This window comes from Cyphomyrmex costatus, unplaced genomic scaffold, assembly GCF_001594065.2.
Source record: "Cyphomyrmex costatus isolate MS0001 unplaced genomic scaffold, Ccosl1.0 scaffold211, whole genome shotgun sequence".
Lineage (NCBI taxonomy): Eukaryota > Metazoa > Arthropoda > Insecta > Hymenoptera > Formicidae > Cyphomyrmex > Cyphomyrmex costatus.
The window spans coordinates 290,471-362,559 of NW_017276159.1; the positions used below are offsets into that span (position 1 = coordinate 290,471).

Below are 72,089 nucleotides of genomic sequence, written 5' to 3' on the forward strand. Positions count from 1 at the left end.
ATTTCCTCAGAATTTTGCCCTACCTTTGGCCGTGAATCGCAGGAGAAATGAAAGATTGCATAAATAGTATTGCGACCATCACGGTCAAAATGAAGTTACATGTTCCAGATTATCATATAATTGAGAATCCGATTCCAAGATAACATACCGTTATAGTAGTTAGAACTTTATGTTACCATAATATGCTGAGATGAGTATAATATTTGTTAGAATAATCTTTCCTCGAAGTATGATTTCTTACACAATTATTGTGATTTGCACAAATATAATTTAATATGTGTTTTAAATAATAATTATATGTAACTTTAAATGATAAATTCCAAACGGAAATTTTAATCAATATATATATTATAGATACATATATATATATCATTACTAAATTTTAGACTTTATATGTATTATAATTTTAATTTATATTATTTAATGTGATTTATTTAGTGACGTAGAATTATTATTTTATTTTTGTGGCTAGATAATTTGGCAAATATTAAAATAAGCTTGTACGAGATTCGTAAACGATTTTTAACAACCAGCGATTTTTATGGATTACATTCCACGGCCTTGACGACTGTTCCTAATGGAAAATTGATTGCAACATCGTTATGTACTGACCTTAATCGAGGCAGATAACAACTCTCTTGCGCAAGTTTTTTTTGCATCCTCGCCTATTTCGCACATATAGATCCCATGCATTGTAAATCCAAAATAGATCGCCTCGGATGTTCATCTTCGTTATCTATAGACTCATGTAAACAGGATGCATGCGACAGTGTTTCGTGTTATCTGTAGTGATTGCTAGGCGAGGGTTGTCGCTCACCGGCCGTAATAGATTCATTAGGGTAGACACCACCGCCTATCCCCGATGTATCGTCACCCCTAACTCTGCATATACATACCCTCTTTCATTTTCTGTCACTCGATCACTCATTCGTATGTAGTATCCGTTACTGACTCATCTACATGTTCCGGTGTTATATACAATAATTAGCCTTTTATTCATCTGAATCCATCAACGGATTTTTCACTAATAACTCCATTGTACATAGAACTTACTTTTGTGTATTGCACGTATTTAATTTTATATAGTATAAAACGTGTATTTTATAATATATAACATATAATTCTCAATAAAACCTGAATCATTTAAAAAAAAAAACACCAGACTCATAATTTTATATTTGTATTTCTATATATGTTATAAATAATATAAAACATATAGGTATGCCAATTGCAGATCTGTATTTGAGTTCAATCACTATTCCGAATGTTTTATTCATTAATTAAACAAAATTCGTTTACGTCACTCAAGAGCGGACGTTTCATTTTTTTCAGCCAATATATGTAATCCAGTCCAATTTAATCGAACTGCTCGATCACTTCGTGAGAATAGCGAACCTTCTAGCTCGCTATTCTCTCTTCCGACCCTCGACAGATATTTTACAAATCAGATTATCGATTGTTAATCAATATCACTCTGTAATTTGGCGGTACGCCAGCATGCTTTTGTATATATGTTTGCGTGCGCATTCAATGGAAGGTTATGCTGTCCATTACAATATTTCTCGCTTACAAATGAGTAATAACGACGATAGTGGGCGATGCAATTATTCGTATCTAGTACAGGCTTGAAATGCAATTTTCGTATACCCTCTATACATCACAAAAAGTAAAAAAATATCGCGAGTTGACACATTTTATATTTCAATTTTTTAAGATAAAGAGATTTTAGATTTATATTTTATTCAACCGTAGATTGCTTCAAATATTGAAACAAACAATATTTTCTTGCTTATTGCAGTATTTTAATATGTTTACTTTCACGAGATTTAATCCTACGCCTTGCTTGAGTTTGCACGAACGAAACAGATGCAAATACATATTCATGTCTTCTTCGATCTCACTGCCACGGGAGTTTTCTTTACCTTGTTTTTTGTTTCCCGAGGATATTTGTTTTTTTTAAGTTCCCCTGTCTCTCAGCATGTTTCTCTGATATAATTTTATCGTGGTATTACATCACCAACTGCGCAAAACAATATTGCGTTTCCTCATTAGCATTCCGTTCTGATGTTGCAACACTCAGTATTGTATTTTTACCATTAATCCTGCGGATCGGTGTTCTGTTTAATTCTGCGCATCTTTTTGAATGTTTAAAAGTTTGACGGCGAAAAGTTTCGCCGAGTAAAGTCGGTAGGAAAGTAGCTTCAGGTGAAAAGAAAAGGTAATGGATCCTCGCTCCCGTTTTTCATCCTCGCGAAGGGGATGGGTCATCAGTCGCCTTCCTGCCCCTTTGTGAAAGTTTGAATACGTAGACAACGTCTGGTTTCGTAGGGACCATTTCTTCCGCAGCTTCTCGTATCCGAGGCTTCTTCGCCGTTTGTCACCCGCTGCCAAGAATGTGCCGCGAGTTCGAAAGAGAAGATGAAATGGAATCGCACGCGGTTCGTCCCCATTTTATGACGACAGGCGGATAGTGAGATAATTTGTCGGAATCATTGTCCAGGAATTAATTCTCCATTTCGCGCTTTACGAATCCCCCAGTCGCCACTCCTTTGTATTTGACCATGGAAAATGAAGTTTAAGCCCTCTCGTGATAGTGAAATACGCAGGAAATTGGGGATATCCTGCCGCGTTATGGATCCCACAGTGATTTTACCTGACCAATACCATGGCATGATAATATGAATAAATCTGTATTTTACTAAATTGGTCGGTATTTCTAAATTTATAAAAAAAAAATTTAATATGATATTTATTATTTATTTAACTATAAATCTGTATAATTTTTTGCATTGAATTTAATAAACTTGAAATTATTAAAGTAATAATATAAGATTGATAAAGGACTCTTATTATAAACATAAACGAAAAAAGTTAAAAGGACGTTGTAAGAGTCAAAAGAAATAATTTAAAACAACAATTAAAAAAAGAAAAACGCATATATGTAATAAATTAATTTCAAAAGAAAAAATTCCTTCGAAGATGTACATTAAAAATTAACAATATAAAAAGACTTGTTTAAAATTCGAAGATGTACATTAAAAAATAACAATATTCAAAAAAAAAACCTGCTTAACGTTTCGACTCGTAGATTGAGTCTTTTTCAAAAGCGCAAACATATTCTTAAAGTTAAAATTCATTGAATTAATTCTGGGAATCCATCTTCATCACAACCAACTATTGTTCCTCTAGCGATTAGTAGATCGTAAGAAAAAAGTCAGCTATAAAAATTATGTAGATATGACAAGCTTTAGAATAAAAAAAAATATTAAATCCATCAAGAAAATTGTACGTTAACAAAAATTGTAACAATATCAAACCTTTGGAGATGGGCAACATTATTCAAAGCTCTCTAAATCAGTCAGTACACTCCGCAATCTATTCGTCAATGTGTAATTTTTTAACGTCAAAATTATAAAATTGATATACATTATTCCGCAATTAATAAGTATGTGACGCCACTATGAATGTTCGAAGGAAACTGATACAGAATACAACATGACAATGTCAGACTTTGTTTATAATCGAAGAATATGCTTCGTGGAGATCTATCGTGTCAGATTGTAAGTTAAGACTGTTATATTGTTAATTTTTATATTGTTAATTTTTAATGTACATCTTCGAAGGAATTTTTTCTTTTGAAATTAATTTATTACATATATGCGTTTTTCTGTTTTTAATTGTTGTTTTAAGTTATTTCTTTTGACTCTTACAACGTCCTTTTAACTTTTTTCGTTTATGATTATTAAAGTATATTTATAATAGTTGTGTGTGTACATATTTAACAATTACAAAATATCTATTGTATTATAGTCACATAATAAGATTTTTAATCTCTCAATTATAACAATGTCCAAATCGATCTAATTTACACACCAACATGGTTTATAATATTTTAAACTCCGAGCTTTTTCTTTTCGCTGTATTTCTGTAAAAACAGATTTTAATAATTTTTTTAATCTAAACATGCTAAACTGTATAGAATATAAATCTATAAATAAAAAAAGATCTTGATAATAGTATCAAAAGTTATAACAGAAAACGTAAGCAAGAGTCTTTAAAAAAAGTGTTTCATTCAAAAGATTATATCTTTATGAAAACACAACTAAAAAATAAAAATAAATATCGTTATAGAAATAGGATATTAATTTTAAAAAAATTATGTTATATTAGTTGGTTACAAAAATTATAATTATTTCAATGGAATCTCTGTTACACTATAAAACTTGAGTATTTTAAAACATGCTTGAAAAAAAATGTTATAAATATTACATTATGATACTAATAATATTTATTAGCATATTATTGAAACTATGATTAATTATGATTAATATAAAAGGAAATACAAGATTTTATTGATGATCAAGGCAAACATTGCAAACTCTTGTTTCTATTTTTTTGGTATAAAAATTAATACAGAAAATTATTAAATCATCTGAGAAAATTGAGTTAGCGGAGTTTTTAAATAAATGTAAAAAAAGCCGTACCGTAATCCATGTCGTTAAATAACTACACGAGCATTGTGTAATATGCGTATGACGCGCGTGCGATATGATTACTCACATTGTGTGCGACGATCGATCAAAAATAAATTACCTGGCGACAAAGAGACGTACAAAGACCGCCTATTGCACTCTAAGCGGTCGATATCCGCATCCTGATACTGCGAGCCTTTGTGTCTGGTGCAGTAGTGCTGGCTGGACGATGTGATGGACCAGAACGGCTTCCGATAATAATTTTTTTTTTTTTTCGTTCGGCAAGTTCGTCTGTATATCCACGACGATCCCTGTCAAAAGCAGTAACCAACATGGTTTATGGCGCATCTCGTTCTTGCCGCCTTCACAAGAAGGGAGGGAACGAGGAAGGATTTCGATGGAGCCCTCTCTCCGGTCGAGCATAATGTGCCCATTATCTTCAGTCCTTTCGTCTATTCCGCATGTGTACCTTGCTTATATAATGTACCGGGTGTCCGCGTAATTTTGCGCCTCCTCCATCTGCTCGGTTTTGCTTTCCCTTTCTCTCGTTGCTACCGCGAATGGTCGTGACACGATCGTAAGGTCTAAAGAAGCATTAGATGATACTCGAACGGGTCGACGAATACAAAGAGGCTGAAAGGGGTGGTTGAACAAGATGTGGGGTGGAGGATAGGACGTCAGGCAAGGAAACCAGGGACCATTACGGTAATATCCTATGGACGGAGGAAGTGATTTTTAAGGAGATAAGGCTGCCATTTCAAGGCAATTTTGCTTTCCCCGTGAGCTTCGTTCTCTTTCTTTGGCGGCCCAACTTTCCCGTGCTTCCTTTACAGGACGATTATGAAAATTTCGCGCCGTTTTCGGGGTTCTCGAAGGTAAGCTTTATACACGTAGCTAGGACATCGTTTTACGCGTAAATCTTCTGAACTTTTGCGTTTATGATCAATGAACTCTTTGTCATTTCTGTCTCGATATTTAAACGTTTTGGACGAACCAAAATTATCTTTTCATATAAATAATATATGTATATAATATTATTAAATTATACAAGATTTATACAAATTATACTTACAACTTGTTATTACTAGCGCTTCCATTAATCCTAATCGGTATTTGCGGATCTAGTATACTTTAAATTAAGGTTGCTTGATGTTAATGTAATTGAACAATTTTGTTTTATTTTGAACTATAAAATATGAGGGATAAGATTATGTAATTTAAAATTATATAAGATTGTGAAAAATACGCATTTGAAGCTTTCACGGGTATTATCTTCAATTATACTAAAAGATTTGCGGGTTATCGCCGTATCTTTCTTCATTCTTAAGGCATTAAGAATGAAGAATTGTGAAAAGTATGTGTTATAAACAGTTTTTTAAAATGTAGTTGATGAAAATGTCCGAGTGCTAGACGGATTAACGAATACCGATTAGAGTTAATAAGAGTTATAATAACATTTTAATATAATTATCGTTCTATTTAAATCACTCTACAGATCCTTCAGCGTCTGGTTCATCCTGCGAGGACGATGAAGACGGGCGAGCAGTGATTGTTAGAAAACGAAAGAATAGTATCTACGCTTCCTCGGCTCGTGCCCCATCAGCGGATAGGGACACTTTAACCTCAAACGATGGTCTGCTCGTAGACTGCGTCGCTTTAGTACATCTCACTGATCAATCCCCGACCGAGTCCGCTCAACCTGTGCGTCATCCATCGCCATATTATTACGGCGATCTTTTTAAGGTACCAGAGCAATTGTCCAAATCACAGCCGAACAAGTATCGTAAAAGCGTCAGTCTCGATGTACCAGACGAGCGTTCGCGCACACCCGGTTTACCCAAGAGAAACTCGGTAGCGGGTGATGGAGGATCGTATTCAACCCAGCCACGATATTATCAACAATCACAACAGCAGTATCCACCGCCGCCGCATTATCGCAGTCAGGATCTAGTGAGCCCCACGTCGGGGAACGAGCATGCTGTTCCAGGCAGAAACGAGATCCTCTCGTCGTGCATCATCACCGAGTGGGATCATACCCTCATGCCTCCTCATAGGCTGCTGAGCCATGATCTGCCTACCACCGTTTGTACCTGCGTCGCATCGCCTGAAGAGGAGGAGGATGAGCTAGACCGACGGCAGCCGCAAGGGGCGCGGCATCAAGTACGCAAGCTACGACGTACGCGAAGGATAGACCCGCAGCCGATACTCGTCGAGGACGAGGACGACGTGGAGGGCGAGGACGAGGGAGAAGAGGGGGACGAGGAAGACGCGGAGCCTGAGGAAGAGGACGAAGAAGGGATGGCTAGGCAACGTCACCTCTACGAGACGGCCTTCGACTGCAAGGTCAATCGTTCCGACGATGATCTTGACGATCTCGATCGAGTCACCAATCACGCGGTACTGCATTCCCAGGTATGTATCTACATTAGTTTTAAGTTATTAGCAACTTTGATATTGAGTTAAATGCGATGAAGATTTTTTATTTGCAAGTTGTCGTTACTTTGTTACTTTTATTTTTTCTATTTTTTTTTTATTCTTAACTAATACATTTTGTTGGACTTTGCTTTATGTTTAGCATTCAAATAAACTATTATATAATAGAAACAGCATTTTTCTATTTGTACATGAAAAGAACGGTTTTATTATGAAGCATCCAAAAATCGTTCCTAGAAATACAAAATAACAATGCTGCAAAATATTTTAATATTCTAGCAACCAGAGTTTCAGCATTTTATATATAATTATTTTGATAATTCAATAAAATTATTTTTAGATCTGTAATCTAGCTAAATTTGTGGATACTTTAGCAAAACCGTTCTTTCTATGTAAAAAGTAAGTTTTAAATAAAATAAAATAAAACGTAGATACGAGGTGGTGGTACTGCGCCAGTGAGTAGAACGAGTTCGTCAACGGACACGTCAAAGCAGCAACATCAGCAATCGCTTCCTTATGCTGGTCAATCGCAATCGAGCAAGGATAGACGTAAGGTCGTACTTCTCCGCCCAAAACCAATTCCGAGCCGCTTGCAGCAGCAGCAGCAGCAGCAACAGCAGCAGCAGCAGCAGCAGCAGCAACAACAGCAGCAACAACAATCGCAACAACAATCAGACAATATATCTACTTTGTCCCAGGATGTCGAGTCCCTCCAGATCAATTCAAGCGATGAGAAAACTGGATCGCCGAGATTACCAGCACGTGATTACACACCGTCACCACCATCGACCGCACCCTTACCTGCGAAATTTCACGGAAACCGAGACCATTTGCTGTTGAACATTCGCAGTGCGCCAAATTTACCTTCGCAACAAGATCATCCCCGCTTAAAGGATATGAGATTACCAGTGAAATCATTGTTGCGCGCTAAAGATTCACCGCAGAGCAGCGAGGGCAGTATTCTTGAAATCAAAAGTCGGCCGAAGACCTTTGTCCAGGAGAACATTGATTCTTCACAGGGTCGGCGATTTGATAAGGAGCTCATACTAGAGTTCAAGGACAGGCCCCGGGAGGAGAGACAACGACCACGCAGTCTGATCCGCGAGAACAGGCCAATAATGGAGTTCAAAGGCAGGCCTCATGAAGCGGAGGGCGATCATGCGCGACCGCGAAGAGATGCCGGCCTCTTGGAGTTCAAGTTACGTACCGCGAGACGTCGCATTGGTTACTCTAGCACGGAGAGTATGGCTACTAGTAGCAGTGGCGGTAGTATGGAATCCATTAGAAGTAGCACTAGTGAGGGCAACAGATCGACCAGCAGCTCTGACAGTCGACACAGCACCAGATCACTGAGCTCCCACAGTTCCGACAGTGGCGGCACCAACTGCTACCATCATCATCAACAGCCGTCGCTGCCTGGCTTTCTAAATCATCACGCCACCAAATTGCATATCCTTTCGCCAATCTCCGACAAGTCGTCTCAAGAGCCGGCCTCGGAAACTTCCGACAACAATCGCAACAATAACTCACAGAAGGCCTCGCCCGAGGAGAACATTATCGTTGAGAATAACGTTACTGCGGGCAACAATACCAACACGAACACAGTCACTTCGCCTATGGACACGTCTTTTAAGAAACGACGGACGCCGCAGAATAAGAATCTTATTAATCTCGCTCTGCAGTCATCGTCGTCGGGCGATGCAGAGATCCAGGGATCAGACAGCGGTATATCCATTGAGTCTCGCGCTGGTATCAAGTGCAAACCTTTCGGGTTCCATCTGTTAAAGCCGCAACTTGACAATATTAATTTCGTCGACAATGAGCCGGAACTCTCGGATCTACCCTTCGATATGCCGAAACTGCGTAGAAGACGGTTGCTGATGCAACAAGATGCTACTACATCCGGAAGTGCGACCAGTGTAGACCTAAGGGATCTACCCTTCGACATGCCGAAACTTAGGAAGCGTCTTAGATGTACTCAGAGTACCGAATCCAGTGCTTCTCAGGCATCATCCAGTCTCTCGGTACGCGACGTGGAGCCGCCTCTTTTATTTGGTAAGTTCTTTTTAGTTTACATATTTTTACATTTTGTGTCGTAACTCTAAAAATAAAAGTTTCATCAAATCAGTAATAAATTAATGAATATATATAACATAAATATATAATCACCATTAATACGATTATAGTCTTCAAATACTTCTTTCCATATTTTATTTTTCATGTATTTTAAATTATGCATATATAAATACAAAAAGTATGGCTTTTACCAAAAAATCAAATATTTTTCCAAAGATAATTAACGTAAAGGGAAAGCTTTACGTTAAGATATTTGAGTTTATCTTTCTTTTTAATCGAGCGTCTAGCCATTAAATCAATAAAAACCGCACTTTCGGCACCTCGAGGTAAACTAAGTACTCATCAGGGCAGAGGGGCTACCGTAATTTGATGCTGATCGTTATGAACCTTCCAGACAACAGCTAACATCGTTAAGCTTCACTTAGTTGCTCCCAACGGTTGAATATTCACTACAAATACACACGCCTCTTTGTCAACCATGCATGTATTAATGCCGCATACGACTATCCTTTAATGCACATTATATACACTATAATATATTATTTCTTTTAGTTTACTATTATTTTTTAAAGTAAAGAGCTTTATTTAAAGGAAAAGAACTACTAGAAACGCGAAATAATTATTAGAAACTTTGCAGTAGAACTATTTAAAATTATGGCGAAACTCTACAATTTTCTAATAATTCTGCCACAGATAATACACTAATAGTGATTTTACTTCTCCAACATTTATATTAAATTAATATTGTATGTACATAGCATTAACAGTTGAATTCATAATAATAATAATGTAATTTGGCCAAATATATGCCAAAATATTAAGTAATTTCTCCATATAAGTTATTTAAATATTAAACCCTCATTTATTATTATACAATGAAATCATATTATAGGTAAACATGTATATTATAGATAGAGGTCGGCATTTATATGTATAATGACTCATAGCTATAATTCGGGAATGAACAATAATTACGGACCGATGTTCGACAACTGCAATTTATCAAGTGGTATTGAAGTAACCGCCAGCGTGTAATTTAGATCGCATTAATAGTACGAATCATAGGACATCAATAATTTATCGCTGGCGAGTGAATTTGGTCCAATGCAAGTGCACCGCGAAATGTTTGGAATTAGTCGGGTGATTAAGCCACCACCGTCGCGTCGCTGCCGTCACACCGGGCACCCTCTCCTCTGTTATTCCCCGAAGCTGTATCGTCCAACCTGATGGGACTTTGAACGCACGTCGTCTACCCTCCGAGTTCCCAAATTGCGAAAGCTCTAATGCGAGAGCTACGAGAGAACAGCTCTCTCGCGCACGCTGCATACCGCCTACGGCCGAGGGAGCCGCAACCTGCGGTGACGTCGATCTACGGGGGACGAACGGTAAATGCTGGTACACGAGGGGTAGGCTTGGGTTTACGCGCGCTGATGTATGAACCTACCGGGCTGAGGTGGGCGACGAGGAAAGAGCGGGCGACTATTTTTATCGTCGGTCGAATGCCAATAAAGGCACGGAATGCCCGGTAAATCCGTTTTGCCTGGAAGTTTTACGGGTCCTTGGGAACTGTTTTTTTTTCTCGCCTGGAAGAACATGTGGACGACGACGACCGTACGACGAGTGATTCCTCACGCCGTGAAATACGCCGACGCGGATTTATTTAATCAATTACGGCCCTCGGGGCTTTCTAAAGCACGGTATTCGCTTTTGCGTCGTTGCCCGGGTGATTTAAAGCGCAGTCGATTATTACTTGCAAGTTTCGTCGAGCAAGGGACAAATTATGCGATAGTGGAACGAATTAATATTTCTTTTACATTTCATTATGCAATATGTTGTAAAAAGTGTAATAATTTAACAAAGTTTTTAACAATCTTTTTAAAGGAACGTAGATTTTTTTTAATCTTTCAAACAAGTCTGAAAGAAATAAACCATATAAATTTTATTTATTATTATTAAACACAATAATTTACGCATGAATAACCGCGTTGGTTCATATAGACTTTTTTTATTGAATTTTTAATTTTTAATTTTTAAACAAGCATAACTAAGTAAATTAATTAGATCTTTTATAGAATTAAGAACTCTATTCTGTAACTTTTAACGACTGTATCGTTATTACTTTTTTTTACAAATTACCTGTGTAATGACAATGTAATGATATCGCTACAATCGTTAAGAGTTGCAGAATAGAAGCCTAAATTCCTTTATTGCACATTTAGCAAGTATGTGCATCAATTCGGCAGAATTTGTTCGTCAATAAAGTGCGATAACAAGTGAAAATGAAATGTACGGCGCACTCGATTTCGCTGATAAAAGCCCAGTCATGTCACTCAGTTGCAATCGCTCTTTGAGCAACTACCTTGTTGAAAATATGAATAAATAGCCGTCGTCTGCATGAAGTTTAATCAACGTGCGGGTAAATACGTGAATACGACGCACCAGTTTGTTTGTCGGGCCGGTCCTTTCCGTTTGCCAGATAACGAAAGTGCAGTTGTCACATTGCGTTCTCGCGAAACTACACACGAATTATTTCGACTACGGCTGGTCGAACATTTCATCGTGATGGGCTTTTCGTCGCTAAATGTATGGAGAGACATAAAAAAGCTCCGGCTACTCCGAACAGTTATGCGCGAGCGCATTTTAATGGTAACGAAAATTGTGTACTCGCTTGTGCAGCGTGTGATTATATAATATTGCGCTCATACATGTCCCCAGAGGCTTTTCAAATTTTATGAATACGAAGTCACGTAAATAAATTCAAATTAAAATGTTATTTAGTTACTACCAATGTAGTACCAAATTCTATTAAAAAACATTAAAAATACGTGTGATTTTGTAACCGATGCACTCTCCCCGCATACAATATTTCGCATCCCGATTTGGCAGTTGGAGCTGGCGAATCGAAACCCGTAATATTTTTCCCGGTTGATGGATGTTGGATTCGTAAATTAGCTTTTGAAGAGGGACCAGGAAAAACGGGAGATATAAAGGAACGAGACGTCGAATGCGTTAGCACGTAATCACGACCAGATTTTTCCAAAGATATACGCTTTTTATGCGTTTCGTTGTCGACAATTACTTTTTCGGAAGTGGGAGGCTCAGCAGGGTGGGTGATCGATCGGTTTCCTTGCCCTCGACTATCGCACGTGGCTAGCGTATCATTTTATTGGTTTGTCAGTGCGAATAGGTCGTCGATCACGATAAGCCATCTTGACCGATGAGACGATTTAGTTATTACCCCATCTACATTTTTTAACATTTCTACTATTAGTAACGTTACTATTATTAGCACAGTCATATTTTTATGGACCGTTTAATTAATAATAATAATTTAATACTTATTTTTTATTACATTAAATTGAATTGGATTAAAAAATTATTTCTCTCCGGTAATATCGAATATTTGACCATCATTTCAAATCTCTAGGCATCTTATGTTTGTTTTCATCAATTTACTTTTTTTCAAAACTTATAAAATTCTTAGAATTAAAAAAAGATAAAGATTAAGTTGAACCGAGATAAAAGTTAATCTCATTGATGGGAACGAGAATTTATCTACTTTTCCAAAGATGATGGGTGACAGTGACAAGTCAGCGGCAACGAGAACAGGTGATTTTTCCTTCGGTGTATCACTTTTACATTTCAGCATTGACGTACAGCCAACCTGGAAGGAAAACAGTGCATTGTGCTTTAGATAAAAGCCATCAGCTTGTGCCGGTCCACAATGCGCTAGAGAGTGGAGGCTAAAGTATACAGCCTAAAGCCACTGCTTCGTTCTGCTTTTTGCATACTCTTCCCACGTACCAACGGGTTTATGTGTACGCTTGTATATTGGGTATCGATGTGTGGAGCACGTGTCACCAGGAAGATAGGCGCGCATTGAAAATATCGGAAATATTACGCCCTACTTGCGACAAGTTTGCGGTGTCCCCTTTTCGATCATCTCTCTTTTAAACGTCATTGTTGAAATGACTCCTTTGATATCGGCATTATCGCACTCGGTAAAATAAATATAATAAAATAAATCAATGATATATCTCGCAAAAGCGAGAAGTAGTTGTATTTTGCTCGTATATTACGCATTTTGTCTGTAAATACATTCGACTTTTTTTTGCATCATCGCTTTAGGTCGTTTACAACAAAGCGAAAAAATTGATACTCACAATCTCGACGAGCACATCTGTCTCGTGCGTAGGCCGTTTAATGGCCGACCACGTGAACTCATAGCTAGTGGCGATCGTTAACGGTCCAAAGAAGAGGGAAGAAGGAGGCAAAAAACTGCATTGACGCGGTGATATCTGGCTCGGCTCGCTTCGTTGGGTACACCGGGGAAGGTTTGGCAAACGGTAGAAGAAGTGTGCGTACACAAGACTCCTTCCGGTTGTTTACGACTGAAGTTGTTAAGTGTAACTTACATCAGAGTCTTTGTTTTTCCGCCGTGACGATCCGTATTCTCATCTACCAAATGCGATCCAAGAGTTTCAAGCAAAAACACGTTGTTTTTGTCGCTTAAGAATAAATGCCCAAGAGAATAAAAAAAAAAAGGAGACAAAAGCAGAAAAGGTAGTATCTAAAATCAAAATCGTGTATTCCTGATTTACTTCAGTCGTAAGAAACATTTGAGAATATGTTTTCTTCATATTATTTCTCTGGTTATTATAATGCGTTGAATTCAATCGAGAAGAGGTCATGAGAAATACTTATCTAAGTGAATTGTGGGACAGATATTGCCATAATTTTATCGTTGTTTTCGATAACTCGATATAGCCTCGAACGTTTGTCGCAAACTATTCTGTTTACTCCGTCCCTGACGTAAAGAATCCGAAATTTCGTTATATCGTAACTATTCATGAACGCAAACCACGTACGGTTAAGTCAACATCGCACATACAGTCTGCCATTTGGCAGTTGATAGTGGCCAATCTAACTTGTGAATGTAATCAAGAATTTCATTTTAAAGATGTCGCGTTTAGGAAATTTATTTTAAATGTGTCGCATCATCAACTTCTGTAGATAAAGAGAATCAATGTCTCGTGGATGAACACAATATAACGTGATTATTTATATTCGTTTGTTAAGCAATAAGGTTACTACGAATTATATTTGTACATAATTAAATTTAATAATTAGATACTATTTTTTTCTATCACAACGTATGGTGCTTGTTAACGAAGTGAAATTAAAACGTTGTGGCAGTCTAACCAGCTTCAATTTTCATGGTTTTCTATGAATGCAGATTTTTAACGACCATCCGTATTTCTGACGAATTTTTACGGCTCGTGAATTTCAGAAGAGCCAGCAAATTGCGTATATTACGTTCACTCTGTTTTTAAATTCTTCGCTCGGAGGGATTTTGCAACGCAGACAACGATTGTTGTATGCACATATAATACTATATATACTTTATGTGATGATGTCCTAGCTGGTAAACGCAATTTTACTGGTTCAAGAATCTAACCACGTACTATTTGCCTGATGTCACAAGTCACGACTGTCTGCCGTTATCCATTTGGTACCGATCCAAAATGCCACCGCGACATGAACTGCTATTCGGCTGACTATACCCGGGGATTTTCTACTGGCGAGTTTTATCGGTATTATTATTTAGTGTTAACGTGTTTTGATGATCATACTTGGCAAAACACGTAGAATTTTTATAATTAAGTAAAGATAATTAAGTAAACTACTTGTGTGCGCGCGTAAATTTTATTGATACTATTTACAATCTTATGTTTATGCTATTTAAAAAATTATCTCTCTCGTTAATTTTAGAAACATATTAATTTTTTGTGTGTTTACAATTAATTTATTATTTAAGTTATCTTAACTCTCCATTGACAATATGAAATTTTTACCGTTTATCTGGATCTTCGAACTTCAGTGTAAATTTTTAAATTATTTTAGGCTATATATATACATATATATATATATAAAAATCTGACAAATTCTTACATATTTATAAAAGGTTTAATAATAAGTTTTTATTAGAAAACTATGGTATTTCACTTATTCTTTTTATAGATTTAAGTCTACCAGATTTACAATAAAAAATCGTTAAAGTCTGTTAAAATCATTAAAGTCAATTAAAGTCTAATTGCCGATAAAGAACTAATTAAAAAATGTATAAAAAAGAAAATAAAGTGTATAGATTTTTGTATCATTTTCTCCCTTCTTTTCGCATAATTATTTTCATAATTATTCAGTTTCTTTTTAAGATGATAATACTAACACCCGGAAAATCATCTTTAAGATCGTAACATGCCGTTGTCAGCAGACAAGGGGAAAGATGCGATCAGATATCAAAGGATTATCCAATAACTAACTATATAATGTCCTGTGATAAATTATCCGCCAGACTTGAGGATCTTAACAATTTCCGATTTTACTACTTCAAAGAATTGATATTTCATTGTTATATGCATAAGATGTTCTTAATAGAAACTCTGTTCACATTTAAAGTATAATAATATATTACATTGTTAACAAAATATAATACTGTTTTCTTGATGCAAATCGAACCAAATTATTATCTAGTTATACATTTTTTATCAAAAAAATCTAATTTTTTAAAATATTAATATTAAATATTTTGTGAACAATTTTATCAGAAAAATATGAAGCACACTGTTATCAATATTAACAACTTGAATTTTTGGTAGTAATAAAAAAATAAAAGTCCCAGAGTGAATTATTTCATAAATAATAAATGTACTGACAATCAGTAGCGTAGATCATATCGGTGATCCTTGAACAAATTGTACAAGTATCATTCGAATCGTACGATGGAAACGTCTGACATGTGCCTATCGTACTTCATATTTCATGAGGATCGCGAACGTATCAACTATTCCGAGCAGGTTCGAAGTGTTTGCCATCGCGTCGATAAGGGCCCGTCGACGGAGGGATAGAAGAGCTCAAGGGCGTGTAACTGCAACATCTGTTGGCGAAGAGATCTCCGAGGCCTATCCAGGGCAACGTGCGTCTCGCATCTGTTGTTCGGACATTTCGACGCTATTGCGAAATATCTCCGAGGGAGAGTATAGAGTTTCGTAACGATGCAATAGCAGCTAAAGACGCGTTTGTGGCGAGATTGCGAACTCATCGTGACTGGTAGCTTTCGAGAGAGATCTTCTCCATTTACTGTTATTTTATGCGCGAGAATTTTTCAAACTAAACTTTCAACCTGACTAGTTTTACGTCTGTCGACGGTTGTAACGTAAATGTGATTGATTCCGCACTTCCATTATTCATTCCGATATTCATGGAAGCATTTTGCTCCAAGAGGTTTTTTTAGGCGTTTTTCACAATTCAAAGTTTTCCTCCTAAAATGACAAGTTTTTATATACGGTTGTGCGTAATGTGACTGCGCCGTCATAAGGTGTCATCTCTTTTTTAATAGCGCCTTGCCACTCAATGGAATCGCCATTGACTCCTTTCTCGAGCGCGTTTGACACGCCGGCTCCCCGAAGCAGTAAATTCGCCAGTGTCGTAAATCTCTGCGGCGGGTTCCACCCTCGATCTTCTTCGCTCGGCAATAAATACGGATCGCTGGCGCGCGAGGCTGCTCGACTTCTCCGCCGGCGTTATTCCGACGAGCCGTCTCAGTCTCCGGCGATACGCAATACGTCCTGATTTTCGCGAGGAATTAAAATTTCCGTTCGCCGTTCGTAGCTTCCTGACGGCGAACGCCTGCGAGATTTCCTGTGTACACCCCCATCTCCGAGTTTCATTCGTGACCAGGAATTTCCCTGGAGACGTCTGCGGCGACGTGTCTCGCGTGTCTCTCGTCGAACGAATATTTTCCACCCTTCCTAGCTACTCCTCTTCTCTGACTTTCTAACGCCGCGCGCAATCACCGTTCCCTTTTTCCTATACGAGACGTCTCAAAACATCACTCGACGAAACTTTGCGCGGTCTTAAAGCAAACAACAAGCACGCTACGAATTCCTATATATGATCATCATCGATGGAGTTTATTCGTGTCCTTGACGTTCCTGTGTACGATCCGGTACCGAGCATCTCTCGACGGCTTCTCCCCATTTCCCGTGGGAGCATGCGGTCGGAAAGCCCGCGAAGAAATTGATTGAGACGTATCTCCGTCAGAGACGGATATTAAAACAGTCTGGAGGAAGCAAGGACTAAGGATACGAGTGTCAGGACGAGAGATTACTCATTCAGGGTGGATGCTGTACAAAAGACGAGTTTTGGTCTCGGGAGCAAAATTCCTAGCAAAGACAGAGACGAGGAAAAAACCGTTTACACCGTCGCCGAGGAAAAGGAAGAGGAAAACCAAGCAGATAAATCTGCTGGGCCGATCGCCAGATTGAATTTAATAATACAGACGCACGCAATCTCGTCGAGTAGCGTTAGCCGTTCGGCGCGGTTAATGTTTAACCATTCTCGAAACGTGTGTTTCGCAAAAAGGAATTGAATAGAAATGGCGCGTGAGAGATATACCCACCGTCTTTCGGGTTGTTCTTTTATCGTAATTTGATGTGCATGCAGAGAATATTTTAGAAACTAATTGTCGTTTCCACAAACTGTATGGCAAATTTAAAATCGCGACTTCCTCCCTGCGAAAGTTTTCCAGATATAATTATTTGTCGTACATTAAGGAAACTTTATAATATAGATTATTATTGCATTAAGATTTAAATTATATAATTACGAAAATAAAATAATTATAATATAAGTTATGAGATAGATAAAAAGTAATTATTAGATACTATTATATTTAAATTAAATTCTTACAAAAGTAAAAATCTTGGATAGAAAAAAATGAATATACCTATAATATATTTTTTAATTCAGATATATTAAGGAATATAACAATGATAAACAAATGTATATATTTTTAGTAATAAAAAGTTTTAGCACATGAAAAGAAACAATCAAAAAAAGAAAAAAAAACAGTAAAAGAAAAACATGTTAAAAGAACAGTCGGGGATGTTATATCCACAGTGAGACTAAAGGATTAAAATTAAATAATATTTTGTTTTCTCACAATTTGTTAAAACTTTTATCTATGTGATATATAATTCTGTAACTGCAGGCACTTCGCTTATAATCTATCTGTTTTTTCCTTGAGACATCGTAAATATCTGCAAATGTATGCGTGCCCAGACGTAAGTACCTCGGCGTGCCCTTCGGACACATTAAGCCGCAAAAGAGGCTAACTCGACGTTACACCTGTCAGAGCAATTTTGTTTTACCTGCGTCATGTACCGCGTCCGAGAAGTCAACCGCTAAGAGATTGCGCCAACAAATGAAATTAGCGTCCTACTATATTCAGGGGCGTTTCTTTGATGCGGAGTGTCCTTCGTCGATCATTATCGTTCACAGAAAACCCTCGACCCTGATATTATCAAGGCAAAAAGTCACGTAACCATTAAAAGTTAGATATGAATAAACGGTTCGTAATAGAGTAATCTGTCACCTTTGAACAATTTTTTTTAGGAAGCAGTCTTATGTCTTTTAGTCAAATGCAAGTTCATACTACTATTTCATTTATTTTTAATACTATATTTAATTTTATATTATATTAATATTATTATTTAATAACGATTTTTCACAGTATTATTTTAATAATATCAAAGATTTTTTCGTTTTCATCATTATTCATAATATAATTATTTATTACAATATTAAATATCAACATTCTAATCTGATTTTAATCATCTCAGTCTTAAACGAGGATTTACAAAAGCTGAGCTCATGTACAAAAAATTTGAGAAGAGTGACAATATCGTAACAATTTTCCGTGGATGATGCAACTTAATTCGCTCGTTATTTAGATAGATTCCGACGTATCCAAGTTTTGATTTGTGGCAATTATTAAGGAATCGTAAAGAGCTTACGACGATAGATCGCCTACAATTCCGTATAGTCGGTATATCATCGGTGTTTACTGGCGGGAGCTCCACGATGCGTCTAACTGTCGGGTGACTCATTTCAGGCGGCGGTCTGGCGCGTCCGAAGATGACTCTGAACCTGGATTCTGGTAATACTGCAGCGGGAACGAGTGGGAATTTGGGCAGTCAATTGGTGCCGAAAAAACCTGGTGGCCTAAGCCTCGGCTTACCACTGGAAATCAGCACCGCTCGAATATCAGCTGATCTGGTTGATGTAGAGCTTCCGTTGGAGAGACAAGGGTGAGTGTTTTATCGCCTTTTGTCGCGCTATTTCGAGATATTTTATTTTTGTATAGGTTTAGTGGTATTGCAGCTTTTTTGACAACTTGAATATCGCTAATGAGTTTGTTAACAGTTTTAAAGTTACGAGAGTACTCGTGCTCTTATTTGTATGCGTTCGTACTTTTCCATATCTTTGAATTTTACATAAATACTTTCCGCGAAATATTTTCAGTTTATGGAAAAAATGATTTTGCTGAAGCATTTAAAAATTTTACTAGATGCAGATCTGAAAATAATCTCGTTGGTCCATCAAAATAATTATATAAGAATCTCAAACATGATATGAGTAATACTGCAAAAAATTTTGTATTTGAAAAATTTTAATACTTTAGTAATCAATGTGACCGTCCTATTTTTTATTTTTATGGAAAAAATCTATTTTTAAATCTCTCTCTTTCCCGCTCTTATAAATAATGTATCTAATATTTAAATTTTTAGATTACTTTTGCAAAACCGTTCTGCAATACTAAAACTTTGCGGCTTAATAACGGCACGTTATTTGAAGAGATTTTTTTTATTTAGATGGTATCACGGCTCTATCACACGCATCGAGGCAGAGGGTCTTCTTCGAGTACACCAAGAAGGAAGCTATCTGGTGAGAAACAGCGAGTCGACCAAACAAGATTATTCTTTATCCCTGAAGTAAGTAATATTTAGATAAATATTTTTTCATATATTTGTCAATGTGGACACATATTCATTAAACATTTTTAATTCTTTCGAACGTTATAACTCGCGCGTAATTACGTCGTTGTAATTGTTTTAGGAGCGCCCGTGGTTTCATGCATATGCGCATCCAGAAGAACGAAGAGCTGAACGCATACATTCTGGGACAGTTCAGCAAACCGTTCGAAAACATACCGGAAATGGTTCGTCATTTCAGCGTGAATCGTCTTCCGATACGCGGTGCCGAGCACATGTGTCTCCTGCATCCGGTCATCGTTCAGCTTTTGTAGCGCATCTATCGTAGCGCCATTTAAGGCGCTGTATATCTTTTTTGATAAATCTGTTTTCTTTTTTCCCGACGAGTGCCGAAGCGCGCGATTGCAATGAACGGTAAGCTTGACATAGCGCATGAGATGTAGGAAATATTATTCTCGAACAAGGGAGTCTTCCGAGCATCCGCGAGATGTAGCTGACCCATGGGATCCTCCGTATCAATTCGCATTCTGGTTGAATAAACCGTTCCGCACGAAGAGCGTCAGAGATAATGGACAATAATAGCATCGACGAGGAATATCGCTTCGTCGCGAAATGTTAGGGGAAGTACAGTACAAAAGTAAAAACGATGACAGTGAGCGGAGCTGCTCAACGATACACATGCAGTGGGATCGATCAGACGAGAACGTCCAGGTCCGTGCAATTCGTTGCGAGGCCAGTATTAAACTATGTATGAGGAATCTCAGGTCGCTCCAAGTGAGGATACTTGCTCACAAACGTCATCTTTTTGACAACACTTTACTTTCGCATGTTTATAGCTGAGTCCAAGTTTATAGTCCAAGTTTTTATTGCACAATAAAATTAGAGTCGATAAGGGCGATAAATGTTTATCTCTCCTCCTTTTTCTCACGGACTCGAAAGCGTAAAGATCGGTGTCCTACATGCTTCGTCTTCCTCAAAAACATCGCGCAAACCTACCTCATAGGCAAACGCATGCATCGCGGCACGATGGAGAAACTAACGTATCAGAAATTGCGGTACTAGAAATTGTGGGCTTTTGGGAAACGAAATTACTTGAAACAGATACGAATTATTGTTGGATGAAGTAATGACCGTTGATAACTCTCATGAAAGCTATAATGAATTCGGGATCGACGATTCTAATAGAAGTATACGCGAGAACGTTTTTAAAGACGCTTTTCTCGACGATTGTTCCTTGAATCCGCGACTATTCTGTTACGCATTCTATGAAAGAGACTTTTCAAATGGGATCAGAAATGCTGCTTTACGAAACGATATAATTTAAGTAAGAGGAAAAAGTGTGATGCGCGTATTTAGATTCACATAGAGTGCCGCGTAGAAGCAGCTCGACGTTGAAGCCAAAGTAAAACTAATCCTAATATCCAGTCGAGGAACATAGCGCGGAGCTGTAGGCTGGATACGCGCAGCAAACGCGAATAAAATGCCAAACTTTACTTCTAATCATAATCGTTTAGTCAGGGTTTAGTTGTCCGTCTCATCGTTAATAAGTGATTAAGTAGGTTTAGAACTAAGCAAGCGTATGACAGTCAGTTAGCTCGGTTACGAATCTTGGGTGAGGCGAAAGTTTCGTGTAACTTCGCGAAGAAATTGAGAGTCGAAGAAAATAATAACGAGTGTTTTTTCCGACGCGAGCGACGGTGTTGTCGGAAACGTGAGGAAAGTGGAAAAAAATGATAGTCATCAGACAGTCTGAATCATCGATGGCTTGTCATCCGAGTCATCTGTCCGGGAGTTCACGAGAACACTCGCGGAAGATTTTTGCGATAGGATACAACCGATACATATTTTTTCATGTGATATTAATTTGTTACAGAGATAGCCTAGTTTCACCTGTGATCTGTTACTTATTAATTCCCTCTGTCGCGCGGGCGTGCGCGATAACGATAATAAAATAATTAAACTTGCTATTATTATTACGTAGAATCAGCAACGACGCGTCACTCAGACGCGATGATGAGACGTCCGTGGTGTTACAATAATTTTTCAAGTTAGAAATTCGGTTCGCAGAGGTTGTGAGCGAATTTTCGTTGGCCGCGCAAGTAAGAACAATTTTGCTTAATATTAAGTAGTGACGTAGGGAACTTACGATGAAAAGTAGCGAGTGCCAGTTGCACCGCGTTAGAAAAATTAGCCGATAATTTTATTTGATTTAATGGTTTAATTAGTGTATTACGAAGCAAATAAATTCCCTAATCAAAGTTAATGTTTAAATTCACCATCACAAGAATCACACTTGAATTGTAAACGAGGCACTCTCTACTTTCGCATCTAATTAGGTTGAGTGTAATTCATACGTCGTATTTTAAGCTGCCAGTATTATTAACTGTAATCGATAATGCATATCCATATATGTTAATGTTTAAGACATTATATTGTCTCTATAGCCCGATCATTGATACTATAAGCTATACATATTTATTTCTCCTATTATATTTATTACATTGAATATGGTGATGACATTTCCGTGCGCCGTTAATTTAATCGCGAATTCATAGAGCTGTAATCTTTAGTGATTCTATATTCCGTATACGTAGAGTAATACTATTTGTCAAAAGGCAGTACGTAAATTGTATGGTAGACACTAACTTGTAGATACTTCCTGTACCTTGAAATTTATATGAAGTAGCACTTAGATTACGTAATATATATATATATATATTATATATAAATATATATTATTATAAATGATTATACTAGCGCGCATAGCTCTCGTTTGTAGGATACATAAAATAAGATCGAGCAAAAGTGGAATGAGTCCAATAAAATACTTTGAGCGCTGTGCACGCCCTTTACGTAAAAAGGGATTTCGGACGACAATGTGCAATATTCTGACACGGTCTCGTATGGCCGTAAACGTGAAGTGCGATCCAATATTTTTGTTTTAGCAAGCAGACCACCAATGTTCCAAATCGACTTCACTAGGTAGTCTTGTGTACTCTGGAAATTTCTCTTAATAATAAAATAATTAATAACTCCAGTTTGATTATGATTTCAGTCGGAGTTTCTCTTTCTCTCGCTATCTTTTCATTTAAATAACCCTAAAAAATTATCTTACAGAATAAAGAATAAAAAATTTTGTACGAAAGATTTTACAAAGTTGTATAAGGAGATATAAAAACGTATATCGAAGAAAAAATGTAAAATGAATATTAATTAAATTATACTGTATAAATTTTCTTTGTACTATATATATATTTTATTTGTTCTATTTCTTTATTTTCTTAGTTTTGTGTAAGATAATCTTCAGGTTCATTCCATTCTTGGAATAAGTGATGGACGGTCATTTTCTTGTGAAGATGTCACTTGGCTCGTTTCTGTCTGTGTATCAAATGAAGAGTGTAATATATTCAAATATATTGTAATATATTAAAAATTACGTAAAAAGCTTTAAATTGAATTCTTAATTTTTTTAAACGTTCAATAACGAAATGTGTTTAATATATCGTCTTTCGGTCTTAATATTATCAATTCTTTCAATTTTTTCCTTAAACTTCGCTTTTCTGTAATTCGCGGCAAAAGAGTACGAAAGATGTACAAGATCACGTAATAAGAATAATTATAATAATTATATAATGTGTACAATATTTAAGCATATTTAATTTTAATGTATTTAAACACATTTAATTTTTAATACATTTAAGCATAATCCAACAATATTTAATATATATATAACAAATTTAATTTAATTATACAATAACCTTTATCAAATACCTCTGTAAACTCTCTAAATGCGATGTGTTGTATTATTTACTCACAATTTCCAGCGCTATTTCGTCGGAATGATATTGGTTTACGGGGCACTGTCGAACATTCCTATGAGAATTGTGAGAGTGAATAATATACTTTGCGAGTGAAATGAGTATGTGAATTACTTATGATGACTAGTTCATGTTGACATTCACCGAGAGTTCAATTTTCTCGCCAATCTGACTTTCCCAACAATCTGGACCACAGACGTCTGGTTTACCAGGCATGGGCCGACTGCGATACATCTGACCGTCTTTTCCCTTTATTAAACCATCCGTCAATTGTATTGTCTCGGGTCCCCATTGAGTAAGAAAATGACCCGTCCGCATGACTCTTTGCTGAGGAGTCGTGACCGTGTGACTCCCACCGCAGTACCGATTGCAGAGATGATCTCTAATACATCATACTTATTAAACTTAAGATAATTATCATTGAGCTACTTAAAAACTTTGAAAGCCGTTAAGTCTACAATCGTAATTTTGAAAAAAGATTCATGGTTTAAACATTAATATTCATTAATAATAATTAATACCAGCTTGTAATATTCATTTTTCAAGATGTAATATTTTCTCGAGATTTTTCAAGATGACATGAAATATTGTAAAATCGATTACCTGGGACTCCTCGCGAGCACCTCTTCCTTCGCTTTCATCTTCTTTGCTTCCTCTTGCATTGCTGCCTCAAATTGGATCAGATTTCTGCTGTGAGGTAATCTTCTCTGCTGTTTTCTGACTTGATCCAACTCGTACGTGAGATAAGGTTTCATGCTGGTAGTGCAAGGGAATGGCTCGGCTCGAAATCTACCAACCTCTTCTGTCTTCATAACAACATCCTTGTCACACGATATACATTGAACATCTCTGGATAAAAGAGAAAAAAATCAACATTGCGTTAAAGCTTTATTTTCATGCCTAAAATGTTTACTTAAGCAGCTTCTTCGTTCCTGCTGCCTCTATTTCTCGTCTCGCTTCAATCATAATCTTCAATTTTTCTTGAAGCGATTTTAACTTATTATTCACAAAGTCCTTCAGTGGTGTCATCTCGACTTTATCCATTTTAGTCGCGATTTCATTCTGCACTTCATCAAGCGCTTGTTGCCAAATCGATTCTTGCTTTGTCAATTTATCGATTGCTTCCTCGAGACCACGAGCGAGATCATCGCAAGCAGCATCAAATCGATCATGTGATACCTACAATAGTTTTTATAATATTTCAATCTGTATCAATAACAAATAAATTAGCAAATTTGGCAATTTTTTATACTTTTCTGTTCACAGTTTGAGCATCCGCTTTATCAGCCAAAGCATCTTCAATATCCTCTTTATTTGCTTTAACGGTTTTTAGAACTTCAATTTGTTCCAGTAGCGTCTGTCAACATTATATATCATAATAAATAAGACAACTTAAATATATAAATAATATAAAACACAATTTGCTGCTCTTACTTAGTTTAGATTTAAATATTTAACTCAAAAAATAACCACTTTAATTAATCTTATTTTATTATTAAGTTTGTACGTTAATGTGCGCTTCTTTTTTTTCTTTATCTTCAAGTAATTTGCTCATTGTTTGTCCGATTTTCTCCATATCCGTTTCAATTTCTTGCACTTTTATAATAAAATTCTTAATCTTAGCGTCATCTGTTTTGTCGACTTCTTGTATACTATCTACTTTTTCTAACAAATGTCTAAATTCTGACTCCAATACAACCACACGTTCGGTAACATCGTTCAAGACTTCGCCATGGGTGGTTTCGATGTTCTTCACAGCTTCTAAGCATTGCTCCAAGTTTGTAACAGCAGTCACTTCGACTATTTTTTCCTTATCATTAATCGGTTCTCTAACAGATTCAATTTCTTGTACCGATGGTGGTACTGGCTTTTCTTCTACTAATGACACACCGACAATTGTTAGCATTTTAGTTCTCATATTCATATATAATGTATATGTAATAAACTAAAATAAATGTAAATATATAAATTGTCAACATACGTGCAACTCTTTCGTTAAGATCTCGCAGTTCCTGATCTATACGAGCTACATCCGTTTTTAATGCAGTGACATCTTGGCGTATTTCTTCTATAGCAGTGTCATCTAAATACATTTCCTAATCAGTAAGCTATTTCGGATATGTTAAAAAAAAAAAGCGATTAAAGTACAGATTTATAAACGACTTAAATCAATGCTTTTGACATTAGACTAATTTTTATATGAAATCATTGAACTTATTACTCATAAGTCCTACTCGAGCAGCTAGCTTCTCAGGTGTTACTCTGCGTATTTTATTAGCTACTTCTTTTGCATTTTCTTCTTTTTCACGTTCTGGTACAATCACATCTGTGGTTTCTACTGGTTCTGCGGTTGCTGCTATTGTTGTCACTTCTGCTTCTTCTTTTTCTTCTACTCCTACTATACCAGTAGTTGGCGCGGCTATATCTTCGGTTAACATATCGGTAACTGTTTGCAAATTGATAAGCCATTGCTCCATCTTGGAGACCTTATCTTCAAGTTCGTCCAATCTCGTATTAATTAGAGATGTATCTGCTGTTACTACGCCAACATCACCTTTGATCACATCTTGTATCATCGCTGTGAGCTGTAATTATAACTTAATAAATTAATAAAATAAAGTTCCACTGTTTTAATATTTTCAGGATTAGTTTTTATTTATTCTTATTAAGTGATTAGAGGTGAGAAATGTAAACATTATACGCGAGATTTTTACGAGATAACAAACAGTATACCTTATCGATACCTTGTTCATTAGTGTCCAATCTTTTATTGATATTAATAAATTGCCACACATCCGCGGTAGGATCTGCGATTCGATCTTTTAAACGTTCAATTTCTGGAGAAGTAGACAAATCCTCTAAAGCTTGATACCGTTCTTGCAACTGTTTTACCTATTAATTAAATTATTAGTGAATGAATTACATATTGCTACTGTATATAACGTTAATTTTATAAATAATTTGTCCTACATACAGTTTGTTCGAGCTCTTTGAACTGCGATACCGTAAGAGGAGAACCATTCACGACAGATACAACCGTCTCAGCTTCGGGAACTTTTTCAAAACTTATTTGTGGTATCACATCTTCTGTTACTCTTAAAATTTGCTCTGCAGGTACTTGAATATCTGAATTAAATTAAATCTATATAACAATTTATACGTAATTAAATAATTATAGGAAATCAAAACAGGATCAATTATGAGTGTGTACCTTCTGTAAGTACATCAGCATCGTCACCATCGTCTTTTCGAACTCGTTGCGTTACTTCTGGGCTCGGCTTCATAGATGTTACCATTCTCTGCAATAGCTCTCACATAAGAAAAAGAATTACCACATTTCTTTTTTCAATTACTCGACATATTATTTTCCTTACTTTAATACGATCTGCGTTTTCACCATGAAATTCAACTGTGGTAGCCTGCAAATTTATTTGATGCAACAAAATATGGAGGAAATTATGTAGAACATTAAAATTAACTGCGCCAACCTGAAATCAATAATTTTATTAATCGTTTTATCTGCAAGACATTGATGGATAATAAATTTTACTATTGTTTTACTTCTGGTGATCCGAGAGCAAGATCAAGCATTTGAGGAAGAGAAATTTGCAGACTGGCATTGTTGTTAGCTGCTGTTGGCACGTTAAATACTTCTGACATTTGAGTTGCAGTTTTCGCAGCCATTTTAAACGCGAATGATCAATTTTGTTGGGAATCACATGAGGACCGTATCAATTACATTTATCTTCTTGTTTGTCAAAGACAAGCGCGGTTATTGTAAAAAATATTGATTGAATTGTCAATTTTGAAAATAGTTGCTCTTGTTCCTGTATTCATCCCTTATCCGATAGGCTAAGGGAGGTGAAGTTATATCTGTATCTTCACAGTTGGCGCCACAAATGTCATTGACAAGTAGCGTGCTCTTATGGAAAATATTTGTATTACTCATCCTTTTTTTATTCATGAAAAGTTTCAAAGAATCAACAAACCTTCTTATTATTCTTTTACGCGTCTTTTATGCAAATAAGATATTACGTTTAATACTTAATTAAAAAGTATAACTCTTTTATTACGTTGCTTAAGAATAAATATTTAAACAGTGTTATTTAATTATTGTTAATTTTTTAATACATTTCTTAGATGTTTTAAATAGATAATATTATACATTATATAATCATTTAAAACTGTGTGTGTATGCACAATGTTACTATCAAACAAATAATTCTCTGAATAACATATATATATTTTATATAAAAACGTGGAATACTAAATAAAATACAATATGCAATCTAGGTATATTTTTCAATAATCTCCGTTGTTGATCAAATACCATTGATATGACGGGTTAATGAAACAGTAATTCACCGCGCGTCGTTTCTCCACAAACAGGCTCGGTTTATCTAACTGCACGTGGCCGATATACCGAAACGTGAAATAGAATCAAGCTAGACTATACTACCGTAGAGATTACATCGAATCGTATATATTTTATCGAGTTCCCGGATATGATATTCTCGAACATTTCCGTTAGACCGATACGATCAACGTCAGCTCGATCGTGTATTTATACGCTCGTACATCCATCCTGCGATGAATCTTCCCGTATCGCGCGAATAAATTAAAATTGTCATACTTCCTAATCGATTCATACACGAACTAGGGACGACGAGAATAAGTCATTTCAGGTTGAAAAATATCCGAAAAATTCAAAAACTTTTAGAATTAAATAGCCTTATAATTTGGACTACAGATATATCTGTATCTTTTGTATATGTACAAAATATCTAGTATATGTACAAAAGTAATCTTAAAATAGCTAAAATAGATTTTTTCTGTATAAAAAGATATAAAAAATATATATATTTCTAAAGAGAGATTTATTTCCTTTATGTTCTTTTATCGAGATAAGTACTTGACGAAATGTGAAAAAGATTCCGTATATTTTACGTATCGTTTCCTACGCGAATAATTCAGCAACAGTCGTTATATATGTAGCTATATATAGCTACGTTCTCGAATTACTTATGATGAAGCAAGCATTGGTACTGTTTGAATTACGTTATTTGATCTCCGAGCGAATGTTTAATCGTGAATAATGTCAGCATTCTTGATAGGTGATATCTAGCCGAACATCTCGGCACTCAATAGCACAACGGTAACGTCATTCTTATGATTTGCTCATCTGTCAGGTGAGTGACAGCTCCTTTCTGTCTTCTTACGCGATTTCTTCGACCAACTCGTCAGTGCGAAGACAATCGCAGCTCTGAAATAATGTATACGTTCAAGGAAAGGTACGCTGTGGTGACGGTGAGTGTGAACAATTCAATTTTAAGACATCGTTTTATATCCAACGTTATTAATCTGTTAAATTCTTCTCAAATATTGACGTCTCTCTCGTTTGCCTATCCGCGGCAGATTTAATTTCGACTTTCATCTCTCTGTGTAACTTAATGTCTAGTCTATTGTCCGTTTCAATGTAGATTAACTTTACTCTCAGTTTAACTTATCTTTTCATCTTTTTTCTGTATTTTTAAGAATTAAAAAAATATAAAGAGTATAAATTAAACCAAGATTAAAATTAATCTTCATTGATAGAAATAGACATAAGTCAATCAATTGTAGTATACTATATTGGTATATATTCGGCGTATAAGAGAGACTTATTTTCAGAATTCGATTTAATTGCAACCTATGATTTCGACACAAAAAACATTTGAAGACATGCATTTAAAAAACATCAAATAATAATTTTATAGATAATTATAAATTAAAATTAGATTTATATAAGAATAAATCGATTAATAGAAATAATCCTATTTTTGGTTAAAGCAGATCTTATAGTATTTAATAATATAAATGCAAATTATTCCAAATATATTATTTTTATTTTATAAACTGTGCGCCAATATGGTTTGTCGGACTTGAAATGCAACTGCAAATTGAAACTAAAATTAATATCCCTATTTAGATTGATCGTTTACGTAAACATAGAACTCCCGACTTTCTTGAACGAACGTAATACCAATTCAATCACTAAGCGTGTGGAAATACTTATCGTATATAATAATCAAATCCTAGCTGATAGTAATATTATATATTTTTCGCAATTTTACGATAAATTATTTACAGGTTGTTAAGATGCCTTTATTGGCGTCACTATTGAATGGCTAATCTAATTTAGGATACTAATTTCAGCTTCAGTTTGCGATTGCATTTCAAGTCCCACAAACTGTATCATATACCATATTTGCAGAAGTTTGCATTTGGTATTAACGCTAAAATCCGCTTTGACCGAAAATAGGATTAGTTCTATTAATTGAATAATTTCATAGCCCTGAAGGAAAATTTATAATTTAGCGTAAACGAATATTATGTACTATATTTCCTATAAATATTCATTATTCCTGACAAATATCTACGGTGTCATAACTTGAATCTCCTTTCAGTTTCTTTTGTTTACTCTGGGTCGCGGAATTCCATTTGGACAGCGGTACAATCCTGTGATACCGCCACTTTCGTGGCATCTCGTGCCACCTTGGGAATATATGCTACGCGAGATTATCCTCAAATCAGTCAACCCGTCGCCACTGGATAGCAATGCACCCCTCAAGCGTCCGTTGGATGCTTCCTACTACGGCGGCCCAGTCGCCGCTTACTCGGACGACGACAAGAATGTCATTCTATCGCGTGGAAACGTTTATCATTTGCTAAATGGTCACTGGATACTATGTCAGGACGGATGCGTCGACTGCGAGCCATGCGCAGTTCAGAGGAATCCCGTATTCACGTGGATTCTGCGGAGGATCAAGCAACCACCAAATTCCGTCGCGACACGACATGATCTCCAGTTGACGATAATGCCGCAAACGAGCAATCATTTCCACGCCAGTAATCTCCGGCCGAATTACTACGTTTACGTGACGCCACAGGGGGAACCTACGTCAACCTTAACGATTAGAACGCACGATAATGGCCCGAAAGATTCCCCACCTGGTCTTGAAAACAGTGTTTCCGAGCATCATCGTCGATCGATGAATTCCTGGCGGTTGACAGAACGAGACTCAAGCGCCAATCAGGACAGGATACCACAAGAGGATACCCATGGTACCGTTCAGGAGACCGTAAGCATTGAAAAGATCGAGAAAGAGGAATCGCTCGAGCGGAAGCACGAACTCGAGAATATGAGACCTCGACATCGACCTCGGCCGAGACCCATGGAAAAAGTAGCGGAAGAAGTGAATCAATTGGCACCGAGATTGATTCTGGGGACCGATCAAAAAGGTCAGAAGCATTTGGTTCACGTGGTGCCGGCGAATTATCCGACGACTACTGCGCTTTCTACAATTTCTCATCCTTTAAATCACCCAGTATCGCCACAGTTTGTGGAGGATCAAGCGACACATTCAAATAATATTACGATATCTAAAGACGAGATGCAAACTTATCAACGAATATTTCGCAGAGTTTTCGATTCCTTGAACACGCACAGGCAATCGATCGAAAATTTCCTTGAGTCATCGACAGATAATATGGGTAACTTAGATTGGCAACAACGATCTTCCTCGGATAATATGGAAGCCTCTGGATTTTCTTGGAATAATCGCGACGTAAATCATAAGAGTGCTAATTTGGAGCTTAATGACGCGTTGCTGTCGCCTTTTTATGTAAGAAATGAAGATAAAAGTAGAAAGTATCAGCAATATAGAAACAGGTATGATAACAAACATATTAAACAGAACAATGGATATTATATAACATCTCCAGATATGAATCAAGCTAAAATATCTTCTAGCCAGTCGCAAACAGGTTTTAATTTTGATGTAGATAGACAACGGCGAAGAGTACGCATCAAACCATACTTTGTTGATAGTAAAGATATTTCTCGAATAAATTCATCGGTATCGTTAAAAAGTTTGAACAATTATTTGGTAAATGCTACTCAGGGTATTGGTTATAGTAACGGCTTTGTTATCAATTCCGCAAAACAAATTGATCATAATGACACGTTTGTTGAGAAAGGAAATGACAATTCTATGGAATCGAGTTTGATAACAAAACAGAAGAACGGACAATTGTTCGGCTCAGAAAAGCAGGAAAGTGGCTATGTTAATCGAAAATTCGAGGCTTCGCACGATGCTTTCAAGGTAATTACTACGGAGTCGTCGGTAATTCGAAGCAAAACTTTAAATCGCACTGTAGTATTATAAATAACCACTTCGAAGACATTCGTTAACAGTAATCGACATCTTAGAAAAAGACTAATAGACGAATAGAAAGATTAATATCGATAGAAATAAAAGTAACATACAGATAATTAAGATAACAAACACACATGCATACTTAGTATATACAATGATTTTTCTTTACTACACATAATGGATCGTTTGTGTATAAGTTAATTTTTTTTAAATGTAGAAAAATTATTAAGTAATTTTTGCATACGTAACATTTTCAGAAAGTTAGGCAAGGCTGTGTATTACAAAAAAAGAGGAAATAGAGACCATTATTATATAAAGTCAGGTGCTTTTAGCATTTCAAAGAAAATGCACAAACGAGACAAATGATCCAATCGTGTGTATCAACAAAGATTAATTATATATTTATATAATTGTAGATGAGTTCGTACGCGTTTTACTTATAATATATATATAATTGTGTGTGTGAAATGTATCACGTTTATAATCTTTTATAAATAAAAACATATATAAATTATTAAAAATTAAAACATTTTTTACTTCAAAGTAAAAAGTTTTCTCATAGAATATCGACTTATAATATGAGCATATTTAAATATGCAGTCATATGAGAATGGAAGAAAGATTAAATATACAATTAAAAGAGTCCAAATAATTTGTTAGGAAAAGATATAATTTTGCATTAAAAATGATTACATAATGTATACTAAAATTAGTTGGCGAAATATTATTATAATTTAGAGGCACACGTGTGCCGCTATCGTATAAACACAGGTAGGTATGTTAGAACCCACGAGAACACTAAAGGATGTATAGAAGGCGGACGGCTTGGTTTGAGAAACAGGGATAGGCCGACGCTTATATTTAATTAAAGAGGATACGGGCTCGAGCGCGGGGAAGGAGATCGGATGAAGCAAGTAATGCCAGGTTGTGAGGAGAAGTGAGGGTAGATGCTGGAGCAAGCCTGTGTTTCTTGTCTAATTATCTACCCTCCCATCCCGGCCGACCTGCCACGTTCACTTTCTACGTCTGGTAGTTGCTTCCATCAACTCGTTTTCGCTCTCTGTCTCTCTCTTTCTCTTACTCTTTCTGTTATCTTTACCTCCATGACTGCATGTTCTTCTTTGCGTCTATTTGCTCTCTTCTCTCCATTAGCATCTCAGTAGAGATCAAGAAAGATGGACGAGTCCTATCCAACTTCTCCCTGCGTTTTTAGTTTTAATTCATCTGTTCGCCTATGTTGAGAAACACGTTAGTTGCAAGCGAGCCACGAGGATCGATTGAACAGGCTTCTGAAAGTTTTTAATTAGATCGCCGCCTCTTCCTTCCTTGATCAACAGCGCTGATGTAATCAGAAATAAAATTCGCCGTCCGGAGCACGGTATCTGTATGAGCGACATCGAAACCTCGTCGTCGCTTTTTAGAGACTCTTTCTAAGCGCCTTTTTGTCCTGTCTTTTTCACTTGCTACATTCTTCAGCGATCCCTCATCTGATTTTGGGCTTCACCCTTCGTTCCTTTTCTCGCTTGTTGCAGTCGAATGGTGCAAAACGATCGAGTCGATCCCTGGCAGATTGGTTTTAACGAGTTTCCTTTCAACGCGGTTTATCGAGAAATTGCGGGCGCTTTCGATGAGTCCCCGACCGAATACGCCAGGGAAATTTCCACGGAAGATCTTAATTAAAGACGCCCGCCGAAAAATGAGAGCTCCCCCCCGGATTGGGGAGAACAGCGTTATTGCCGCACCAACGCGGCGGATCCGATTATCGCGCGGTCTGATCTATTAACTGTGTGTACGTAACTTAAAGGGATTCGCGAAAGTTGAGCTACGCCGCGCTGCCACTATAACTCAGGTAAATACCGATCAAATTTTAGTTAAGAGGTACTTCACCAACGAAACACATTTTCGGGTATTTCAGATTGAAAGGATGGCGTCAAATATTTCACAAAATATTTGTCTTGATTTAATTGTACAATACTAACTGGTGACACGTTATTTTTGTGACACGCATTGTGTCACGTGTTCAGCAGAGTATTTATTGTTGAAAATTCTCTTCGCACTAATTAAATTATATTTTTACATTTAAAGGAATAGTTCTACTTCATCAAAGAAATCTTCCAACAAAACAAACATTTTGCTAAACGTGGCGGATCTTTATAACTGAAAATTTCTATTTCTATTTCTTGTAGTATATTATATTTTTATATGCTATCGCATAAAAAAAATTATTACTATGAAAAAAAGAGTCTGGTTGCATTAATTAGAATTCTATATAGATTGAAAATAGACAAATCAGAAATTTTTTGAAATTTTCAGTCAACAATTTTTTCAATGCAAATATTTTAATTTTAACACTGTGTTTATGAAATAGAATCGTTATTAATACATATGTATTAACAGAGTCACAGATTTATAAAAATTATCATATAAAATTATCAAATGGATCAGAGTAGAAAATTTTATGAGATAAATGCGATACTGCGAAACATCGAACTAATAGTCCCCTTTCAAACTTCGTCTAAATTCAACCTATTCTATACCGGTAAGCTCCCTCGCATGTATACTCGCACGCAACTCGGAGATAAGCGCACAGCCAGCACTGTAAGTCTATCGGGCTTTCAGACGGCAAAAAGTGGAGGAAGCGGAGACGAGATTGGAAGTAGGAGAGAAAAGAAGCCCGGCTTTTAACAGTAAGACGATGGAGGCCGGGACCCGTCTGATAGGAGATTGACGCTCTAGCGTGTGAGAGACCGACGCGGGGGAAAAGAAAAGAGAAACAGGGGCTTACTAAACGTGTGGCGAAAAGGGCGTTTTCCCTGCCGTTTTCAGATATTTAAATCCGCGCGAACGACTTCGGGGTTCCGCTCGCGGATCACCTCCCTACGATACGAAATCGCGAGTGGCTCCAGGCGTGGCGAATCCAGGCTCTCGTCTGGTTGGCTTAAATGAGAACGAAAAAGAAACGTAGCGCAAATGGTAGGAAGAGAAGGAAGTAAGGCGGTAGGAGAGATATAGGAAGAGTGCAGAGAGTGAGTTGTTCGAGCGTGACGTGTATTCTTGTCAGGGTGAGGCCGAAAGACGTAGTACACAGCAGACTTTACAGGCCGTTCGCCAGAGAGGAAAAAGAAGACAACGCGAGAGAGCAAAGTAGGAGCGAAGGAGAGCGAAGGAGAAATTGTGGAGAAAGAGAGGATCCCCGGTATGTACTCCTTAATAGTGTGGGTGTGTCGGTGCGGAGTAAGTTTTAAAAACATCCCGGCCGACGCGCCTCCATGGTGCTGGTTTTATCGCTGCCTCCAGGAGGACTCTTCTTTCTCTCTTCCTCCTCTCTCCGCTTCTCCGTAAACTCCCATCCGGGCAAAGCCTTACCCTCCGTGGCACCGGAGCACTTGCCTACGTACGTACTGTCGGCTGTAAATCCACCGAAAAGCATCTGCGGGTATCAAGAAACAAGTCCGGGCCGCAAACGCGCGCGACGGGTGAGCTTTTAAACCTGCATGAGCACAGCGTGCAATTTCGTAACGATCTGTGCACGCAGGTGCTTCGGGTTGAACAACGAGAAAAAGTTACTTAAATGCACCCTGCGATGTGCGCGAGAGAGTGCTTAGAGCTTTTTTATCGAACGCGTTTGTCATTAATGTACGACGTAGTGAGCTGAGAATACCAGAGGTGAATATTCATAAGAATATTCGCACGGTGAATAAAACTATAATGAGGCAGAGAGATTAATATTAACACTAAAATTATTTTCTTTTTCTTTTTTTTTTTTGTTTACGTAAACCATCACTCAAGATATTTTTACACCCCAATTAAATTACTACATATTAACAACATATATTATTGATTATTTTCCATTGATTTTTTTTTAATTTCCAATTTATTGGTATTTGAAAACATTATCAATACAAATTTAATTATAATTTTCTGAAAACAATAAATAGAAACTAAATACATATTAAAAATGGAATAAGAATATTAGGCTTATATTATTACAATATTTTAAAAAAGTAACGATTTTAATTAATACAACACTTTTGTTGCTAGTTTTCGAAAGAATATTTAAATGTTCATGAAGAATCTTATTAAAAATGAAAGAAAAATCATGTGTTGAATAACACATCTATATTAATAAATAATAATAATAATTTATCGATTACTCGTCACGATGAGCATTTACTCGAGCATACTCAAGTACATCAGGGTAAACGTAACAAATTACGTGCAACAAACTGAAAGTACGAGGCGGCCGAAGAAGGTGACTAAGAGACGTTTTTAGCGTAAGTTCGACGTGAAACTCTTCTGCTCTCCTTCGCACTCGTGGCTCGTCTACTTCGACGTTACCGCGCGTTCACGTCATTCTGCCGGCCTTTTTGCTCGAGATACTTTCCCTTTGACCGACAGGAGTAGATTGGATATTTTTCCTTGTGGCGCACCTGGTTTTTCCTTCCAGCAAGGTGGACCAACGAGACGCGTATCGCATTTGAGGCTCGCGCCTTGCCTGACGCAATGTGTGCGCGTTCGCACGTACATATACACGCAAACGAATATGGATCGCAGAGGGGCAATAGTGCCGATGCTGCTGTACATTTGCAACAGTGAAAGCGCGGTAGTCGGGGCGCGGCGCGAGAAACAAGTCGTCGCATCAACATCCTATTTCGTTTCCCATTACGTAAACGTCTGAAGCACGCGATTTATTTGTTTTATTTTCGTATGGAATGTTCTTTGGCAGGACCTCAAAGGCAAGCCAGGGCCCGCCGCCCGCGCCGCGCTGCGCCGCGCCGCGCCGTCTCGCTCGTCGTCCTTTCCAGCTCTCTTTCCAGCTCATACGGTGGTTACCCTTGCCGCTCTCGCAGCCCTTGTAGACCGACGACTCCTCACATATGATTACCATCGACATGAAGCGAGCTAATATCCGAATTTTTGCGATTCCTTTTACGGGATATTGAAAGCCATTTTCCTCCTTCCTTTTGCCCTGTCTTCTTCCATTCCGGAGCTCCGACTTCCTGGCTCTATTGGAATACACCGTCTTGTCTCTTTATAGATTCATCGTAAAGATCAAGCTAAAAATAGCCAAATGTATTGATATCATAAAGAAATATAAGAATGCGGATTACTTCGAGTTGCCTTAATTTTCCAAATTGAAGATGGAGCTAGATTTTACGATGCTGCTGCTTGATTAAATTGCCAGAGCCAAATATTACTGTAGAGTGTATCCACTGGATAGTAATTGTACCATCAGTCGTGCATTCTATGCAATATTGCTTGATACCGACGCATATAAATGCGATAATTTCTGCGATTTACGCGATTTCGCGGACATCTGTGCGAGTACAACATCGCTATTTCAATATTAAATCGACACGATAATAACTTCAGCCATTCGAGGCAATTGATATTAATAAATGCAATGTCGTACACATTTATATGAGTGTAATATCATTTGCGTAATGAAATCTATGATATTAGGCGGAGGCATGTACGCGCATTGAAAGCACAACCTACATCGCTTAATATTTGATTTAAAAAAACAAGCGGACGATAAAGCGTACAAATCGTGCAATTATATTTCCAATCTATTAAAATTGCAAATCGAAACTGTGCAGAGCATAAAAGACACTGCAGTAATATAAAACTGGGGTAATGAATATCCTTTGAACATAACTGCTTGTACGTAATAAAAGAATTTATACGGCTGTAAAGAACGTACTTTCGTTGTTGGATGAAATTGCACAAGAAACAGGACGATTGTTGGGGTGTATTTATGACACAGCGTACACCCGGAATCGGGACAATCGTCAGAACTGCAATGAAATTTCACTTGCACGTATTCGGATCCGGGAATTTTTCGGAGCGCGCACGGCGCGCACGGTGGCCAAACGAAAGAAGCTGCAAGGCAAAAGTTCTCTCCGCGATTACTCAACATCGTCGTAAAGAAACAATCGACACTTCTACCCTCGTGCTTCCTTGCTCCGCGGGGAATGCAATCTGCGCTGTTGCTTGCCCCGCGGCGAAACAAAGCTATTTTTCCGCGGTTATGCCGCGCGCCGCCTCAACCGGGATAAAAAGAAATGTCATTAGCGTTCCCTTTTGTGGTTTGACCCACGCGCGCGATAGACGAGAAAAATAGGTTAATAGAATCCTAATACGCGCGCGCGGCTCGAGAATGCAGGCGGTTTCTTCTCTTCTTCGGACAGTCGAGCGAGAATGTACATAGCTTCACCACCTCCGTTTCGCCTCGGAAGAAAAAGATGCAATTGGTTCTTATACGCGGACGTATAATCGCATCAAAGTTTCCGTCGCGTGCTTTGATCTCGTGGAAAATTTCCCACAAGAAACGGAACAAAAATGAAAGGGCGGACCATTCATACTATGCACACGTTCGTTTCTCTTCTTCGAAGAATTGCGTTTCTTGCTAAGATATCGCTGGTTGTGCGAAATAATTGTTTAAAATTGTTGCACTAAATCAATGGATGAGGTTTGTTCTTTCTTGCTCTGCTTTAAATAGAGAAAACTACACTTTAGTTAGAAAATAGCAATTATAGTCATTTTTCTGAACAATAAGATTAATATTATTGCTACATCGAGTTATATTCGGTCATATGTTAAAGGATCAAGTGTGTTTAATTCGACCTTTGAGTTTAAAACAGCGCGTCTCGTCGAGTATTCCGTATGACCAGATTTAACTGGCAATAGCAAACGCTGTAGTCGAAATTCTTTTTCGTGTCTAACTTAAAATACTAAATGTTTCTGCAACATACAGCTGAAGTGAGATTTACTAAAATATTTACGTTTTTCTCATTACGATATTATATTTACATTAAAATATTACTTTTTCCGTAGATAAATTAGAAATTAGGAAAAAATGCATATAACGTTCCGTTACTTCAAAAGTGTGACATAACTAAACAAAAAACTACAATTTTCGAGTTATTACGATGAATGAATTGGGTAAAGATTATTCTGTCAATTGTCAAAAGTAAACTTATAAATTAACTTCATAGTTTGTCTCCAAATGACACTTGTGTCACTTTTAAGATTTTTAAGGAGGGGGTAACCACTATCTGAAATATTGTCCCACAGATTACATGATTTCATTTGATTTTATATAATTTTATTTGATGACAAATAATTTTCCTTACTATATATGCGATCATATGGTAAAATAAACGATTTTATCTAATATTACACTATTTATTTCTTATAGTTGCATATGTAATTATCGGATCATATATCGAAATTTCATATAAATTTTATAATGATTTCAAGGACTCCGTCCCACGATTACATTAAGTGATTACCCCCTCGATTTTCAAGGAGATCATAATACCTTCTAAGAATTACACATTTTGAATTGTATTATTTTTGTAAATAAAAAGAAGAGTTTTTCACAAAGAACATTTATAGGTTTTCTACGATAAGCCACTACCTAAGCTTAAGTCTTAAGCTATAATAAATTGACCAATCATAGTCAAATGTGAGAAGAATAGTGTTTTCTATTATCTAGATAAAATTATCTAGATAATCATTTAGATGAAGAAATGGCTTATCTTTATCTAGATTATTAAGAATATAGACTATCTTTATCTTATCTTAGATTTAAAAGAATATTATCTTTTTCAATTTATCTAAGATTGTAAAAGAGTATTGTAAGAAATTTCGAAGTAATGGCCTCTAAAAAACATAAATCTTAATGCAAGAGTGTCTCGCGAACTGGGCCCTGAACCTGCAAGTCGGCGCAAGTCGGCATCTAGAGTCACTATAATAAGAATCTGGGCATGAGACCGGAAGGACGCTATTGCTGGGACCGGAAATGACAAAGAAGAATGTCCAAATCTATTAATTACATATGTATAATCAAATATGCTAATAAACGTAATAAGTGTTTTGGTATAATGTTATTACGAAATTGATTATCAGAACAATCGTTCCTCACAATATTAATTATTAATTAGAATAATAATTTGTAAATGTATACTTAGATACACGTGATAGGAAACTGTTTAATTTACACTCATGTGCTCCAAAATCTTGAATCAAATATGGTGTTCTGTAATAGAGATATAGTGTAAGTGAGAAATCAAACTCTCTCTCTCTATAATATTTTTTATATTTTAAAAATGAATCACAAAAGATCAGTATTAATTTCAAGAGAATTCTTATTTATTATATATTCTCCAAATTATCTATTTTAACGTAATACATTTTATTATTGAAAGATAATGAAATGGAATATTAGTTTACCTAGATTTAAATTAAATTAGATATCTAAATATTACATAAACTTATGTGTGTGTGTGTGTGTGTAAAGGACTCTTTTTAAAAGAAGTAGATAACTGTACTGCAAAAATGCAACTATTTTTCGGGTTAAACAATCAACCTCCATAGTAGTAGTAATGATTTTTTTCGCGATATAGGCAAAAAAATTAGGATTAGTTCGACACCACACATTCAAAGCAACATTGAAGTATTTTCATATTTAGAGAATAAATTAAAAGAATTAGATATTCTGAATTTATATCTACACATTAAACAAATTTGTTTTAAATATAACACGTCATTGCCATCATCAGCACCAGTAGAACGTCTTTTTAGTTGCGGACAACAAATATTAATTCTATGTAGAAACCGTTTATCAGATAATATATTCGAAAAACTTTTATTTTTAAAAAATAAGGATTTATAAAATATAATATTTATAAAATTATATATATGAATATATTCTTTGTATCGTAAATCGTTTTACTATCTAATAGTTAATTAAAAATTAAACCATCTTAAAAATTATCTATAATAGATAAAAATTTTTTAATTTCATCTTTTATCTAGATTAATGTAAAATTAATCATCTTTATCTTATCTAAAATATATTTTTGTGTCATTTATCTTATTAATATATCTAGATAAATTTTTAAGTATCTTAATTATTTTAAGTATCTAAGCGTAACATTGAAGAAGAATAATAGACTGATTGATCTTGAATTTCTTATGGTTTAAGACTTACAGCTTAGGTAATGGCTTATAAAAGAAATCCTGTTAAAGAGTTAAAACGATTTTGATGATCAGAGTGTGAAAAAGAAATTGCTTTATTTTGAATTTAATTATTTGAACTAATCGAGATAAATGAAATTGTTGGTGATGTATAATATATTTCGAATTGTTATTTTTGAGAATTATTCTGAAGTTGTTATAATTTTGTAAGATATAATCAAATTACAGTTTAGAAAGAATATTAAAGGTTTTTTTTAAAGAAACGAAAATAGAAAAAATTTAGATCTGATTATATCAATGTTACTTTGATTTTAAACGAAGCTTAAAAATCTCCTTTTTTTTAAAGCCGATAGAGAGACAGGAAGGGAGAGTTTCAAGCCACACTTAAAATTAAAGTAACATTGATGCACACAATCGAGTCTTAATCATGTTTTTGAAAATGTTTTTACCAATATTTTTTATTAGTCAATAATTTTCTATTAGTTGAAAAGCAATTTTCCGTCTTTTTTGAAATACTTTATTAACTTTTCAAGTTGCATCATTTTTTAAGTGAAAGAACGGTATGCCGTATACATAATATGCATATAACAAATGCGTACATATTCGTAACTAAACAAATATTTTACACTGCATATATGCGCCTACAGTATTCAAAGGGTTGAGCACAACGATCATTTGATTTGTAGAACTAGTTACGCACAAGAAGGGAGACGATCACATCAGGTTGGAACAGAGGAGCACGAAAGAAGATAAAACTTGATAGGAAGAAAGAGGTAAAGGACGGAGAGGAGGATTCTCCGGAAACTTAACGACTGCGAAGTCAGACACCAGGGCCGCGTTATTTCCAGGCTGACGATGCCTTTTGATCTTCCAAAGTCTAGACTTCCTTCAGTCTTCCATCCTATGCTTGGCAGTCGTGCTCACTAGGAAGTAAACGCTTCGGGACCGACTTATCGAAACTTTACGGAACTACGCCGATATCCGATTCCCCTCTGCCACCACCGCCATCTCTCTTTCTCTCTCATCTTCCTTTCTCTTCCCAATCTGCTCTCCGCCACGACAACGAACCCTCGTCACTATCTATTCTACAAAGACTTTTTTTCCTTCTTGGGCCCCACCGATAAATCGTATCCTGGTAGCCGTATTTTCCCGAAGCGTTCTTCTTCTTTATCGCTCTCGCCTTCTACATTGTCGGTTTGTACTTTAATGATTTATTCTTTTTTTGATCTTTAAAACGTGTATTTTTAGTTATATTTTGAGTATTGTGGTTCAGAATTCACATTACGCAATAACGTTAATAGATGTTTAAGACAAAATATTTTTTCTCGCGCTGATGAATAAATTATTTCACTCTCGTGTCGCCCGTCATATTATCGATAAACGTTATTCTTGACTTTTTAACTGACGCGACGTTTACTGTACACGTACACTTATCGTTCATTTAGGAACTGGGACATACTGCGGGTTCCTCAAATCTCATCCATATTCCTCGTGGCCGACCTGGCAATTCCAAGTGCGACTCGTAGCCACACCGCTGTATACAAAGTATTCCATTGAACGAGGCTAATAAAACCGGGCCTCTAAATGGAAAGAGCTGTTGAAAGAAGTCGAATCAGGTCGCGTAGATCCCGCAAGCGATCTAAATTGAAATCGGAGTTCCACGATCGCAAACAAATGCGAACTTTGGATCACAGTCTTCACGCGCAACCCTCGCTCGCCCTTCTGAGACGGCGGGTCGGTAGTCATGCTACCCCTTTTTTTCTTTCTGCTTTTATCTTTCCTTTTCCTTCTCTTACAAGTTGTTAGTCATCGACTGCCGCCACCACCATCGTCGTCGTCGTCGTCGTCGTCGTCGTCGTCGAGTAACCTTCTGCTCGCCATACAACCCACCTCACTACTTACGATCGGTTCCAGTGAATTAAGTCGGGGGAAGTCAATTGGAAAAGTTTTTATTGGCTCACGTTTAGGAATTCCAAGATGCCCGTATCGTTCGATTTGTAGACGACGCCACAGCTACGCGGCTATTTCGGCGCGGATGAAATCGTGCGAGACAGGCGAGCTGACGCTTTTCTGAATCGGAGACCTTTCTCGTTCGATTTCATTGGTGGCGCGTGGTATCACCCCTCCGCGACTCTTCGTTTTCCTCCCAGTGTTTACGATTAGCATTTTGCCTGACTGGGGGATGTGAATCTTTCCAACTTACGCGAGTCTTTCCGTTCATTCGCTCGATTGGCTATCAATTTCGCCGTACATCAAACATCCGCGAAGTAATATTGAATCGTGAAGTTCTTTCTCAGAAATTATCAGATTCTTTATATACATGAAATCCAGATCAAATTAGCGATATTACTAGATGAACATAAATTTCCCAGTAATACTAACATATATTTAAGGCTGCATTGCAAATAATTTTTAACAAAATAAAAAAATTACTGATTTTCTATACATATTATATTTGTATAAAAGTAATACAATAAGTTTTTAGCGACAATTTAGAATATGGTTCAAAAACTATTTTAATAAGAAGTACATATTTTAAACAAACAATTGAGATGAAATAAGAACATTTTTATTTAAACAATAAAATTATATTGTTGAATATAATAAGTATTGAGTTTATTGAATTGTTTCCTGTATCTTAGATACAACATTTATTTCTTTTTACGAAAATTATTCAATTCCAGCTATTTTTTCCAGAGATAATACATCTGATATGTTTTTAAAAAGACTTACTTATTATTAGACTACAAAAGATCGATTTGAATTAGACCTAATTTCTTCTACTCTTAGACATTTCAGTTCTTGTAGCAGCAGTAATCTAAATTTATCAGAGTTCTGACAGCTTCTGTCAACCACTTGACTACCGTAAAAGCTTTAGTTTTATTTCGACAAAATTCATTGTATAAAACGCGTCGTTTTGTATAGTTCACACGTTCGACATCAAAATTAGTATGTAACGAATCGCGCGTGCAAATAACGACCTCGTCTATATACGAAACTCGTTACGTGCGGAAAACAAATACAGCACGGTTCGCCACGCCGGATACCTCAGAAAAATGGCCAGAAAATGGTTCGCTGTTCGCACCCCGGTATTTTCCCCGGGCGTATAAAAATATGCGCTCGTCCCTCGCCAACTTCTCCCCGCCCCTGTTTATTTTAACACTGCGCGCATTTATTCTCACCGAAGAATTTCGAATTTTAGTTTTTACATTGGTCGATTCGAGAACAAGAATACTCTGTCGAATGCATTTTCGATTTTTATAAAAAAGACTTTGAAAGTGAATGAATTAGAGTACGAAAGGTGCTATTTTTGCATTAAGTCGGCAGAATAGCTAATGGTATAGTTTTCAAATTAGTTATTCATGATTTCGTACCTTTTTGCTAATGAAAGTAAATATATCGCGTACGGATGAGTGTCAAGTACTCGAATCGAGCGACTATCTTGATGTTTTTATTAATGGGGACAAATTTTTAAACAATGTGCTGTATGTGAAAAGTATGAAGAATACTCGATACCTCAAAATGTAACATATTTCGTGTATCATGTTTCAGTTTATAACATTCGTTTGGTCGAAATTTATGATTTACATGTCTCGAATAAAAGAGAAAGCATCTTATTTTCAGTCGAAACAGATCTTGGTGTTTAATAATGCAAACTTACAAATACATTGCTTTCTATAAACTGCAAATCGATTCATTTTATCTGACTTGAAATTAAATTTATGATTAATGTAATTTGTGATATATTAGCTTTAGTTTATAATTGTGCAATTTATAAACATGAAAAAAATATATTGCAAGTTTACATATAAATACTATTAAAATCCATTTTAACCAGAAATTATTTCTATATTATTTAATTTATTTTTATTATCAAATATATCTTATCTCTTACGGAGGTAAATGATTTAGACGGTTTTTGGTGATCAATTGGTAGGTGTTATTGGTAGATGAATTTTACAATCACAAAAAGAGTACACGTGTGCTCTTAAAAGAATATGGTTGGTAATTCTAACAGTAAGTAGAAATAATCAGAATGTTGATCGATATAACCAGAATCTTCTGAGGTTCACATCTTTGTGTTTTACATTAGAAATGTTTCCTATAATGTTGTATATTCTGTTTATCACTTTTATCGCCCAACCCCAGACCGTGGCATATATTCTTAAGTCGTTCAAATCAGCGCACTGTCCGTTGAATATCCAATAAATGGTCCAATCTAAAAGCTAGAACAAATCAAAAAGAAAGCAGCGAAGCAAAAGATATACGAACTGCAATCGCACGAGAGGATCATCCGTTTCAATTCCATTAATGTCTCGTGTTTTGTACACCGGCAGTCGACTGTGCGAATAAGCGTGGTTAAATTTGGCACGGTCTGTAGCATTATTAAATTATTCTGCCGTTCACGATTATACGTATAGCAGTTGCATTTTGCCCCATCGAACGCGAAAAATCGATTACTCGCGTCCCGTCGCCGCAATCGCGCGCGAATCGTTCGCTCGTGTCTTGCGAGCGGGTAAATCGCCCCGTGCGTAGCCGCCGTCGCCGTCGTCGTCGCGCTCGTCGATTCTCGCGAAAATAAATTTTGCAAAATGCTCGCGCGCGGCCGTTTAAACGCCGGGAATTTTGGGAATACTTTACGGCCCGCGTGCGATCCGATATTTGTGAAATACGAGCGATACGGGACACGAGCGTAGGGGATATGCTGGGGGATTAAAAAAATGCGCAAGAATGATCGTGACGGTCGACTGAGCTTGATGTGTTGCAAACGCAAATGAATCGAACGCGAGAATAATCGGTGCCTCGCAATCCTCCGAAAGCACCACGTGCGTGTAAAAGGACGATCGGAATAAATTGTCGCGATAATTTTGGAAATTTTTCCAATAGAAATAATCGGTCAAAGGTAACAATCAGAGCTAATTGCGAGAGGAGCCGCGCCGAAACGGTTTATATCAATATGCATTTATCGCACGAACGACGTCGCTGATTTATGCACAGAGGCAAACAGCTGAAAAAAGGACGGCCTGCGCGCGCGAAACGTTCGTAAAATTGATCGGCGAGAAGCGTGCGCGCGGGTCTGGCCGGCTGATTGTAAATTGTAAGCAATTTCGTAATTGCGTGGACAAAGCAATTAAGCCATTTGACCGACCGTGTATGAGGCGAGGCGCTCCGTGACAAATACATTGGCTGACGTTATAACCGCGCAAACAGAGAGCGATAATGCAATTTGGATAATACACGACGGCCGCGCGCGTGCACCAGGTGTAACGCGGGGGATGAGCGTAAACACGCGCGAACCGCGCAACAAAGTTGGATCACTTGATGAAAATCGACGGCTGCAAAAGGCCAAATGTTATTCCACCGACGTGCGCGCGTACGCTTTTCCCCTCTCTGCAAAACGTAAAACTGAAAATCCACCGCGACGTGACTGCAACGTTTTTCGTATAGCCGCGAGAGAGTGCGTCCGTATTTTTATTGCGACGTGAGCGCATTGTGCACGACCGATTTCCAACGGCGGCGAGCGCATCCATGTGCATACATATTTTTATATTTTTACCAATTTATTATGCCCCGCTTGCGGAGCAAGAGGGCGCGGCGATCAGCATCGAGCGCAACGTTCCATTAATAAATTATATTTGAGAAAACCTTACCATATATCGTGAATACTCGCGCGCGAAAAAACTCCATTCCGCTCTTAATCGCGCGGACGACTAATTTTATTCACCGAGCGCGAAATTTCACTCCCAAACCACCACCATCCGCCTTAAGCATTCCCGCCGTTATGGAACGCGCCATTATCTCGGGACTTCGAAGCTCGTCATTCTCGTTTCTACTAAATTCCATCGTCGAACCCGAGAGGATAGAACGAAGGAGCGAAGAAGTGAAGAACAGACGAATAATAACGTGGTACTAGCTGTTTCTTAATTTCGCCGAATACCGAGTTTCTCGTTCTTCGTTTCGTAAAGCGAAGACCGCGCTGGGAGCGCGCCGTTTGTCGAGATTCCAGGCCGTCGTCGTCGGGGTGGAATTTTTTTTTTCGTCGAATCCGGGCAATCCCAGCGCGGCCGACATCAAACTCCACGAAATGATTCATAAAATTGAACATTTTCCCAATATAAGTACGCGGTACATTCAGGTGCGGTCGCATTCAGCCGGATCCACGTGCGTGCTTTCACCGATGACGTCGCGGAGATGGCAAAACGGTATAAGAGAGTGAACTGTACTCGTATATGCGATAGAGGTCCTCGAGTGAGAGATTGGACACCATCTATACGTTACGAGGTAGATTATATATAAAATAGAATGAGATATCCACGTATACATCTATCTCATTCTATCTTAAACAGATCCTGAAAAATATGTGGTGGACCAATCAGAAGTCTAAACGTTCAATCTCTTACTTGAGAATCTCTAGTTTACGGGACTTTTGCGGATGGAAAGAGGGAGAAAAACATGCAGGAGGCGACAAGGGGGTGCTTTCGGCGGAGACGATGCGCATTGAACGAGTATACGATCCCGGGGAACAATTTTAACGCAAATGAGAAATTCTCTCTCTCGCCATACGATAAACAATCGAGATAAAGGATTTATGGTCGCGCGGGAAACAGCTGCCATAAAAGTCTCGGGCTGTTTCCAATCTGTCAACTCTCGGTGCCACGAAGTCGGAGCGAGACAGAGGGCCGGGATCGCATCGCACCCTTTCCCACCCTCTGCTGGGGCTCACCGTTCTCGCCCATCGCAGATATCGACGGCGATGGACTGTATCTGCGTACACGTATGTTACATTTACTCGCGTTGTTCGCTAGCAATCACGGTATTGGATGTTTTCCGCGCCGGGACCTGCTGTTGTTACGTTCACAAAAAATGTTGCGCCAGTCGTACACTGTTATCTTTCTCATCTTTAAGATCATCAAATATATCCGATTTTTACAATTACATATACGTTGGAAATAAATACTACTTTATAGAATAATAATAGATGAAATAGAAAATAAAATATAGTATTATAATGGAATATAACATTAATTAATCTACCATATATATTGCGCATTCCTATAATGCATATTGTAATATAATCTTACACTCTAAAAAATATGGGTGAGAATTTGTTATCATGGAGTATTTAAGTGTTTATATATTTATTGTACAGTTGCTATTAACTCCAATATGATGTCGATTTAACATCGTAAATTTTAATTCGTAACACTCAACAAAGAAGTGTTTACTTTTAAGCTATTAAAATGTTTTATTTGTTTCTTTTTCTAAACATTTAAAGATGTTTTAATTTTAAACTTTTTTAATAAACAAAACACTGTGTTTGTATTTAAAATACTATGTGTTTTGTTTGTTGAAAACGTTTAAAACTAAATATTTAAAAACTGGAGATGAGAATGACATATTTTAATATCGTACAATTAAATATTTCTTTTTTTAGTGAAGAGATTCGTTCCTTTTGACCTGGATGTAAATTTGCCTTTTTAATGTTTTATATCTTCTGAAAATTAAAAACGAAATTAAAATAAAATTATTTCCATAAAAAATTTTTTTTTAATTGATAATAATATCGGACTGTTGAAATTGAAGTGAATTCGATTTTCATTTCTGTCATCACTTTGTAGAATTTAATTAGCATTGCAACTAACGTAACATTTTTTACAACAAAATTAATTTTCTTAAACACCTACAAGTTGGAAATTTCCTGGATGTTAATATTAACACGACGAGAATTATATAAATCGCACAATAATTAAAATAGTGAGAATTATACGACACCAACATGGTACGGATTTAACACCATGAGTTTTAAATCTATAATAGTTGTGTTTATATCAACATCATTACGATGAGAGTTAGATGTTGTGTTGAATCCACACCCATATTTTTTCGAACGTATCTATTATAAGATCCTAATCCTAATCATTACAAATATAATATTTTGTTCCGTCATACTTTCGCCGTTAATACGCGCGGGACAGCTATTGGATGTCTTAATTTATCTCGTGTGAATTCAAGATTTCCTAATCTTACTCGTGCTCGATTTCGTTCGTATGTGTGACATTTTCGAGAACATGAAATGTCGTTCTTAATATTTAGGACGAAGCATTTACGATACCGCAATACTAGAAATGATTATATTTCCAGAGTGTAGAGTATATAATGATTTCCAGTATTATAATGTATTGTATAAGCGCTCCGCTCTCTAAATATTAAGGATGACATCTTGCGCTGTCGAGGAGAATGTCACATATAATACATACAGGCGAAATCAAGCACGAGTAAGATTCGGAACTCTGTCGAATTCCCACGGGACGAATTAAGGCATGCGGCCTTCCCGCGCGTATTAACGGCGGAACTATGGTGTGCGCGTTAATGGACGTTTAAATTATGCATTCGCGCCTCGCGCTCTCCCGGCTCGCGTCAGCCGTCTAATTAGTTATTTATACATTCCGAGCGGGCGTGAGTTAGTGTCAATGATTAAGAAGGCACCGAGCGAAAAGCGGAAGTTTCGCGCCGAGTATTTAACTTTAGGCGAGAGTGAATTGTGCCGGGGGAATGTAGCGCGAGAGGGTACGAACGGGGAACGAGGAAGAAATCAGAAGTGCGCAAGCAGCGGAAGAAACGGAAGTCCCGTTGCGATGTTGTACACGGGGTATTCAGCGGGGGATAGTTTTTCGCGTTTATGCGAATTTAAAGGATCCTCCCTTAAGACTAGCCTCCCGCGAGGGTTAAAGACGGTAAAGGCAGTCTGGAAATTTCAACTCTCTCTCCTGTCGTCGACTCGAGACTTTATAATGTTGGTTTAATTCTATTTCGCGCTGATAGATTGTTGGATAATTAGTTACTTGTCATTCGGCGGCGAGACACTCGTTAAAATGTGATTTTCGCGCTTGCGTGACATCAGGGATAAAGAGTCGCTTCGATTTCGGTTGTTCGTAATTCAGTCGCGGTGCACGAGATGTACCTCTCGAGGCAGTACGGTAAATGCGCAAAAAAACCGAAGGTATATAAAGCACTTTATGCATCGATGCCCATTTAGAATTCTAGAGAAGCGAAATTGAAATTGCACGAATATAAGTGCTTCATGATGCGTAATGTACCTTTTTAGCTGCCCACGTTACAAAAGTTCGATGAACTAAAATTACACATTATGGTGCATTATTTCTTCTTGCTATAAACGGCGATATTATGAGATTGATAAGAACAACTATGAACGCTCTACAGCTAAGGTGGAAGTTCGTAATTCTACAATAATTTTTATTTTCTCGTAATTCTAAAATGATTTCCATTTTATTTTCATTTGTACTATAAATTTATACTATAAATTTCATTTATATTATAGAATGCTCTTTATGTAAAAAAAGAAACGGATTAATATTTTGCAAGCAGTGATCTCAGATTTAACGAAAAATAATGTACATGAGCAACAGGTTTATAAACAGGTTTTGGGTAACAATATATTTCGATATTTTTAGATTAATGTAATCTATAAGATAATTTTTATTTTATTTTTATTTATATAGAACATATATTATGATACAAAAACTGACTAATATTTTGCAAGCAATGTGATTTACTTATCTCAGATTTACAACAAATAATACTTTACGACAAAAATATAATATATTTGAGCAACAGGTTTTCATAACAATGAAGGGTTATAAATATACCAGTACTTTTTAATTAATCTAAGATAATTTTTGTATTCTTATTGATATAAAATCCATTATGAAAAAGTTGACAAATATTTTATAAGCAATGATCTATTTCAGATTTAACGGAAAATAATATATGTGAGCAACAGGTTTGACACGACAATAAAGAATTACAAATATTCCAACATTTTTTTGAATTAATGTCAAACTTTTACATACGACATATTTAATTTTTAAACCATATTTTACATCATCATTCTCCTACGGATCTGTTCATGCCGATAAATCTTCCACCCGTAAAGTTATATGCATGAAGCATCTCATCTATCGCAGTGGTTTCATTTTGCCGTCATGGGGAAAGAAAAGATACGAGAAGAAAATAGGTGCACGTATGTAACCGCAGTTTCGCCGGGATCATGAACCGCGGACAGAAGTCAGTCTCATCATTAAAAGGCAAGGTAGCGAGAGGGGTTCGAAGAAAAATAGAAAAAGCGGAATACCCTTTTGGGCACCTGTTTAGCATGCCTTTCTCGTCTACTCGCCCCGTCTTATTTTTTCCTGTCCCTATTTCTCTTCCTTGACTGCTTCTCGTCCCACCGTCAGTGCTTCCCTTTGCCTCACTGCGCTCCTTGCCTATAGCGCTTCATCTCGTTTTTCTCGTTGGATTCCGCAAAGTGCGGTGTTCCGTCCTCTCGTAGCGGTCCTTCCGCCCTTCCGCATCCGGTCTGAGGGGACTGAAACCGACAAAATTAAGAAATCGCGTCACGCAGCAGCACCCATTACCGCGAGGTAAACATACGACTCGCGTACACGCGCGGAATATCACGCAGGCGATTTAAAAAAAAAAAAAGTAGCAATCACATCGGTTGCCTCATGAAGAAGCAATGACTTTAATCCTTGATCGGATTTTCTCGTTAATCGTGCCTCTTTTTTTCATGTCATTTAAACGTTGCAACATCGTGTCTTGATTGAATTTCCAAGTAGCCGATAGTTTTTATAGTTTTCTCTCAATAAAAAGTAAAAGAAAATGACAATAATGACAAGAGAAGCAAAAAAAAAAATTATAGAGTGCAAACATATAAGAAATATACATTTAAGAAATATATGTTCATATACCTATATGTATGTACAAGATTATATATGTATGTTCCAATTTCAGTCATAAAATTAATAGTAATCATATTATATAAAATCAATTGCTCTCTTTTCCTTTTTAGTAATAATATTACACTGCTAGTCATTCTGTATGAATATACATTATAAGTTTATGTGAAAAAGTAAATTAATATTTGGTTGTACTAAAGTAAATTACTTTAATCTCAATTCATCTCACTCTTCATCTATTTTCTAATTTTTAATACATACTAGTCATAAATCCGAAAATCCATAAGTCAAAGTAAACACTTGTAAATAGCGGAATGCATGTATAATGTACAATGCTTTATATTGTGTTATATGCTACATATGCATCATTTTATTATTACTTTATTGAAATATGATAATCTAATGTTAAACGTCCTTTTCTTTCAAATTGACATTTATTATGATATAACAATATTTGAATTTTCGCTTAGAAGTATGTCACAGATATGCTGTGGTGTTTAGTCTCTTTTATTAATGCATGATTTATTTTTTCCAATATTTCATTTCTATATATTGTAATAATATTAATTAAGGTTATTGTCTGATTAGAGAATATTGGTCATTTCTATTCAAATATTGTTGTATACTTTGTATAAACATAAAGCCAAATGATGTGTGGTATGTGTACTCTATAATCTGAAATCTGAATAATGGATATACAGTAGTAATCTGATAATAATTAATTAATTAAGAGTAAGCGGAGCTTATATTCGTAGCGTAAAATGTGAGCTTTAATATACGTAGAGACGAGAGATGTGTCTATATTTGAGAACCAAATATAGTGTTATCTCAGATAACTTGTTTCATGTAATTATTACAATAAACCATATTTTTAATATTATAAAAATCATACATTTAATTAAAGAATATTGTAAAAATTAATAAAAAGTTTATATATAGCACTTAACTAATTAACTTTAGCACATAAACATGATAGTTATATTGCCCCGTTGTAATGCAATAATATGTCTTGTAGGTCAGACTTCATTTCTTTACGAACAAGAACAAGAATATTGCTTTCTGGAATGAAGTTCTCAGAAAGTTAAAATTCGTACTATATATATAAATACTTATTTAATTCCTACGCGCTCTCATTGCGAACTGATCGTTAAATTCTTGTCGTGGAACTTTGTAATTACTTGAGAAAACTTCTTGCTCGAATCTCTCCCCTCTCCCAAGATACATCATTTTCAAAGATATTAATTTTCATAACTATAGTTTTTATGGAAGTATATATTTTTTTAATAATATTATCTTATATATTTTCAAATACAAATAAAATAGTTTTTCGTCGCTTACTCACACATGATATATTATTTATTGTTTTATTAAAACAAAAAAATGATTTTAACTATTGTATTTAACTCTGTTTGCTAGAAGAGAGATAGAGAAAGAGAGTGAGCAGAATAATTATTATTATACTTCTTTCAACTCTAAACTGTCGCTTAAATATTACGCTTTCTGCGTCTTTATTGCTGAAAACGTCATCGCTTTTGAGCAAAAGATTAACTCTGTCGTTCGTATCCCCGTACTACTCATCCTGTCGTGCCTCTCTCCTGTCTCTTTCTCTCCTCTCTATCTTTCTCTCGTCCTCTCGCTCTTTGTGTCATCAAATCTCAGAACGGTTGCATTAGTTTCACAAACATTTGCCGGCTGCGCCTCCCCAAGAGGGAGAAGAACGGTGAGAGGAGGGGACGGAAACACGGGAAAGTGCAATATTGAATTCCCGCAAGGCCCGCGGGGTCACCGTCCTCCTGACAAATCTACGTCGTCGGGATCAGAGAGGTCCGTGTCGTCTATATAAATTTAATAACATGAAATGACGTGACCTCTGGGAGACCTCGACCTCTCGCTCGACACGCACCAAGAACGCATCAATACTGCAAAACGCTTGCATCCACACCCTCGTCCACGTGTCATTCGCGACGCTTCCATGCACCGAAGATACCGCTCATAAAACTGATTTAAGATATATGATTTAAGATATATGACGGTCGGAGGTAAAGAAAAAAATTGGCTCTCCGGCCGTGGTGCGGTATTTAATGGAAATGGAGGCTCTCGGGAAAGTATCTGAACGTACCGGATATGCGGTATATATGGGCTTCCGCATCGTTAGGGAGGGAGAAGTTAATAAATGTTGTACGCTTCGCCGGCCTTTTTGCCAATGAGCACAATGAGCAAATGCTGGTGCTGTGCGTTTAAAAGCCGAGTCTCTCTCTCTCTCTCTCTCTCTCTCTGTCTGTCTCTTCCCCTCTCTCTTTCGATGCATTCGGGTATGGTGATAAAAATCTGCCGCCTGATATAGTTTCGTGCTTCGCCGATCGTCGACCCGGTGTGCTTTCAGCTTGTGTTTCTCTTTTTTTTGTTAAAAGTTCGCGCGTGCACACAGAACCTGGCGAAATAGCACTTTCGAGCATGTATACTATGTGTCGCACGTTAAAGCTCTAGACCAGCAAAAATGACCGCATCCCGCTCTCTTTCTCACAGTCTCTTTTTTTCTCTCCTTTAGACTCTTTTAATAATTGGAAGCGTTATCAGTCGACTATGCGATGATAATAGCGCGCAAAATAAGAAGTCAGCTCTGATTTCTTACTTGAATTCCGCGATCGCGCGCATTCCTTCGTTTGAAATCGATTTCCTATAATAAATACCTCTACTCGACCCGGGTTGGTACTTGAGATCGTCCACGGTACGATGTAATTTCTCACCGCGTCCAGTCGCTATGGATTATTTTATGCAAATACGGAATTGAAAGTGGTGCTCGGCGCGGCGCGCCGTCCCTTTCCGTTGGTCCGGCCTTTATTAATTCTTCAGATAACGCGACCGAGCGGAAGAGAAAGGGAATTGATGAGTGGATAGTAATCTAATTTGCCGTGGAATGTCTGGCGGCGCGATTATGCGCGGCGTCTTTTTAATAAATTTACATAGAAACAAGTAATATAAGACGAATCCGCGCAGACTTTAATCATAATAATCACGGCGATGTAATTCACAGTCTGTACGAAACGTTCCAAACGCACCAGATGTCTCTCGTTGTCCGATGTGATCAATTAAAAATTGATTTTTTCTTAGCAAAATTTTACGACAAGTCATTACCTCCTCCACCGCAAATTTTTAATTTCATATACGATACATCATCCATCGCGTCCCTCCGGACCTATTATATTTATGATCCCGCCGAGATATAACACTGCCATATGCGCACCGCTGCGCCGCCCGCACCATATTGAATTTGAGAGTGCGCGCCGTCGGATTGGATTCCGAAGTTCTAAAAGGGCGGCATGGAAAAAGGGCGCAATGCAAATTTTATTTTCCTTCGCGATTTGCATACGCGTGAGCGACGATAAAATTTCATCCGTTTACATAATAGCGTGTCGTGCGGCCGCGTAAATATTGGAGCGGCCTGTGACTTATCCTCGAGATTTTTCTTTAGTGCCTATGATCATTGCGAGTCTAATATTAATTAAAAAGTATCGAAAACGGTAAAAACATCCTACTTAACTTTTAGAAAATGAGGAATTTCATTTTATTAATTTTACAGTTTTTTCTCGAGTAAATTTATTATAATTTGTTGTATTCTTTGTTCTGATACAAATATGACACCGTTTCAGATTTCACTGTAGTGACTTCTAGTCTCTATAAAGGTTAATTTGAAAGATTAAAGTAACTTAAATGTTACTTAAGCGAATAACAATGAGAACATACCGTATAACGGTCAAGCTGGATTTTGGATGCTTCTAATATATAATTTTATGTGAATTTATATAGGTACTATGCTACTATGTATGATTCTTAAATGCGCGCCAAAAATTCTTTTTTCAGACTTACAACGCAAACTAATAAACTACCGCAGTATTATCACGAGTTAAATTAACAATCCAACAATTTTGATGCTCATAGCATCTTGTATCTTAATAATGTTGAATGACATTAAAAATCTGTAAATAATTAATGTATATTGCGAAAAATATTATCTCGGTCGGGAATCGAATCCGGATCTCGGGCATTCCGTGCGAGCGTCCTAAGCCTTTAGACTACCGAGTGATATTCCTCGCAATAATTATATAAGTAGAAATTTTTCGCGACATAAATTGATTATTTACAGATTTTTAATATGTCATTCATAGATTTTAATATGTCATTCAACATTATTAAGATACTATGAGCATCAAAATTATTGGATTGTTAATTTAACTCGTGATAGTACGATTGATATACTGCGGTAGTTTATTAGAGTTTGCGTTGAAAGTCGGAAAAAAAATTTCAGCGCACATTTAAGAATCTACATACGTAGTATATAAATTCACACAGAATTATATATCAGAAGCATCCAAGATTCAATTTAACCGTTACGGCTGTTTTCATCAATATTTGGTTTTAAACTCTCACGGTCCAATAAGATTTGATATTGTTAAGCAAATAAATTATTAACAGGGTTGTGCCATGAAACTGGAAATCAGACAAATCAGGGAAAAGTCAGAGAATTTTGTAAAATTTTCTAGAAAATAAAAATTCTTTTGGTTTTAAAGAAATTCAATATGCATAGTACTCGTATATTTCACGCATTCTATAAAGTTTCTAAATATATTACCAATTAAATGCAAGTATTATTAATCACAAATAAAAACGGCTTTCAAATTAAGATAAAAATACAAAAAATTTTAAAATATTATTAAAAGCATGAAGAAAAATCATGAAATTTTGTGTGGAAATTAAGAAAAAATTTCAGAATATTGGAATGAGAAATTTGTGACAATCTTACAATTAGTTATACTCGCTTGCTTGTAACGATCCGTTAAAAGTATGAACGTCCATTTTGCTTCCTTTTTATCTACGGAAATAAAATTAAAAATTGTCTTCAATCTATTGCATTATTTAGTTCTCTCACGATTCCTCTCAACAGTGTATCCTTACCTTATGAACAAATCTCGCTGTTAAGATTTTTTTGTATTCTTACTTTCTGACAGTAACATTGCCGTCTGCAGGAACAACAGGCGCGTCGTGACTTCACGCACGTGCGGCAAACTCCCCGGGTGTCCCTTCCAGAACGATGCAATGTGAACGCGCAACGGGTCGACTGCTGGAGAGCGTCAGGGGGTTGCGAAGGGAGAAAATAAGAAGAGGCGATGGGGGCGGCACGTTGCGTCCTCTTGAAACACGAGAACAAGCGGGTGTAACGCGCGATAACACCGCACGTACAATGTTCCGGGTGATGCCACGCCGACGTGGCGTCTAGGGAGATTGCCGGGCCAATAATGCATTTCTCGCCCGGAAAAATCCAACAAAGAGTACGTTCGGCCCAGAGATTTAGTCATTTAAAATGCATAGAGTTCATAACTTATTCCCGGCCGACTGCCGCTCCACCCTCATCGACAACGTGTTTTCATGTGCTCGTGATTCTCGCGTTTTCTTCGTCACCGCGTGCGCGCGCGCGTTGTCTCTTCCACCCGATCCGCGCGAAAGCGCGGCTGAAAATAAAATCGCGATGGAAAAATTGTGGGATGCTCTTACGGCGCGGCGGTGTGAGGTTTTGTACCGGTGAGATTTGTGCCGCGCGAATTCTCGTTAGCGGTACATCGGCTTTCCATTTCGCCCGCGAACTCTGAAAATAACAGCGGTTGAACGCAGAGCATCGGCGACTCGAATTTCGCGAGGCGAGTCACGCAGTAGGGTCGCACGGCATATTCCTTTTGTCCCGCTCTTTTTCCCGTCCTCTTTGCGCAAACCCGAGGTCGCGTTGGTGTTTAACGACCGTGTTACAACCGGTAAGGTAGTCGCGACGAATGCAAAACTCCGGGCAGTAACGAGGGAAACGCGAGAAACTATAAAAACCAGTTAAAACGCCGAGGTGAGCGAAACTCGACGCGGAAACGCCAGTGAATTATTGCACTCCGCCGAGATTTTATATTTCTGTTACTCTCCCGCTTCGCGCCCCTCACATAATGGTTTAATTGGACTTGCACACACGTGTCTAACAATTAACCGCGCACGTGGAACGGGACGGAAGCTGCACGTTGCGCTCGCGCTCCCTCGAGGCCACCGCCGCCACTACGCAGCTAAATGTCACCATAAAGTCGAATTATTTTCAGATTAAGCCACTGCAAAAATATATTTTTCCCCAGCGGGATAGTCGAATGGTCTGCTGTTGGAGCGCTTTTCGTTCCGCTGCGGTTTCCCCGGTCAATGCGCGTTGTGTATATCGCGTGCAGCCTCGCACTCGAAACGGCTCAGCCGTTTCGGCTGGCTTCCGAAATCGATTTTGAGTATCCGCGACGTTACAAGCGCGAGCGATTTCGGTCGTACGAGATTTTCGTAACATTGAACTATCGCGTTTTTCTGTCAATAAATTACGAACCATACAAATACTTGTTCACGTCGTATAATCGTGTTGGTATCTCGACGCTAAACAATGTCGTCAACAATGACAATCCGATAAATAGACCCACTCAATTATACATAAATCTCTTTGTTAAAAGTTTAAAATATTTTCTTTATGTTATATTTACAAATTAGGTTTATTCTTATTAATTCTTCGTCAATGTTTGACTTTAAGGGCATATTCAATTTTGCGATTGTACATTTTGGTAAATAAATTTACATTAAAAAAAATACAATCTAACTTTTATAATAATAAAACTCGGTATGAAGTGTTTCACAAATATATGTAAGAATTTTTTAAGATTTTTCATTCAATACAATCTTCTGCATTAAAGTTTGAAGACCACACTTGTGGAAATAAAGAATGAAAATTTCACGTTACTGACAGAGAAGGTTAGTATTCATTACATTTTTATATGACTGACATTTTTGTTTTTTGAAATTAATGAGTGCCTTTTCATAAATGTAAATGAAACACATTGAAAGAATGGTTTTGCTAAAATATATATGTATAATACTTATTTAAAAATTTATCTACATACAAATTTGAAAATAAACTTCGTTGATTCATCAAAATAATTATGTATGATAGGATATTCAAGTTGGAAGTTTAAATGTCACAACTTTTTGAAACATTCTGTGTGTGTGTGTATGTTCATCGTGCTTGAGTTTTCTACACAATTATTTTGATGAGTGAACAAAATTATTTTCAGATCTACATCTTCTTAAATTTTTAGATATTCTAACATCTATCGTTCTTTCCGTGGATTTTTTACGAGTACAACGTCAATAACTGTATTATAGATTTTGGTTTCAACTCTAGAGAATTAAGTTGATCTTAATACATATTTGCTCGTACGTTAATACTATAATCGTAGCTTAATCTGATCATGTTTATGGCTCAATTTACGTCGAAAATATAATATCGATATTATGAAACTGATCACAGTCATTCCATTCTCCAGAGGAATAGGCAGAGGATTTGCCAATTTCATAACATCTCGATGTTAAAACTTCGGTGTAAATCATATCGTGTAAACGTAGTCATTGTCGTAATCATCGGTACTTAATTACAATCTACAATCTTATTTTAATTTCATTTACATTTTCAATTTTTATCGCAATTAACGTTACATCATTTAGTTATAAAAATACTAAATTTTTTCTAGAGCTATATTATTTACGTGAAATCTTTCAATGCAAAATTCAAGGCTGAGAAGCGTAAATAGGAAGTTTTCCCAAACACGACGCTGAAAATTTTTCTCTTGTGCGCGACCAGACAAATTACGTATTTTATAATTCTACGTGGCTTCGCATATATCCAACGCAAGTATTTTCTTTATTATAATTATGACTTTATTTCTTATGATTTTCTTACTCGTGTGATTATCAAATAAAATAGTAATGTTATAACCGACCATTTTTGTTATAATAATAATTAATAATTTATAATATGAATGTGACATTCATATTATAAATTATTTTTATTACACACACTCTTATCACCAAAAAGCAATCTACATTCCAACGAAAGCAGCGTTGTATTCGTTAAAGAAGATTATCTTCCATGGACGTCTATTTGCGTATTATACGAAATACATTCTTATTTCCCCGAAACTTTTACGCCACGTGAAAACCACGAAATTTTCATTAAGACGAAGTCCGTGATTACGACGCGAATCATTCCTCGGGGACTTGATCCTCGAGAGATTGCTACCCCGTTATTCTATTCCTGCTCTGGCCGTTTCTGTCCTTGTCTTTCGTGATACAACCTGAGTGAGAGCTTATAAGCTCCCGGGCACTGTACGATAGCGGGTACGGAGTTACCCAACGACGGGCAGGGTCGTGTCGACGATAAAGCCCGAAGCGAACGTGGGACGCGATGCCTTGCACCCATAAACTCGAGGAGCGTAAAGGGATCGCGCATGGGCCAACGTGAGTACGATGCGAATGCAACTGTACCTACAACAGCCGTGATGCTGCAGGGGCATGCAACGCTGGCAAGTGAACGACCGACCTGCGGAACAATGACTTCGTCGTTCCCTTCATCTACGCACAATTCCGGGACAGTTCCGGGAGGATTTCAGCATTCATAACTTTAAATAGAGAGCTATTCGACCGCGCTGCTCGTCCGAGAAAGAAGGTCGACGAGGAGGAAGAGAAGCGAGAGGGGAAGAAATCAGAACGTGAAAGAAACTACAAGCCGCGCTACCGAATGCTACACGCTTCAAAGTGAGTTTCTTGCACGGCATGGCGATACAGTTGGTACTGTTCGAATCCGCGGATTAAGGAACTTTCAGTATGGTAAGCAGTGTAACCTCAGCGAGTGAGGACGCCTGTGTGAATTATGGCAGATTTGCGTAATCGCGAGCTCTTCGGTCCCATTTAACAGACAAAGTTCATTGCTCATTCAGGGAATGTCTAGTTACAGTGAAAACTTTCTCAATTATCTGTTTTATTTTATTTAAGAATATATCTTTCGTCTTTAGACGGTTCCATACGACTCAATTTGCTAAAACATAATCAGCATACTTCTGAAAGAAAAATATCAATTTTCTTTTCTTGAAAGCAAGCCAAGGTATTTTACTAAAATTGACTTGTACAGTTTAATTCAGTCAAACGTAAGTTGGAGTAAGCTCTGTAAAAAACTTTATTCGTTAAACAAATGAAAAAATACTGAAAAAGCTTCACAATGCTGATATTCGTGGAATCGAATTTTCATATTCCACTCTTTGACAAAGATAACTTCTTTGAACTTGGGGTCAAGTGTGCCAAGGGATACGGCGCGGAACAGCTCTTAGAGTAGGAATTCTGGAGGAGTGCCCTCTAAGTGGTAATTCCGTGTTTTCGCGACAGTTACTCTCCAAGTAACGCCAACAAGAATATTCAGTAACGGGCGAGAACGAGGACTCATGTCTTACGACATCCGGCAACATACTGTTCTACGACGGTTCCAGGAATGATTTAATAATGCGTGGGGCATTAGCTTGGGCAGAGTAACGTAAGCAGGGATAATCCTTTTAACCAGTTGTCTGGCAACCCCTTTAACCCCGGAACCCGGGTGACAACTAATTCTGCCAGATATTGCGGGGGTGCCGGCGTCGTAAGCGGAGAACCGTCGTTGGTACTTGGAGTACCCTCGCATACACATTACACATATTAATCGAGCGAGCACGTCATAACCGTGTATATACAGCAAATACGAGGCGACAATTCTCTCTCTCTCTCTCTCTCTCTCTCTCTCTCTCTCTCTCTCTCTCTCTCTCTCTCTCACTCTCTCTCTCTCTCTCTCTCTCTCTCTCTCTCTCTTTCTCTCTCTTCTCCCGGAAGGGGCGGTTTTCATGCAAGATTTTCGAGGTTATTGCTGAGGATAAGGGGGAACGGCATGAGAGCGTAATTTCGGACTCTTTCCCTTTTGGGAGACCGCTGCGCTGTCCCGCATCGACCTCTTAATGATAATTGGTCCTATTTCTAACGAGCCTCTCGAGAACCAGCAGCGTGACATTGATTTAAATAATCCATGGGGTCGAACGAACGCCTTAATTAGGTGGGCTCGTTCAGTATGGCTACGTACCTGCTGTTGTAATCCATAAATACGGCGCGAGAGGGATAAAAATACGAAAAGTTTGTAAACCCGAGATCAAACGAATGCATTAATATTTAGTACTTGAAGCAATGAGTTACATTATGACTTTCAGCTATCTAATTTACTCTTCTCTCAAAATAGACGTAACAACGTTCAACAATTATCTTTAATTTTAATTCAATACGTGCAAGTATTATAAATACACGAGAAGAACTATTTTTGGTATCTAGAAGTATCCAATAAAGATTTTTAGCTACAGATCTGAAAATAATTTTATTGGACTATTAAAATAATTACGTAGAAATTTCAAGCACTGTGAGCTTATAAAATATTGCAAAAGTTTTGACATTTTATCAATCTGCAATTTTAAGCATTCTAAATAAATATTTTGATAGTACGACAAAATTATTTTTAGAATTTTAGAAATAATTAAATTTTTAGATTAAAAAATTGTTCTTTTCATTAAGTAATGTAGCAAGCGGATATCTATATTTATGATGCAGCACAAAGATACTTTCATTATAATATTTAAATGTGTACGCAGAAAAATAGTTCTGTCAAGGTATTTAAAAATTTAATTAGATACAGATTTAAAAATAACTTTTTATTGAACTATCAAAGTAATTATGCAGATCGCTGAAGCTTGAATATAAAATTTTTTGCAGCATAGCTCTTGAAATTCTTATGTATAATATTTATTTTGATGATAAAATTACTCTGTCTGTGTGTCTAGTTAAATTTTTTGATACTTTAGCAAAATTGTTTTGTGTGCCAAAAGAAAATTCATTTAGTAGTCTTATCTACTGTGCTGCTTTGTGAGAGGATATTTAACTGCTGGTCCAATAGTTCCACAATAGGTTAAAAAAAAAACATTTGAATGTCCCGCATTCACATCCGTTGTGGATTCACGAGTCCACAATGCGGCTGCTGACATGCAATTGTATAAAGAGACACCTTTTAACCCGTGTGAAGCTGACCCCCCAATATTAAAAAATCGATCTTTTTCTTCATGCATTCGTTTGCTCATCGTTTGCTCACGAATACTCAGTTGAAATTTTCGTTTGCTCACCCTTAGTTCAAAAGATATACGAAAATTATGTTTTGAGGGGCCAACTTCACACTAACCCCCCAATATCGAAAAATCGATTTTTTTCTTCTTGCATTCGTTTGCTCATCGTTTGCTCACGAATGCTCAGTTGGAATTTTTAATTGGGGGGCCAGCTTCACACGGGTCACGTTTTATTGTATCAATTATTGGTACTACGTATTCATAGTATATTGCCCGCTTTTAGTGTAATACTGTATCTATAGTACTTTACTTTCTCAGCAACTTCTGTATTTTCTGCAGTGATAACTATCAAACAATTTGCAAATTATTTGATGATTATTAGAGGTTCGTACTACTTAAATTTTCAAGAAGACTGTAAAAATCCGAACAAAAAAAGTAAATTTATTTCACGCAATCTCCGCACGGATCACCCTATTCTCCGTTCCATTCGACAGCATGGCGATGACACGCGCGTCTCAACGAAACACGAAAGACCGAAAATGTGCTGAATCGTCGAAGACCTCCTTTTGCTTCTCGCCGCGAATGTCGTTCGCTACTCCAAGACCATAAACCCCCGAAACAGGATACGTAGCTTGGTGGAAAGTAATTTCCTTGCCAGTCGTAGAAGTTTCTCTAGCGAGGAAAAGTCACGGTGAAGTATTTCTTCTTCCGTCAGAATCGTGATCGTCGTCAATGTCATTCGAAAGAAAGTTACGATTACTGATCTCGTATTCCGAATGACTATTTCGAATTGCAAGTTTTACAGGGGGAAAAAGTGTTGTCGATGCGTTTAAGTGATATCCAAAACTGCGTTACGTTATGCATGTTTATTGATGATACGTCTACATATATTTTATTGAAAATAGAATCGCATCAGTTTCTATTAAATATCTCGACATATTTATTCTCAATGAATAATCAATTTATTATACCATGCATCTATATCGATAAAATACTGGATAGCATTATAATCATAGCGCAGATATATGAATAAAATACGCGACTCGATCGAATCGCGGTAAAGTGTGGCGATATATGAGGCGATGTGCGGCGTTACTGTGTAAAATTTATGAAAACCACACTATAACATTCTTATATTAAGGTTCGTTCCGGTTTATGGGCTCATAAACTTGGCATATACCGCATCAGGTGCATTATAATACCGTGTACACGCTTCGTGGGCTTTGCCCGACAATGTGCTGTCTTAAGTAATAACTAGAAATATGCAAGTATATAATAATGATGTGTCACGTTGTGGTTCTATCACGATTACTCTGGATGGACTTTCTCTTCGAGAACTTGTGAAATCTGCAAAGAGAGAATGAAAATCCAGCTTGCTGGTAACGATAATTGTCGGAATAAATGGAAAAGTAGAAATACGTGGATATATACGTGATCTGTATGATATATACGATTATTGATTTTAAAGTTTGACGCTCAGTGCAATATGTGATTTAATATTGGAGAGTTTCAAAAACCGATGGATCGTAATAGAGGAAAATTTCGCGTCAGTTTTGTGCGTAATAACCGAAAGCCAATGGGATATGAACCCCAGTGGAATCCCGGATAGAGAATATGTTTCCGTGACAACCGGCCTCAATATCCGGCGATAATTCAGCGAGCACCTTCCGAAAGAAGAGTTCGCTTCCGCTTCGACGACTGCTAGCGAACTTTGCGGATACCTGGAGGATTTCCGAGTTCCACGGACAGACGCGACCCAACGCGGCACATCGGAGATGGAGGAGGTGTATCGATAAATATTTATGGAGATATTCGTAAAGTTAAACGAAATCCAATAATAGAGGATTTTTCAGCCCGCGTCGATTATATCCGCTGTATAATCGCCATAGCAGCGCTTACTTTACGGCACTAAACGCTTCCTTGCGATCTAAGCTGTGTGGTAGGGCATTTTTCGATCGAACGCCTTGGGCCACACTTTCTTCTCACGTTTGCGTCGAATTATGCACCGCCACCTTTTTTTTTTTAGAATCAGCACATTTCAGGCTTATTTTCTTACTCGAAAATAGGTCGTGACCTATTCCATTTCACACGCGATATGTATGAAAATACCAAGAATAAAAGGGATCTTTAAACTTTCCTAATATTATACAAACATATATTTTTCCTAACATTTTATACGTTCCCATAAACTGACGTTATATGTACAATTTACTAATTTGTTATTTATAATCCTCGGTGAAATAACACCAGATCTGGTTTACTCAGGTTACATATAAAATGATAATAATTAGATCCGCGCATCCGTCGCCGATAACGCGATGTCAATGTTCGATAAATAGTTAAATTTCAATTCGATTCGTGCGGGAACCGTGGTTAATTATATCTGGGAAAATGCGAATTGGAGTACGAATATTAGCGGATCGTCTAAACTACATCTAATGTCATAGTGAGTTAATATAATTACTTTTGATACCACCATATTCTTCCATCGTAATAAAATTTTTATTAAAATAATTGTTTTTAAAAATATCAATCTTAAGATATTTTTTACGATTCTCGACATGCTTTTTCGCTGTTAATATCGAGTGATAAGATATATCGCGACACTATCAGGTGTCTTTCTCCCTCGTAAATCGAGCGATATTTAAAAGTCAAAAACTCGAGCAGTATAATAAAATCGTGGACGTGGAAAAGCGTGGACGGAATATGACGATGCGACCATATGACGTGCCGCATACGCGTAACGACGGTGAACGATGTAATAAAAACAAGAGCTTCAATATCCATCGTTCCTTTCGTTACTTCGGGAAATTCGGGCGGTTCGGCGGATCGTGTGCAAGCTCCATTAAATGGCGATTTTTCTGGGCGTTTCAACGTACTACTGAATATAAAAGGATGGGTGGTGGTTAATCTCCTTTTTTAATCTCTCGAGACGCTGACCCACTTAACGCGAATAGCCTTATGAATCACTGTCGGATTACACACAGTGGCCTTTTACGAAGATCCGCAGTGAACGTTTCCGAACCATTGATGGTATTTTAAGCAGAGAGGAGACTAAATGGATGACAAATCTTTTACAAAAATTAAGAAGCATTTATTTCACGTTACTAAGGTAATGAGCAACTTCAAGAAGTACCCTTTTAAATTTAACAAGTAATTTTATATTTAACGCTTTCTGAGAAAATAAACGGAGATGGTAACGTAGATGCTGTTACGCGAGAGCGTTGACTAGACGAATCCGTATTCTCCGATTGCAAAGCAAAGCCATGGCGAATGTGAGATAGCCTCGTGGCTACGACAGCGTGGAGAGCAGGTCTCGCTCGTGGAAGCAGAATTTGAGGTAATCGGTTCTCACTCAGCCACAGAGAATACCTACAGCGCACAGTCGAGTGTAGGGCGTTATTACCTCGGTGTCCTGACACCGTGTACCTATAGGCGATGCACTTAACGTTAACAGTGAACCAAGTAATGGCTCGATGGTGCACCAATAAAGGGGGGAAAGCCACGCCTCGCCCCTGTCGTCCGTCATTCCCAACAAAGCGTCCCGACATCGCTGATTGGAATCAATCGCCAACAGGAACAAGCCGCGAGAATGGCCTCGGTCGAAATATCGAGCCGTCACACGCTTTTTACGACGTACGACTGTCGTTCGCGATTTACGTACGTATGGAAACAGGGATTCTCTGAAACGGACAAGCACCCTTGCGGTCGCGATTGTTGCCGGGCGTTTTAAATTTCCGCCGACGATTTCAAATATCTCATATTTTTTATATTCCCATTTCGTTTCGTCTCCCCTTTGATACCAGTGACACATTTGATGTAACCAAATTTCCATGTCTCTCAATGTTATTTCCTATGTACAAGTGTAAAGTACGGAAAACCACGCAATACGAGTGTAGTTATTAATTCTTTTGTTATATTGATATGACAGCGACAGTAAAATAATAGCGGTTAAAAAAGATGCAAAATGGAACACAGAAACTACATTGGAGAACATGTCTCTGTTATCACAGTCAATCTCTTCTCGTCTCGATGTTATTCTGTTTACTTCATGAATTGTTTGAAATTCGTATTACGAATATTTATACATGTATACTTGTATATGTACAAGACCGTGGCGAGAGTACCTTAAGGAAAATATTCCTTCCACGATGAAAGTCGTCGTAAACTCCTGACCAGTTCATACTGTAAGAAGCTCGTATACATGGTTTTTACATTTCGGTAGAATCACGACAGTGCGGGGTAAGAACGAATCGTTCCATATATCTCCGAGAATTCGGAGAGAGAGGGCGAGAGATGGCTGTGCGTTTAATAAACGTACAATGGTCTTCAGTATGGAACGGCGTGCAAGTTCGGGCGTTAGCACGCGTCTCTTACGGCGGCGTGAAATTTCACGAGATTAAAAATTCAAAATATACCTAACTTGCGAAATATACGAGCGGAGGGTAAAGACTTCTCCTCTGCCTCGCGGCACCCCACGATTTTTCCCTATCTCCGAGCTAACAATTACGCTTTTTGCGAATTATGATACAATCGCGAGAGAGAGAGAGAGAGAGAGAGAGAGAAAGCGAGGAAAGGGCGCATCTTCCCACAGAGTGAAATTAAGAGGGGCTGAAAGTCGTATCGGTGAACAGAAGTATGTATATATATATGGTACATGTAGTGAAAAAACAAGAATTTACGAGAGCAATTTTATGCGCGTTTTGTCACGTTATAAACAAATCAGTTAGAAAAGTGAATTATAGAAGACGGATACGTTCGAAAGTGAATCTTAATTTTTAAATATTATTCACATACACATATGCACGGAAAAAGAACAATTTTGTTGAGATATCTACAAATATTAAATAAATTATATAGATCTGAAAATAATGTTGTTGGCCTTTCAAAATAATTATGTATAATGCTTAAATTGGTTAAGGCGATGCTGGAGAGACGGCCGAACTTAATCGATGTCGATAAAACAGATTTTTAATTCCAATTAAAATATTACATACATCAAGAAAATATTTACATACATTAAGTATTATAAAACATTACGCACATTAAATAAGCCATTAAGTAAAACGTTACGTACATTTCTTGTTCTGCTATATCCTATATATCGTTTGAATGTGAGGTTATGTCACTCAAATCGTATTTCTCGTGCCATTTCTTTTGTAAGCTTCAAAATCATAATTTGAAGGTCTCATGATAATCTTATAAATTATTCAAACGTGGAAAAGTCTTTTTTGTTTGGATATATGCTTGCATTCATTTATATGTATATGTGTGAAGAAAGAACCTATGTGGTAATTTTTGAAGGATTCTCATACCGGTTTGGATTTTTCCACATTTGTTTGTGTTTTCCCTTTTATTCTGGAAAAGGATTTTTTATTCTGTATAAGGAAAACGAAATGGCACGAAAAATACGAAATGAGTGTTCCGTTGGTAACTCCAGCATCCCTTAAGACAATGTATAACTTTTTGCAGCTCATTGTAGACGTATTTTTAGCTATAGATTTTTTAACAATCGTCTTTTCCTTGTAAAAATTTGTGTCATTGCGCTAATAAGATTGATATTCAACAAAAGATCATTGTATTAACGTAATAATATAATAATTTTGTAATGTAAATTATTAATATATAAAATACAATCACAATAATATAAAATTCAAACGTAGAACGTTGCAAATCAACTTCACTAACAAGGGAAGTGCCCAAAGTGATAATTACGAATTGATACAAAATATATGTGATGAGCAAACGAATGCATAAAGAAAAAAATCGATTTTTTAATATTGGGGGGCTAGTGTGAAGTTGGCCCCCCAACATATAATTTTCGTACATCTTTTGAACTAAGGGTCAGCCAACGAATGCATAGAGGAAAAAATCGATTTTTCAATATTGTGGGCGTAGGGTGGCCAACCGTTCCGAATTTTGTGAGAATTCCCGATTTTCGACTCTTTTAAAGGGATCCCGAAAGAACCCTAAGCGGGACGCCATTTGTCCCGATTTTAGTGATACCACACGCCACACTGCAAATTGGTCATTGTCATCGACGTCACCGTCATCAGTGTCGTCAGTAACGAGACAGATACTTGTCAAGAATTTTACAAATATGTTCTAGATCTAGAGTATAAGATTATGTTGAAATGTACAACGTCACAAAAAAAAATATTGTTTTAAGCTTTAAAGTATTGTATTTCAAACATATTATTATGTTTCGTTGTGATTTAATTTTATGTCATTTAATTTTATAAATACACATTTTATAAATAAGAATAAATTTAATAATATATATATTTTATTTATTGAATGTAGTTCATAAAGGGATCACGTATTGCGTTATATATTACAATGTGCCTTCGTAACGTTTTGTAATTTTTTTTCTCTCTCTTTTTTTTACTTAACCTTGTGTCCCGAATTTTGGGAATGTGTCCCGAAATTTTAGGGTTCACATCCCGAAATCAACTATTCAAAAGTTGGCCACCCTAATTGGGGTGCTAGTGTGAAGTTGGCCCCCCAACACATAATTCTCGTATATCTTTTGAACTAAGGGTGAGTAAACGAAAATTCCAACTGAGCATTCGTGATGAGGAAACGAATGCAAGAAGAAAAAAAATCGATTTTTTAATATTGGGGGGTCAGCTTCACACGGGTAACTTTTTTTTTTAAAGAATTCATTTGCTAGATTTGTATTCAAAATGCTACATGCATCAAATGTTCATATGATTTCTGCAGTAGATCTCTTTGTCACGATTGTTTTTTCGAACGTTATTATTACCATTAGTATTTTTCAGGGACCATAATTGTTATGATTTATATGCAATAAATTATACAATAACAATTATTTGTTGATCGTTATTCTCGTCTCTTCCCATAATGATTGTCAGGTAATTTTTTGTTTTCTAGTCGGCGATAACGATTATCGGATGATTTTTAAATACCCGATTGCCCCATAACGCTGATTTAATCGTTATCAGTCACTGATAACGATTATGAGCTGATTTGATTGATATCAGTCATCGATAACGATTATCAGCTGATTTGATCGATATCAGTACCGATAATGATTATCAACTAATTTGATCGATATCAGTCACCGATAACGATTATCAGATGGCGGATAGATCTATATGCATATCTGATAACGATTGTATTTGTATTCTTATAGAGTCTGCAGAGTACATTGATGATTCGTGATATTATTGCGGATTTTGATTATTTGGTGATTTTGCTTAAATTTTGTTAATAGAGATTTCGTTAATTTAAACTATTGTGTAATACCAGTTGTGAAATGGGTCGCAAATGGAATATATTTATAAGAGAGTTTTTCTTTTGTGTGAGTTTTATGAAAAAGTGAATATGTCCAAAAATATTACAATTGTCTTCTATTTAAAATAGGAATACGATAACGTTTATAGTCAATGATTTTTTCAATCGAAAATCTGGAAATAATCGTTATTTTCGGACTCTGATATTTTTGTTTTTATTTCCATTAATTTTTTTCCTTTTCCTCTCTTCGCTCTTATTTTGGTTTCTGAAATAAAACGGAAACCGCGATTTATGTTTTATTAACCAATTCACTGAAATTTTTTTTTTCCAAAGCTGGTAGGATTTTACACACAATTTTTTATATTTTTTTTACTTATTTTCAATTTTTTTATTTATTATCCCTTTATATTTTTTTTCTTAATTTTTTATTTTGTATATGTTTTTTATGTGCTATGTTGAATCCGCTATTTTAAACTTAATTATGCTATTTAAATATTAATTAAAATAAATAATAGGAAAGATGGACTGTAAAATCTTGCTAGTTTTGAAAAAAAAATTTCAATAAACTGGTTATTAAAACATAAATCGCGGTTTTTGTTTTATTTGAGAAACCAAAATGAGATCGAAGGTAGGAAAAGGAAAAGCAAAAAGACTAAGGGTAAAGATAACTGAAAAAACGATCGTAATAAAGAGATTTACTGTAGAAATCATATGAACATTTGATGCATGTAGTATTTTGATTACAAATCTGGCAAATAAATTCTTCAAAAGAAAAGTTATATCTTTTTTTAGTTTTTATCTTTTAACTCTTTAAATCCCGCTAGAAACTCAACCCAAAGTCAAATTCTTATTATCACTAGGTAAACTTTGTATAACTTCTATTGCACATAACGCCCTCTAGAGGAGCCATTCAAACGAAATATATTGCACAGTTGAATTCTACTCGGCGAGGACCTTTCCAACAATATATATTTTATATCAATTCGCAATTATCACTTTGGGCACTTCTCTTGTAAGCCATAAATTATTTGAATTTTATTTTACATACAGTTTTATATACAGCGGGCGTATTATGAAAATAGAAAAAAATTTGTTATGTAAGACGCATTTTAACGGGTGGTAACTTCGAAATCACCTACGGCATTATGTCTCAGATCCCCTTTGCAAAATTCGCATTAGCTCCCCGCGAACCCGCCGTACCGTGATGGTGGACGCAATTAAACAAAAGCTTCAGTCTCGCAGAGAAAGCGCAATACCGAAATGTCTGCGTTCACCCTTTGGTCAAACCCCCTGATTCGCTCCCTTCCGTCGGTTTATTAATGCGCATTGCCGGCGTGCCAACGTAACCAAAAATTTTCCGTACGATTTAACGAATTTGTATTACCGGAAATGGTCAATGAGAAAGTATGTCTGTGCAGACGGTTTGTTGGTGGTCTGTGTTAAATTATGAGACCTTTTGGTTACAAGTCATTTATATGTGTATAATAGATTCTATTCTAATACAAGATATACCTACTATTCATTTGATAATTTAAATTATGAAAATGTAGCAGTGTGTGACACTGTACAGAACTGTAAATGTTAATTTAAAGTAAAAAGGAAATGTCTGAAGTGTATAAATATACATATACGAGTATATCGAATATAAATACATGTAAAACGGTAGACGTCATCACATTGTCTGTCAGCTTAAATTTCGGCGCTTCAATGACAGCAATGAACCTCGGTGCGAAGTGGCTTTAAAAAAGATACTAACAATAAGACCATACACCACTCAGTTTCAATTTCTCTAATATAAAGTATTTAACGTATTGTGAAATAAATCTATGTTAAGTATATTTTATATTTTTCATTTTAAATTGTTTTATTTTACCCTACAGTTATTAATATACGATCAATATAAAACGAGTTCTCTTTATTTGAACGATTCGATGCGACGCGGAGTCGTATATTAATCCGTTTTATCAATCGTGAAACGATAGGCAAATTACATTTAAACCAAAAGTTCAAAGAGCGATATGGGATATATGTATTTGAATGTAAGTGTTATTAAAGAGATAATTAGCGTTTATATGCCTATAATATATTTATATACCTGTAAATGATCGTGAAATAATAATTTATAATGTCTGTTTTCTCATCGCTCTTTTTATTTTAAGTAAATTAATTACACGAATTATCTGCTCCGATAAGCAGTCGCTGCACCTTGATGTGTTTACGTATAATTCTTAATTACACGAGCTAAT

At 36.7% G+C, this 72,089-nt stretch overlaps 3 protein-coding genes across 6 annotated transcripts; 2 read left to right on the forward strand and 1 right to left on the reverse strand.

Moving 5' to 3' along the window:
- Window positions 1-5,965: 5,965 nt before the first annotated feature.
- Window positions 5,966-22,977, forward strand: hwt (SH2 domain-containing adapter heavyweight). Of its 2 annotated transcripts, XM_018539361.1 has the most exons (6): window positions 6,201-6,215; window positions 6,283-6,884; window positions 7,337-8,960; window positions 18,937-19,132; window positions 19,697-19,816; window positions 19,941-22,977. In XM_018539361.1, the coding sequence occupies exons 2-6, from the start codon at window positions 6,513-6,515 to the stop codon at window positions 20,128-20,130; spliced, it is 2,502 nt and encodes an 833-aa protein (XP_018394863.1). In that variant the 5' UTR covers window positions 6,201-6,215; window positions 6,283-6,512; the 3' UTR covers window positions 20,131-22,977. The 2 variants fall into 2 exon arrangements, with proteins under 2 accessions (XP_018394862.1, XP_018394863.1); XM_018539360.1 differs by having other exon boundaries at window positions 5,966-6,884.
- Window positions 22,978-23,058: 81 nt separating this feature from the next.
- LOC108773519 (glutamine-rich protein 2) lies at window positions 23,059-27,449 on the reverse strand. Of its 3 annotated transcripts, none has more exons than XM_018539354.1 (14): window positions 27,196-27,449; window positions 27,009-27,122; window positions 26,846-26,933; window positions 26,609-26,760; window positions 26,368-26,526; window positions 25,856-26,219; window positions 25,616-25,717; window positions 25,142-25,512; window positions 24,887-24,991; window positions 24,548-24,813; window positions 24,238-24,483; window positions 23,779-24,016; window positions 23,575-23,689; window positions 23,059-23,194 (listed from the first exon to the last, which is right to left on the reverse strand). In XM_018539354.1, exons 1-13 carry the CDS (start codon window positions 27,316-27,318, stop codon window positions 23,624-23,626), a joined length of 2,394 nt encoding a protein of 797 aa, XP_018394856.1. In that variant the 5' UTR covers window positions 27,319-27,449; the 3' UTR covers window positions 23,059-23,194; window positions 23,575-23,623. The 3 variants fall into 3 exon arrangements, with proteins under 3 accessions (XP_018394856.1, XP_018394857.1, XP_018394858.1); XM_018539355.1 differs by having other exon boundaries at window positions 23,156-23,194; window positions 23,588-23,689; XM_018539356.1 differs by lacking the exons at window positions 23,059-23,194; window positions 23,575-23,689 and having other exon boundaries at window positions 23,758-24,016.
- A 1,212-nt stretch (window positions 27,450-28,661) lies between these two features.
- LOC108773513 (uncharacterized) lies at window positions 28,662-32,255 on the forward strand. Its single transcript, XM_018539347.1, has 3 exons — window positions 28,662-28,676; window positions 28,879-28,941; window positions 30,081-32,255. The coding sequence occupies exons 1-3, from the start codon at window positions 28,662-28,664 to the stop codon at window positions 31,839-31,841; spliced, it is 1,839 nt and encodes a 612-aa protein (XP_018394849.1). The 3' UTR covers window positions 31,842-32,255.
- The last annotated feature ends 39,834 nt before the right edge of the window (window positions 32,256-72,089 follow it).

Bases quoted from the DNA above. Each gene is read 5' to 3' on its own strand.
- hwt (XM_018539360.1), top strand. From the start codon at position 6,513: ATGCCTCCTCATAGGCTGCTGAGCCATGATCTGCCTACCACCGTTTGT. The intron at 19,133-19,696 runs GTGAGTGTTTTA...TTTTTTATTTAG, and splicing joins CTTCCGTTGGAGAGACAAGG to ATGGTATCACGGCTCTATCA. The intron at 19,817-19,940 runs GTAAGTAATATT...TAATTGTTTTAG, and splicing joins GATTATTCTTTATCCCTGAA to GAGCGCCCGTGGTTTCATGC.
- LOC108773519 (XM_018539354.1), bottom strand. From the start codon at position 27,318: ATGGCTGCGAAAACTGCAACTCAAATGTCAGAAGTATTTAACGTGCCA. The intron at 26,761-26,845 runs GTACACACTCAT...AATTTAATTCAG, and splicing joins TGCTGATGTACTTACAGAAG to ATATTCAAGTACCTGCAGAG. The intron at 24,017-24,237 runs GTAATCGATTTT...ATGATGTATTAG, and splicing joins GTGCTCGCGAGGAGTCCCAG to AGATCATCTCTGCAATCGGT.
- LOC108773513 (XM_018539347.1), top strand. The intron at 28,942-30,080 runs GTGAGTGTGAAC...ATCTCCTTTCAG, and splicing joins AAAGGTACGCTGTGGTGACG to TTTCTTTTGTTTACTCTGGG.